General features: G+C 36.3%; 2 protein-coding genes across 9 annotated transcripts; one reads left to right on the top strand and one right to left on the bottom strand.

Moving 5' to 3' along the window:
• Window positions 1-239: 239 nt before the first annotated feature.
• Window positions 240-34,894, bottom strand: ASB5 (ankyrin repeat and SOCS box containing 5). 7 transcript variants are annotated; one of them, XM_018070647.2, is made up of 8 exons: window positions 34,838-34,894; window positions 10,810-10,877; window positions 7,529-7,608; window positions 6,350-6,457; window positions 4,788-4,938; window positions 4,520-4,654; window positions 2,251-2,442; window positions 240-941 (listed from the first exon to the last, which is right to left on the bottom strand). In XM_018070647.2, exons 1-8 carry the CDS (start codon window positions 34,849-34,851, stop codon window positions 814-816), a joined length of 876 nt encoding a protein of 291 aa, XP_017926136.2. In that variant the 5' UTR covers window positions 34,852-34,894; the 3' UTR covers window positions 240-813. The 7 variants fall into 7 exon arrangements, with proteins under 7 accessions (XP_017926136.2, XP_017926155.2, XP_017926142.2 ...); XM_018070666.2 differs by lacking the exon at window positions 34,838-34,894 and adding an exon at window positions 27,706-27,720; XM_018070653.2 differs by lacking the exon at window positions 34,838-34,894 and adding an exon at window positions 15,994-16,120.
• Window positions 34,895-40,661: 5,767 nt separating this feature from the next.
• SPCS3 (signal peptidase complex subunit 3) lies at window positions 40,662-48,255 on the top strand. 2 transcript variants are annotated; one of them, XM_018070685.1, is made up of 5 exons: window positions 40,662-40,851; window positions 43,395-43,468; window positions 46,082-46,158; window positions 47,318-47,433; window positions 47,807-48,255. In XM_018070685.1, the coding sequence occupies exons 1-5, from the start codon at window positions 40,712-40,714 to the stop codon at window positions 47,937-47,939; spliced, it is 540 nt and encodes a 179-aa protein (XP_017926174.1). In that variant the 5' UTR covers window positions 40,662-40,711; the 3' UTR covers window positions 47,940-48,255. The 2 variants fall into 2 exon arrangements, with proteins under 2 accessions (XP_017926174.1, XP_008923053.1); XM_008924805.2 differs by lacking the exon at window positions 40,662-40,851 and adding an exon at window positions 41,521-41,936.
• The last annotated feature ends 12,693 nt before the right edge of the window (window positions 48,256-60,948 follow it).

Genomic DNA, 60,948 nt, shown 5'->3' with positions numbered 1-60,948 from the left:
TCATACAAATACTGCACATTAAAGTATACCTTTCCCTGAGGCAAATAATTATTTAATATGCCAATGAGCTGTGATACAGCATTATTATGAAAAGATAAGGAAAGAGCCCATATGATTTTGTTTTACAAGAGGAGATCAAAAGTACCTCAGCATTAAGGCTTTTGAGAAATATTCGTCTGGAATTTTTAAAGCTATGAATTGTATCAATAAACAGAGATTCTATGAAAAACAGAGATCATGTTCACAGCAGCTTAATTCCATTTCACAACACAGGCAGTGAGGAAGAATAAAGGAAGTTTTTCATTAATTAATCGTCTATATAAAGAAAAAGAAAAAAAATGACATCCAATCGTTTTATTTTTATCAATGTATATAGCGCACCTATCACCAAGTATTTTTAGATACATGAACAATAGAAATTTAAAAACACATACAATACTGACTCCAAATGAACAAACTTAACAGATAATAATGAAGAAACTCTTTGTGGTTCAGATGTGTCAAAGAGATTTTAAAAATATAAACACAAAATTAACAGCACTAAAGCTATTGAGTATTAAGGTAAAGCTATATAATCACGTCCCAGAGTATCAGCACACTTATTCAATTCAGCTTTATTAGCACCATGGTACTAGTTGCTGAATGGCTCCCAGTTACTATTACATTACCAACACCAGATGTCAAAGATACAATTTTTTTAAGCAATATGCAAAAGGCTCTTTTTCCGCCCAGCAGTTCTTTAGATAAAATGTACAATAAACAGAGAGAAGAAAAAGTACTTGCTATTTAAGTTTCTAACACTTAATTACTATGTTATCTGTACTGTAAGAAATTCTTCAGTATTGTTGGCAACTGGAGCTGTGGAACAAGATGCAGTCTAGCTCTTCCTATGTAATTTCGGATACGTAGTCGGCAGAGCTGACACAGAGAGGATGGTGTGGCTGCAAACGATAAAGGAAGGAGTTTAATCCACAACAATAAAAGCCAGGACTTTGTTTTACAGCAGTCTTGCACAATAATGGGATTTCTTTAAAAAAATGTTCACATTTTGCAAATTTGGCCTTTTTCTTCATTTCTTTTCCTTCATTGCCTTTCTGCCCTCAAAGATAAAGACTGGGGCTGCTAAAACCTTGTTCATAGTTAGGGTAATACTGAAAAAAGCAAGGTAAGGTCAGTGTTTTTAAATTAAAAGCCTGCTCCCAGAAAATAATTTTAAAAACTGCAAGGTTGCTGTTTTTTTAAATTCCCAGAACAGGTGACATACCTGCTACGGCAGTACAAGCTGCACTCCTGATGCATCGCTGCATCAAGAATAAGCAGCCAAAATACCCCAAGCCCCTGGTTCATGTTCAGTGATCTTACTAGCTCATCATAACACCTCTATCCCTCTGCCCCCCACTCCCTCAAAATGAACACTGCTGTTTTTCTGGACAATAAACCCATATTTGTTTCTTGCCAAGTAATTTTTTTTGACATCTTTGCCATGACTTTCAAAAATACTACTAGTCTTGGTAAATTTATGAAAACCTAAAGGTTTTAGAGGGGTTTTGTTAACAGCATTCAGACTACAGAGCTGTTTCCTTAAGTTCACCTCTAAAGAGATGCTCACAGTTATTGAAATAGTTTCTTTCTCTTGTAGCTTATTTTTACATTATACATAGGTCAGTCTGAACAAATCCAGTTCCCTTAGGAATATTCTCTCTCCAAGGCAACAGACCTTTAAGAGTTTTGAGGGACTCTTGAGTGTCAACTCCTGTTTTTCAGGTTCTTATAATTTCATAAAGAAAATTTAGAAAATGAAATTTTTTGTACTTTTTGCCCACAATAAAAATAAAGTCCTTTATATGCACTTAAAAATATATTTTTAAAGATATTTTGACAGCTGAACAAAATGAAATATATTTTTAATCTGAAATTTAAATACTTGGTTTCTTTTTAACAAGGTCTGTAACGGCCATTAAAAATGTAGCTTTAAATGCTGACTTATGTAAACACCCAAAAAACATAAGATGACACTTGTTCAGCTTGTATAAATTTTGATGCTGCTTGGTCAATGGGCTCTATCTAGCCTGAGACTAAATATTCCTGAGGAAATTACCTGAATGCTAATATATTCATTTAATAAAGCACAATGTAACATCTATAACATGGGTTGTTTGGGTTGTTGAGTTGGGTTTTTTTTGGGTGGGTTTAGGGGTTTTTTTTTAATAATACAAGTTACAGTTGCAAAAACACACACATAAAACTTACCTTCATGGAAGAGCAGCAGTCTCTCCACTAAACTGCTAGGAGCAGCTAAATCAACAGGCCTCTCAAAATCTGAATTTTTGGCATTTATGTCTGCCCCAAATTCAAGGAGTAAGTTTACGATCTCTGTACTAGAATGCTGGGCAGCAGCATGGAGTGGAGTTTGCAAATGCTTTCCTTTCTGCACATTGGCACCTGGTGGGTAGATGCACATAAAGAGATGTCAGAAGAGATTAATTAAAATTGCCATTGAGTAAAAATGGAGCTACAAAATAAACAAAAAAACCCACTGTCCTAGAATGTCCTAGAATGCCACAGTGCATTTAGCCACTTTATTAATTCCATTGCATAGAACTACAGCTAACCATATCAATACAGGGTTTTTTATCCTATGGTTTATTACCTAAGTACAACCAGATAAAAAGAAAAATCAAATCAGGTCACATGAGCATCATTGTTGCCCTAATTATAAAAAAGTACTTTTTTTACACATTTACAAAAATTTACACTACATAAAAATATACCTTCCTTATTTGAATATTTAGAAAAAATCACTAAACTGAGGTTTTGTATGTATATTTTTACAGGTACACCAACTCAAAAAGGCTGCTTTATAGTTTTTCATGTATGTTGAAGCTGGCAAAGGGTTTGTAATAGACTCCCCATCCCATCCAACCTTTATCAAGGATTTATCTATAAATGACTTAATTTAAATTAAGGTAGGATACACAGTCAAGAAATCTAATAGGGAAAAAACCCCTGTACTATTAATTCTCCCAATCATGGAATTCTAATTATTACACTTTTGTATTCAGAAAGAATTGTTAACTTATTTTAAATTAAAATTGATTAAATTAATTTGCAGTAATGCACTCATATTCAAGAAAAAAAATCCATATAAGAGTTAAACCAAACCAGCCAGTATGAAAGAATTTCCCTTACAGGCAAGCTGATAGACCCCCTAAAACTGAGTTTGCCCCAACAGTTTTCTAGATTATTCTAGTAGAATAAAAACCCAGACTTCTTAAGAGACATTTGCTGATCTTGTGAGACCAAAAATAAGCTTGTGTTCCAACTTTACTCCCTGAACCAACACTTTTTGCCTTTTAAATTCCCTTTTGAGTAAAATAATTTATTAATGTCACAGGCCTAGCAATTAGATTTCAAGTCTGAACAACTCACTGTTCTCAATAGTAACAATTTGAGAATACTCCTGCAGTACCATTTTCTTGCTTATTTCATTGTCTATTTGCTTTCCAACTTCTAATATATTCTTACAAACCAATAAAATATGAAAAAATTCAGACTTACTTAAGTAGTTACTTATGTTCTCAGTTTACATATCCTTTTCTATTCCAGGGAGCCAAAATATGTAGAATAAGCCATTCTATTGCTTTTTTTTATGTATGGTAGTATTTGAATCCCCAAATATGCTAATTATACTTTTGCTGTTCTTAAATATGAAAAATCATGGCATAGGATAATTAATCATCTAAAGAGACTGAATCAATGAGAAACAACTTAGCTGTTTAAGTTCTAAATATAACATGCAATCAGCTAGAAAAACAATTCTGGTGCAATGATAGCAAGACTGAATTATTCTTATATATATATTTTCCTTCATTGTGCTACAGGACATGAAAGCCCTGTATGTCATTACCTGAAGCACAGCAAATGATCCTGTAGCTATGCCCATTGTGTCCCTGGGTTTGTACTAAAACAGAGCAAGCCTCCAACATGTCTTTCCAGTTGATTAAATAAATAATGAAATTTAGGAAATTTGTTATTTTGAAATTTGTGAAATTTAGGATCAATTACCTTTTACCTCTTCCCTTTGCTACTCAGCCTCACTGCCTTGTGAAAAGATCAAACAGAATATTCTGAAGAATGAAAGAAAGTGGGACTACATTGCTAAAATAGTTCTGTTGAAATCTCAATGATCGCTACATAGAATTCCTTTTTCAAAGCTGATTTTTTATCCTTGTCTTTCCTACAGAAAATGAATAGCTACAAATCTGTAGTAGGTGCTAAAAATTTTGAACATCCATTCTTACTTGTCTTGCTTCCTTTTTTGGTCATACACTCACTATATCACCAAAAAAAGAAAGACACAGTAATTTATTGTAAGAAAACACACATCACAGCATAACATTTGAAGTAGAGCCCTGCAAGGAAGTGTTCTAGTTCCAATGACTCAGCAGAGCTAACTTTAAAGGTGAGTAGAGTATGCTGATTTTACAGACTAGTAATATTTATTTAAATCATTACATACCTGCATAAAGAAGCTTTCGAATGCAATGGATCTGCTGTGAAACGCAAGCTACATACAGAGGTGTTCCTAAATGAGGAAGGTCTTGGTCAACATCTATACCCCAGGATATCAGTACCTCCAGACATTCACTGTGACCTGTCAGTACAAAGCACGACAGAGTTTGCTCAACTTCAGTAAGCTGTCTCAGACAAAACCTCACACATTTCTTAACCCTGTTACTGAGATATTGGTCAACTGCCCCATGTTTATTCAGCAGGTAATTTCTTACCTCTGCTGGCTGCTTCATGAGTTGGTGAAGGCAGACAGGACTCCCACTGAGCTTTGGCACCATACTGTAACAGGAGCTCAGCACATGCTGCACTGCCTCTCGAACAGGCATTAAATAAAGGTGTCACTCCATCAATTGTTGTGGCATTTACCTAGAATACATATAATCTATGTAAGAACAGAATTGAAAGAAAGGTAGATTTTTAAACAGGAAATAGTTAGAAATTGCATTAAAACACACACACACAAAAAAAGATACTAGTTAGAATAATAGCTCAACTGACCAGTCCCTGTCCTACTGTCTTCCTCATACCACACCCTTCATTTGAAATTAGTTTACTAATATTCTTGTTAAACTATGTTGAATAAACTAAAATACACCTGGAATACTAAAGAGCACACTTTGATATCTGGGGAGTAAATAATTTTCAAAAGTCATTGCACTGAGCTTGTTTCACTGAACTTTGGTAGTAACAGGTTAACAGGGACCTTCTCTCCGCAGCTCTGGCAAGTTCATATTAAATGTGAGAATTATTTGCCATTTTCTTCTGTAGTTTTAGGCTCCAGGTTGGAGTGATATTTCACAGGATGGAGGCAAAGCTAATAGCACAGGCTCACTGTTTTTATACCAACCTCATCACTGCACTGGTTAACTGAGTATTTCCAGTCTGAGAGAAGAAGGAGAGAAACTAGGCAACTCTGTGAGGGCTAATAATACTAAAGGAAGGAGCACAGGTATTAGGAGAGGGCTCCTTCCAGGACTCTGGCCTATCATCTTTCATACACCCCCAAAACCACCAAACCAATCAAAAGTACTAAAAATAAATCAGGTGTGAAAATGAAATTTTTTCCTATAGTTTTTTCTATAGTGTCTATGGTTTTCTATCTTTAAAATCCTTGTGCAATGTAAAGTGGAGAGGCATTGTTTTTGGAAACATTTATGTATCTTTTTTTTTTTCCTGTTATAACATAGATATATTCTACATGTTTTTCAAACCTGAATTTGTAAGGACAGTAAATATTTGAATTGCAAAGATCAGAGACTTGGGAAGGTATGCATTTGAACTCTGATGTCAGCAGGAATTGTAGTGAAAGTGATCTATAAAGTCCCATTTTTGTTTTGGGATAAAAGATAAGACAGTCTATGTCAGTACAGAGAAGAGGAAGTGCTTTTTTGTACTCAGACCAAAGAATTTTAAGTGCACACAGGTGTAGTGTGACAACAGACATTCTGATGATTAAAAGAACAGTCTCCTGAAAGCCACTCAAAGCAAAAAGGAATCCAGTAGAGGAGAGAAATGCATTCCATATTTTAGAAACACTTGATGAATACTGCTAACAGATACTCCCCAATTCATTACTCTGTCTCAGTGTCTGCCCATCACTGTCCTTTGCTAGCATTCAGATGGCAGCTTATTGTAAATAAATGAGATGAACACAACCAATAGGGTGAGTAGAGGGAAATATCAATCAAAAATAAAAATCAAGGAATATATCCTTCTCAGTTAAAACAAGGTTAGCATTGGACTTCATGCTAAAAAAAACCCAAAAACCAAAGCTTACATTTGCTCCTGCTTCAAGGAGGATTCTTGCACATCCTACGTGATCTCCCAGGCAGGCTTCATGAAGTGGAGTTACTTGGTCAATTGTTAGTGTGTCTACATTGTACCCCTAAAATAGATGTGAATGACATTTAAAGATCATACAAAAGCTATTAAGAGTCAGTCCCTCACACTACTGTTCAAATGAATAGTTTAAAATATTCTAAATAGGCTTAAAACAGAACTTGCAATAAGTAAATCCTCAATGAGCATAGAAAGAATCTTTCATCAATCAGTGTATAACAGAATAAAAGTAAATTCTCAACTCTTCTTTTTTTTTCTTTTTTTTTTTTTTAATTAGAAATAGGCATAGGACATAGAGGGTATAAAGAAGATTGAAACAGACTGTTGAGATGCACAGTGATAGGACAACAGACCCAAGTTGGAACATGCTAAAATCCAATTAGTTATATGGAAAAAATTTAACAGTGAAACCCCAGAACAGGAGCGCATCTCTGCTCTTGGTGATCTTTGAAACACAACAAGGACCTGAGTCTAAACTCTACAGTGACTCAATGATCCTCTGACTTAAGTTTTGAAATATCCAAAGCCATGAATTTTAGCAAGGAAAACATTCATTGGATTGATAAAATCATCAAGCCCTTGAAGTTTTCTGCAGTTGATGTTGTTTGATTCTTAAGAACTAATAGGGATCTATAGTATAATTATGCAGTATTAAAATAGCTGATAAGACAGTACTGTAATATTGAAATTTAGCAGTTTGAGTCTCTCCCTTCACTATTAACAAAATATTATTTTTCTTAAATAACAACTATGCAAAACCCAGAATCTTTCAGTGATTCTTCTCATTACCTAGTATCTTCCTGACTAGCTCTATTTATTCAAAGGAGTTTAAAGCAGTGGAACTACAACAATTTATACCATGCAAGAGGGGAAGACTAACATACATTTAGTAAAAATTTTCGTTATTTTTTTTTGGGGGGGAGACTTTAAAATATACAGAGGAAATATTTTAAATACTAACTTATATATTTTAATATGAAAAATTCCTACATGTGTATTGCTCTGAAAAATTCAAGTGAAAAAAAAGCAAACCAAACATACTAAATTTGCATTAATAATCTACGCTGAGAAATTAAGTAACATTAAAAATAAATAACTGTAAGAACACAGCCTTTACCTGTGACAATAAAGTCTTTAGAGAAAGAAGACGTCCTTGACTGGCTGCCTCATGCAGAGGTGAGCGATCTGCCCAAGAACCTATATAAGAACAACATTTATTGAATAAACCATGTGAATTACAAAGGGTTTGGAATGCATAGAGCAAGGCAGAAACTATAATGCACAGAACGAAGTCAATTGTCCTGTGACATTAATTTTTCCTCTTTAGTGACTATATTTCAAATTACCAGTTTCTAAACAATAAAACCTGCTCTATTATTTACTGTAAACATCTCTAGTAAATGATTATGAGGTACAGATAATAAAATATTGAGATACTGATTTCATTAATCTGACTTAAAAATTCATCAATTACTATATTTTCCACTTCTATTTTTGCATTGTTTATTTTTAATACAAGTAATATAACTTATTTTTGTAGCTGATATATAAGCTTATTTGAACTTAACGCAGACATAAACCTGCCCAAAGAAGTCATGAAGAAGCTGATGTATATGAAAATCAATGTGGAAATCCCTGTGTATGATGAGATTAATTTGCAGCTACTACACTATTGCAAGTAGAGAAATACAGTGAGAACCACGCTAAAAAAATTACTATAGTAGAAATATGATATTAAGTCTAAGTTCTCATGCCATAAGCTATTAGGCCTAAAAACAATTAGATATGCTTACTGTAAAAGTTTGGCATTTATTTATCACCCTCAAAAAAGAAAGGAGAAAAACAAAACAGGAACACAACAACAACCCAGCCCTCACACATATACCCCCCGTAACTCCCAGCCTAGGTTCCAGAGTCATCCTGCAGCTCTTGGTGAGGGACCTGCCCTTTCCTCTAGAAGACTGGATACTGAACAGGTTCCTTCTAGCCATTCAGGTTTGCAGGCATAGCTGATACCAATTCATTTAATGAATTTTGCAAATCGAGTTTTGACAGACTGTGCAAGGAGGAACCATCTTTAAAATGTATTATGAATTACCGATATTTTTTCCTGTAAGAAGAAAATCACTAAAACTGTAAAATACTAATACAATCACTCGTGTGAGTTATATCAAGGCCTCCAAAATCCCTGAAGAAACATAGAGAGAATTAACTAAATATGATGAACTGATAACACAGGCAGATGAATCTTCAATGCGTAAAGGTCTTTGACTTTGTCCCTTGCAATGGACAGGAACTGCCTACAGAGCCAGTTACTGCATTTTAGTGACAAGGCAGTTAACCTTAAATGAGAAGGCTGTTGCTCAATCACTGGCAATTATCAGTCCAAACTCTAAGATAACTACACACCAGAAATAGACCCTATTTCTGTTTCCTATTGGTCCCCTTCTGTTCACCAGCCTGTTTCAGAAAGTACACTTTTGGTTACTATAAACAACCCCCTGAAATCACATGAAGAATGACTAAAAAGATTAAAGCTGCTCAACCTGAAAAGAAATTAAGGGATAGTTAAAAACATGTGAAATAGCGCACAACAGGAAAATGTAGATAAAACCTCAATTTTCCTAGAGGTATTAGGGAATGAAACTAAAACTCACAGAGAGATAAGGCTGCATCTTAGAGAACATATAACTGCTCTTTGTAACTCAGCACTACTGAACACTATTGAGATCAAAAACTTAACAAAACAAAAGCACAGCTGAGTATTTATCATAAAAGTACATAAAGCTGATCACGGAAGTTAAAAAATATGAGACTAAGGCTTTATAAACCTGATTTTAAAAATGCAGGGAGACTTCTATTATGTCAGAGTATCCTGTATGTGTGAAGCTCGTTGTGCTCTTTGATCTGCCAGAGTAGATGGACCACCGGCAAGATTCAGTTTCCAATACTCTGTCAGAATTATTTGCACTAAGTTCTTCTTATATGTGTGTGCACATATATACACATGCACACACATCCTTCCCCGTATTTTCTACTTCAAGCTTATTTAATGTAATGTTTTGAAATTCTTATTGTTAGTCAGAATAACAGCTAAAAACACCCACATATAAAGTGATTGGGATTTTAAGGGTTATTATACCACAAAAAACAGAGTTCAGAAATATTAAAGTGACCCAATTTTGACAAAATAGAAGTATTTTCTCTGTCATCCCAATAAGCTCAGATAGATTTATTCTACTGTAGTAGAATACACCAATGTGTGTAATGAGTATTTTGATCAATGTTTTCCTTCTTCTGCAGTATTACTTGAATGAGCACTCAACTTGTTCTAATTCAAATGAATTAGATCCACTAAGTTCTCCTGCTGGCAGCTGTGAAGAATTCCTCAAAAAAAAAAAAGATTTAAATCTGTATTTAGAGGTTGCTTTTGGTATTTTGTCTCCCTGTCTCTATATACGAGAACGTGTCTCTCTCGACAGTTTATCCTACTCAATGGGGGAAAAAAAAGCGTAACTAATTATACAGAAAAACATCTTATAAAATTGTGTCATGGAGTTTTTCTGTCCATTAAATACAATCACACTTCAGACATTTTTAGAGTCATGTATAAATAGAACAAAGATGCAGGTAGGATCTGAAAACAACAATTTTTCACCTTTCTTTCCTTCACCTCCTTCATTCTTGGATTGATCAGAAGAAGTCTGTTAATTACTCCAATGACATTTGAGAACAAAATTATGCCAGATTCCATTGTAACCTCTGTTTGGCACATAGACCTACCTTATAAAACTATCTTCATATAGAGATATCTGTCAGCCAGATGTATTTAATGGTAAATCCATTAAATACAAAATGCTTGTATCATCTCTTCTGCAAATAAAATCTATAAGCAGAAATATTTTGTGCCAACCAAGTTTGGAAAAAAAATTTACATTCCAACTGATTGGTTGGTATACATAGTAATTAATTATTAAATACCACAGGGGTAAGAATAAATATCACAAATAAACATCAAAGGTGTCTTAAATTCTTTGCCTAGATTGTTGCCTTCTGCTAATCTACAAACTTACTATGCCTCTCACTTAGAAGGCATTAGCAAGAATATAAACAAGGACACTTTTTCATTCATTGCTGTCTGTAACAACGCTATTAGCAAACACAGGCTATTCCAAAATTGTTAATATATTAGTTCCCTACTGATGTTGTCTCTGACAGATGAAGAATATAAAGGATCTCTAAGCCACATTAGTTTCAAGTTCTCTGATGTATAGTTTACCAGGAGGCCAAATTATTACAAAGCACTATTGCTTTGTAACCATTAACAAGAAAGATTAAATATATTCACTGTATTAACAAGTGAAGTTAAAAAAAAAGTTACAAATCATCATACAATACCTAAATCTCCATCTCCCCATGGCACTTCCAGCCAATTGCAATTATAAATCCTACTCATTTCTTTCAATCTGGAAAATAAAAAAAAAATAAAATAATAATAAAAAAAATCTGCTCTTGCTAGTTGGGCCATTCTTAATATACTCCAGCTATGTTCGGAAGGAGATCAGCAGCTCCCTGTAATATGAACTTTCACCCTTCAGTAAACATAGCTCGAAGATATGAGCGTGTACAAGTTGCCCATTTCTTTTCTTATGTTAAAGGACTGTGGCTATTTTTGTTAATTTTTCACATTTCTTTTTTATCATAACAACTTCTCAAAGTGCCAGTATCGGTGCATTTGCCTTTAAAGACAGATAACTGGAATTTCAACAAAAGAGAAATTCAGTTGATATGAATAAACTGCAGAAAAAACTCCCCCTTTCTAAACCTCATGTAAAGAGACAGTTTTATATCCTCAAAAATCAGTGTTACTACATAGATTTTTAAGGGAAGCACTGCCAAATGTATGTATGTTATTTTACTCATTACTCATATCTAGAAAAGAAATCATTTGAATAATACACATAATATAAAAGAATGATCTGAAATAATATTCTGAACATGTTTCAAATGCTGTTTGATCTGTATACTAAACCAGGGTTTTCTTTTAGTAGTTCACTATTGCCTCAAATATCTTCTAAAATATTCTTTGCTTGTTAAATTGGGATGTTGACAGCTATTCTCAGCAGTGAATACATAATTCTCAGTGAAAATGCTCTAAAATGGGGATTTGCAATTCTGACTTTGATCCATTTCTAAGTCATTAATGTTCTCTTTCCCACATATTCCTACAAAATTCACTCCTTTATATCTGCCTACAATTATTAATAAGTCATTCCTGCAGTTGTAATCAGAGTAGTAAAATACTAACTAAAAATATTTTCACAAGAGTCATTACCTTCAGTCATGCCATCTTGTTGTGTTTATTTCTAAAAATTTGTTTCATCTTCACAAACAAAACAAAACAAAACAGCCTGAGTCACTATAAAAGGTACATTAAAAGCTGGACTTTCAAAAGAAGAACTGTAATGAATGAAAGTCTTCTTAGTGACTTCATTGAGAGAATATTTATACCAGAGCTCAGCACTTAAGAAAATTACTGCTCTAAGGCTAAATAGATTGTGTCCAAGTCCTCAGAAGAAGCAGTATCATCAAAGAAGAATTGAAAACAGAAGCCTGACACAGCTCATTATTAGGAGATGAGAAACAGAGTATTTGGAAAGTGTTGTAGCTAATATTTATTTCTGAAAAACCAACAAATGCTATTTATTAAGATAAGCACTGTTACCTTTTATTTCTTAAGATGTGTTCTGAGTCCTTCAGTTTGTGGCAACTGTTGCAACAGACAGGATCAATAACTACAGGAGAAAAACTCTGCAACATTATAGTCCCAAAATCAACTGAGTCACTTCACTCCAGTTGTTAAAAGTGCCTGATATTTTGTATATGTAATTAAGTTCTAACAGATTTTTACTGTGGCACTGTAAAACTATCCATTTTTTTAAAGCCCTCATAGGATAAAGAAGAGTGTCAACTACTTAACTGATATTTGATGTTGAAAACTATTGAAAAGAATCTTAAATCAAGCATTTAAAAGTTAAGAAATTAAATATGCATATACACAATGAAAACTTGATTGGTTCAAACCAGTATACTTTCCAGTGTTTATCATAAGGCAGACTTTCAAAATTTGGGGATTTCATTTCAAATGCAAATGCCAAAAATTTCCTACTCTTGAAAACCATACAAAAGAAATCTGTTTTCCCACACAATTCTGTCTATGATGCACCTGCACTACATGACCACACATTAGTTTTGCCATTCCAGTGCTGGATTCAATGAATGAGTTAGTATTCACAATTTTTTTGTATCTCCATATCTAGCAGGATCTCTCGCTCTTTAAGACATGCTATCCAAACTACAAACTAAGTATAACACAGTTAATTTTATATTCCTGTTTTCATGGTATCCTCCCAATAATAAATGAATACTTCAAGCCCCCTGCTGAATCTATCTTCAGAACATCATCCATTCATATTAATTTATAACTAACGAACCAAAAGACAGAGTTTTTGCTTAAATTGTAAAACCAAACTAATAGCTTATTTTTTTTTCTGAGTAGTTAAGCATTTGAGGGTACACTGAAAGCACAGTTTAATTATGGTTGTGAGAGCTTTGAGCTTCTGAAATTTCAGCCTTAGATAATAACCATGATGAGCCAAGAAACTTTTAGGTTAGGTGACTGGTCTTAAAACACATAGGTGCCACAGCTAAGACAAGAATAGAATTTGCTTTTAGGGACATTAAAATGTTAACCCTTTTCCCCTGCCATCCACTACAACCTTTCTAACCTTTGCAACATACAGGAAAACATTGAGTGTATTTCTTCTGACTATAAACCTAATGCATTCTCAGAACACCATTCATCTCACACATCAAAGGAGGCAGGGGCTTTGTTGAAGAGCATAGCATGTGACTGTGCTGTCAAATACTGGGTTATAATGCATTAGAGGGTCAAATTAGTGTGGCACAGGGAACATTTTGAGTGCCTTGGCACTGCAATTTAGCTTTTCAGGCAGAAAAATGAGCCACTGAACTCTATAAAAAGCCTAAAAAACCACAATAGCAATATCCAAACACAGCTCGCTTGGTTCCCAACAGAAGCAACATTGTGGTACATGAAGACAATGGCAACATCAGCAGCAGTTGCTGCTGGTTCTGTGCTGGGCCTTGCACACATGGGAAGAAGCTGTCAGGCTCCTTCTCCTGTCACATGAAAGCACAGCTACCCTCTCCATTGCTCATGCACAGTTTCTTTTTTCCATCTTCTTGAAGGATCAACTGTCTGGATATTTTTCTAGCCTAAAGTAGCTTGCAAAGTCTGTGTTTCTTAGCTAGAGTACCAAGGTGTAAAATCACATCAACCTCCAAATTCAGTAACTTGTTCAATCACATCAGATTTGATTTGAACATGTGGAGCAGCTGGTAATATTTTTCAGCTGTTATTATTTCCTTGGACAAGTCATTAAAACAAAGTAAGGGCTTTTCAGTCCCCTCCCCAGCTAGAAGGTGACAGGAAAGGCATACGGACATTCCGAGCTGAGTGCAGACTTTGGAGGATTCATGTCCGGAATAATTTTTCTTGTCAGTTGCAGCCTCAGCCTTAATCCAGACTACAGGCAATTTTCCCCAAGATGTGCTGAGATTTCTCAGTATCTTCCCAGTCTGCCTGAGAATGCACCACAGGGCCCAATCCCGAGTCTTAAAAGCAGTACACAACTGTGCAGCAAAGCTGAGCCTAGTGTGTTGATTTTTGTCACATCCAGGATATTTTGGTAAAATAGCCTGGTTGTGGTCCCTCAAACCAGAAGGCCGAAGACCTTTTTCTAGTCTGACTACCCTTTCACCCTTCTATCAAATCTTATCATGATATATTCCACTCCTCACAAAACTTTTGGTCCATTTTCCAATCTGCATATTTAATTACAGACTGCACTGAAGTATGACTTTCTCCTCCTTTGTTCTGCAAGGGTGCCTGCAGAGTAAAGTCAGGTTTGGATATTTCCATGGAAGAGAACAGTAAGGGAGGAAAGAAGCATCCTTCAGATTTGATAAAAGACATACCTGTTATTCAAGTGAACCGCAACAACCAGACGTCTCAACTGCAAGAGAAGCCTCTCAGTACTTCAAGATGTCCATCAATAAATATATATACCCAGTTTGGCAATTGAAAAGAGGCTGTAAGTAGCTGGACCGTGTTAAGGTGAATTCTTCAGAAAATTTTACTTTCCATATTTTACTGTGATTCTCAGAATTTCAAAACTAGACTAATTGTGCCTAATTCTTTATAAGAATAGCAAGAGAGCCTAAACATCAACCATATCAAGGAGCAGCTAGTGCTAACACTAACAATACACTGTTATGAAATTTCCTTTCAGCCGAGAGTGAATGTCCTAGCTTTTTGGGAACTACTGACCTAACTAGCTAAAATATCCATAAATAAAAATTTCTGTAGGTCAGGAAATCTTAATTCAAACAGTGAACAACATGAGGGCAAAAGATGCTCTGGATATTAAAACTGATGAATAAATACAACCTTACAGTATCATTGCAGTTGAATGGTTACTTAGAAGATAAGAAAACTGGTGCTTAAATTCTTGAATATTGCTTAATTCTAAAACTCTAAGTACTGGAAATCAGCAAAGGTATTTTAAGAATAACTCTGAGTCCTATAACATATAGCTGTATTCTACATAGTAAATTCATAATTCCTTTATGCATATGAAATCACTCTTTCCTGTCTTCTTCTTTCTTGGCTATTTTAACATCTCCAGTTTTTAATCTTATAACATATTATCATGAATTTCAAGTTTGATTTCCTTAATTTCTTTTTTTGTCTCACTCTACACCTTATAACGTCTTCAATATTAAATGGAATCATGATCACTCTCTTAAAAAAATTCCTCTTAGACTCTCACAATTACTCAATGCTCCCTTTTACATACTTGTATTATGAAAAAAATTAGGAAATCATGGTACAGGCAATGGGAGTCCTAAACACTTCTATCATAATGGAGTTTGTTCCTCATTCCTGAAACTGTCAGTGATAAGCAACTTAAATACCTCCTCAGTACTTCTCTATTCAAAGCCTTACAATTATATCTTTGTCTTTAGTATCTTAGTAGAGGACAATAATTCTGTCACATGTAGTTCCTCTATTCCCTCCTGTTTCAGCTACCTATAAACTCTTTCCATATGAAGTTATATGTAAAGTTTACTCCTCCCCCTCCTTTCATTCCTCGGTTCCCTCTTGTAAACAATTAACCTTCAGTATCCAGTTACCTTGTGACAGGACAGCAAAAGTCAGGGTAAGTCAAGCCTTAAACTCTTGCATAAAACAAATAGGGCAGATAAACAAGAAACGGTATTTTTGATCAGCTGATAAGAGAGCAGAAAGAACAAAAATAGCTTCAACACCCTTCTGTTAACCCATGCAAGACAATACAGTGCCACTAGCATAAGCATGCATTTACATTACAGCTAAGAAAAAACAAAAAAACAACCCAGTTTATAGCTAGAACATCATAAATTGGGTCAGCTTAGCATATTTCAGTACACAGTTTCTGAAATGGCTGCTATACTAACCTTGGCTGGTCAGAATACCCCAGCTAGCTTTCCGTTTGGCAGGACACTCCCCTATACTTTCTAGGCGTCTTTTGGGGAGATTCTGGCTCCTCTGAACAGCAGTGTTTGTTGTCATGATTTGTTTCTCGAGGACAGCTTGTCTGTCATTGGTGCAGGTACTCTGGTCTGACGAACATCCACAAATGAATTTCTACTACCTTTTTTCCTCCTTTCGCTTTTTCACAGAGGATCTTGCTGTACTTACTGTAGAATGGCTACAACACTGAAATCCATTCAGTAACATTTACTAGCTTGGACTAGTGACTACACAGTGGGGGAAGGGAAGGACTGCTCTAGCATTTTCTATTTTTAAAACAGAGAAAGAATCAGCTTAGCTACAGCACGAGTCTTAACTATTTACATGATTTAAATGGAAAGAAGGTGTTAATTTTTTAATCATTTAACACAAAAAAGAAACAGATCCATAAAGCTTAAATATTCAAATGCTTTGCTGCTTGAATACCAAGCAACCTAAAACATAAAACCAAACCTATTTTATCAGAATGGAAATTATTTTAAGAATAGAAACAAGAATTATTACTGCATCGGGCTTTACTTATATGTAATGTGCAGTTAAGAGAGATTTTGGAATTCAGGAGAAACCATGAAACTATGAAGCATTGCTGGGTTTTTGTGGTTTGTTTGTTGTTATTTTAAATTGAGAACAAATTATTCTACAAATATCAACTAGAAACTACATCCTGAATAAAAGCATGCTTTGATTACAAAAAAAAATGGTTATTTTGAAATTCTGATCCCATTATGAAAGTAAGGCTGTCGTCCTCTCACAAGAACCAAAAGTCAATATTTTTTTAATAATAACAAAATACCCCAAAGAGTACTAGAACTTTTTTGTCCATGATTATGTATTACGGTGATACTATAGAACAGAAATCTGCAGAGGGAACAAATCCATGACAAAATTCCAGCATGATTAAAGAGGACGGTGATTTCTCTTTGCTAATAACATGTTAAAACATTGCCTTTATCTTGCTGCCAGTTCCTTCTAGTATTTCATCACTATCCTCTTCTACAGATATAAAAATAGCCACTTTTAAATTTTTTAAAAGCAAATCAGCATTACTGAATTAGTGAAACTACTCTTTTCAGGTACCTGACAAAACTCAATCCCTAAAATATTGAAATAATACACAGGTATTTAATGACATTTTCTATATCCCTCTTGGTTTTCTTTAAGAGAAAATCAGAGGCAAGATTACAGTTAGATAGGGTGAGGGGAAGAAGGAGCAGCTCAGCTGCAAATTTCACCTTGAAATTACAGCGTATGAGAACTGCCTTACTTGGAATAGTGCTGCACTCTTTACAGAACAGAAGCAGGTGGGCTACTGCTATTCTCACGAGAGAACACAACTGCACTCTCACAAATGTTATGCAGCTTTCAGACACCTGTTTTCCTCAAGTTTTATTTACCTCAATGAACCAGACTATCTCACAGGTTGAAATAAACACTTCAACATTTTTTTATAGGAGTTTTTGGGTGATGTTGTCAGCTGAGACTGAAGCTGGGTCCTTCTACAGGAGTGGCACAAACCTGGAAGTCATTCATACAACTTGCTTTCCACAGATATTCCAGCCTCCATTCTCTCTTACTAGTCTCAGAGGTGTGGCTTGCAGGAGCAAGGAAACCAGCAGGTACACAGACAGCTGCCATGGCTTCAGAGAGGAAAACTCCCAAGGGGGTCAGCATCACCTGCTCACTTTTGTCCAGAAAACTGCATAGGAACCAATAGAGTTAGACCACCCCCAAAATCTTCTTCCTTCAAAGCATGGGTTATAGGAAGAATATCTGTATTCCATAGACCTTTGCCATTCAGTAAGTTACTTTGAATACTTTGGAGGACATCAAAATGCAATGTATTTTCATGCTTTGAAGTAGGCAAAGTTATCCAGTTATCCAGTTCAGGACTCTAGAACTTTTCACTAAATTCTGCTAGGTACAACCATTCATCAATATAGGTACAACCAGGCAATAATCATTAAAAAGTCCTATTAAAACAGTTCATAAATACAAGTTAGAAAAAAAAAGAAATCAACTGGAATTGTATTGAAAATATACTTGAGATATTAATATAAAGAGTGGATTAACATACAGTTAAACCTATGCAGTAAGACTTCAGAGTTTGCAATTTCACTTCTGACATCAAATTACTATGTGATCTTCCTCAAGTCAACCATCCATGCACTGGACTACATTAGCTACAAAAAAAAAATCAGTATCCCTCAACTTCATAAGGTAATAAAACTATCAACATTTGAAACTACCTGGGCCTAGTCCTCAGATTCTGTTCTTTAGATTTTTCTCTATAGAAGACATTCAAACACTTTCAAAATCTGCCAGAAAACCTATAACAGAAGTCTAAGTAGATGTCCAAGCACGTAAAAAATACAGTTGACCATTATTTTACCTGAGTTGGCAAACAACCAATTAGGGACAGTATTTAGATTACAGTTACTCATGGAAGCAATGCAGCTACCTGCAAAAAAGTAGCCAGGGGAAGGGGCAGACAGTCTGTGAGTAAGGAAACTGGAGGATTTTACTGATGAGTTTGGAATTATAACCAAATTTAGCATACAGGCTTTAAATAAGCCACTATGTTACATTTCACTAACAGTTAGTTCTGTTCAACTTTTACAGTGCAGGGGAAGAACTGTTAAAGAAAACCTTCAAAATCTTTTTTATCCAGATTTTTATGAAAAGAAACATCAGTACAGTTTCAACATTTCCATGTCAGCAAATAGCTTTGAGTTTAAAGGGGCAGCAGTTCTTAACAGGTGGGAATGAAAGTGTAAAGAAATTTTTGCTCCTCTCTTTCAGCAGGCAGTTCATTCTATTTTCAAGACTATAAAGATGCAATTGTGGTAACACACAAAAAAAGTGTTAATAAAACCAATAATACCCAAAACCTCCCACACCTTTCAACATATGATGTAGCCCAATGCAATATAGTCCAAACTCCTATGGAGTTACAGATAATATCTATCCTATAGATAGATAGTCCAATCTATCTTAGGAAAAATTGGACAGAAATGCACTATTTTCAAATGTCACAAATCAGCATTTTATGTGCAACTCTCTCAAGCTAGCCAAATGATGAGCCACCTTGCTTCCCAAACTGTTCTGTACTTTCAGGTTCACTCTATTTTTATGACCAGGATTATTATGGGGTCACAGTGACTGCATGGAACGTGCCACACTAAATTCTGGAACAGGACTAGAAAGTGACTCTTCCTGCTGATGTGATCCACAGACTACGACCATGAAGGGGAAATGACAGACAGGCTCCCTGTGGCACAGTGCCAGCACCCCAAGAGTGGCCTGCCATTTGACATTGCCAGAAATGAACCAGACCAGAGCTTGGACATTCCTCCCTGTAGGAGAAGCCAAGATGAAACATTTTTTAGAAAGAATTACAGAACTGTGGTTACTGACAAAACCAGCATCCTACAAGGCCACAACTCGCCACTGTTACACTCTGCAGTGCTGGCTCAATGCCAAAGAACTTAAATGCACCATAAAAGTACAGTGATAAAGTCCTAACAGCAGAACAGGGAAACGACTGGAACAACTTTTTTTTTTTTTTTTTAAACAGATTCTTGCATCAAGCCATATTTCCTCATAAGTACAGTGTTAGTATGTCATTAGCAGTCAACCAGAAGCTTAGGCATTATTCTGGTGTCACCAACCGGTCCTGTGTTCTCCACATATTGACAAATACAGCATAGTTATATCATAACAGATATACAGATAATACTTTAATGGTCATTAGTTGCTTATGCATAAAACGACATTTCTTTATGTCACTATAAGCACTAAAATAGTCTACTACATACTCTTAATATAATATCATCACTGTCTCTTAGCTGGAAATCTAAATTATTATTATTAAGGTAGCAACAAGCATGGATGGTTAGTAATTTTCCTACCTCTTCCCATGAGATTTTTACAGTTTTTACACCTCATATCCTTGGATGCTGGAAATCATAACTGAAGACTGAAAAAAAGATTTAAACTTTTGATATTATAAAGGCTTTACCTGAGGCCTCCCAGAATTCAAATAGAGAACAATGATACATTTATTGGCTTGTGGATTCGCAATGTGTACCTGCCAGACTCTTCACGCAGACAGGCAGGGGTAAGATAGCATATTTGCTAGTATGTAAACTAAACCAAATCACAGCAATCATGTGGATGAACCCAGGCAAATCAGTCACCAAGCAGGCCTGAGCTTCAGATATTGACAGAGAAGAAAGTCATAGCATGAAACCAGTAGTGATCATGGGAGCAGTACAGGGCATTCCAGAGTGAATTTTCAGGTAATTACAGTGAACCAACAGCCACAGAGACCATATTTATTGCCAGAAAGACTCTAGATATGGCAAAAAGTAACATCCACTAGTGCAACAGATGCAGCATGCCACAATGGATTTATGACCACCCAGCCAGCATTGCTGTAGTCACTAACAGAGCTCAGTACTTAGGCATGCAATGCAATTCCCCCCAAGCCATTATCGTCTAACCCTGGCAGAAGTTCACTCACTTCTTGTCTGCATTGCAAATGTTTGAGAACATCCCTTAGAAGAGAGGAATGTGAATAGCAGAACCCTGGTCATAAGAAGCCTCTGGTTGAAGGAACATCACCTTCAGAGAGTTATGCTATTTTGGTCTTCCCCTATTGCCTTATGCTCCGCCACCGCAAAAAAGACCGCTGCAGATGGTATGTCTTGTACTGCAGTTTTCTACAGCTTTTCTTTAACACCAGTTATTTTTTAGAGCTTTGCAGACAGATTGCTCCAGGATTACCTTTGTCTTATTGCTATTCACCTTTAAAACCCCAGGTTTTAAGCTACATCAGAGTTCATAATGTTTCGTTGTCTACTTATTTGAATTAATGAGCTTATTATTCATTTCATCCAGAAAAATAAAGAAATCAATTGATGAAGGGGATGAGTTGAGTGTACACATCAAGCAAGCCCATAGAACCTAGGTTGGTGACAAGTTAAGGTCCATCTTCAGAAAAATGACATTTTAAGGAGTCACACCTGAATGAAACTGACCATAAAATACAGCTCATGGACCTTGAGTAGATCCTGACAAACATACAAGAGTAAAAAAACCCAAAAAGGAACCCACATGACAGGTTATCCATTTCTTTCAGGGAGGCATGCATGCAAACAGGCATATATATTCACTGAAAGTTTTCTGTAGCCTCAGAAATCTTCTTTAAGGTGAGAGATGTAAAAAATGTAAAATTTGAATGTAAGTGTAAAATGCTTGCCAACAGATGTGCTTGTTTTTTGTTGCTGCAAATATATCACAGTTCTGGCCATGCCAGTCTAGTTGCATCATATAACTCTCAGCAAAATCTCTTTAAGGTAGATTATGTTCTTCAGAAAAGAATGGTTCTGGTATTTTGCTGATATGTGGTGTCATTTGCTTCACTCTAAGCAAGTGTCCTACTAGATTTATTTTGAAGTATGACTCGTCTTTGGCAGTCATTTGTCATACTGGGCAAAGTTATTTAGCATACAAGAGAAGGTGATGAGCTCCATCAAAAAAACTCCTTCCATCTAAACTTTCAAAAAGAATATTCACGCTACCTTAAGCATTTTTACACCATTAGCTTACGTGCTGTATATGAAAAACAAACGCTAAATGTGGTGCCTTACACCAAGTGGTATGGTGAATAGGTATGCCATAGAATATTCCTATCATTGCTAAATGAATCTCTATTGTATCCAGGAAGCTAGTAGAGGTCTTATATGGCTTTTATTAATAGAACTGTGATCTCTGTGGAATGCAAGTTGAGAAAATGCCTCATGCCTATCTTCCCTACCTAACAACTGTTGCTGAGTGACATTATCAATTGCAACTTGTTAGAGTAAAATAAACACAAAAATTGCTTTAATCATTCACTACAGTTCAAAACATAATCAAGCTTTCCAAATAGTGGATCGCTAACAGTGAAACACAGCATTATTTCCTATTAATGAGCTGTATTTAATGGACCAGTTTCTTGTGTCCATCCAAGAAGCGCTCAGTGTACAAGAGAAGGAAACAGAAGGCTCTATAGTATTTAGCAGTCTCATGATCCTGAAAGAAGATGGGGACTCAGTTCTGAAATACCACAACCCTGTGGATGTCTTAATTTAGCATAACTAGGAATAACTAGTGTATTGAGCTTTCCTACCATGCCTGGTCAAGGCAGATATAACAAAGATGGGTAGCTTAGAACTTGCTATGTTCATTCAAGAGTAGACTTTTTTAAGCCTGGAAGATATCAGGGCATATTAAGCTTCCAGTTCTGCAAAAACAGTATCATATATTTTGAGAAGCTATACTCAAATACTATAAACACAATTTCTGCTTTCAGATAACTTTCAAAAATGACTTTAAAATGATATAGTTACGCATAAAGTGAAATCCTATGAAATTTTTTGTGGAGAGATAATATAATTAAAAATAGGATATTAAAGAAAAATTATACATTGTCAGAACTACTTAGCTTGTGCAGACCCCAAGTATCTGTACATGTACATGAAAAGTTTTTTGTTCTTTAAGCTATATTAACCTCTGTAAAATGATTTTCTTCATAAAAAGGTTCCTCTTTATCACTTTCTGCTTCTAGCTAAACACATTTTGACAGTTACTGACTAACAGGTTTAATTTTGATAAAAGAGACACTTTTTGCCTTATAAAAAAGTCTATGAATGGGAACTATGTCTCATAAAGTTATCTGTAGTAACAAAGTATGGACTCTTCCATACAAACCAAGATCTTACCAGTATTTGTCAGCAGAGTTTATATCTTACAGACTCAAAACACCTGACAATGAATTAGTTCTTTAGATTTGATACACACACTTTGAAATCATTTCATATCATAGCACTACTACCTCATCCTAAATCAACTGAACTACAAAACTCATCTGAAGCTCCAACCCAGTGCTCATATATACAGAGCACTTTCAGTATACGACCAGCTAGTTGGTACAGTAGGAAGAGTCTAAAAGTCACTTTTGATCCTCCAGTTTGTATCCAGCAACAGCTGTACAAAAGGCTGAGTTATTAACTCTTCACAGGTCTGGAAATACTGTGAGAGAAGAAATGCTACTGTGCAGATCAGTATCATGGCAGATAGCCTGCTGAGGAGCTAAATATACCCAAAGTTAATTTGCAAGTTAGTTTATTTTTGTATATGTTTGTAGGGCACAGAATTTTAAAATGGAACTAACATACATCTGCTATGATTTTTTCCCTTAAGAAAGTAATTAATAAAATGTTTACTTTTGCAAAATTTTTAGTGCAATGAATATATAAATGTTCAGTTCAACACAATAAAAAAAAAGAAACACTAGGCACCATAACCTATTTACAACACAGCTCTAGTCCTTGATTGCAAAGCATTTGGCTCTAAACAACTAATCAGTCCCTTTCAAATCAATGGGGCAAGTGTATATGAGTGTTTACAAAATTAGTGCCAAAGTTAAAAATAACCCTGCGAAAGGGACCTTTATAATAGAATGGATCCCTTTTTCATTTAATTCTTTTATGGTAGTAATACCACTGACTTCACTGAAAAAAAAAATTTTTGATAGCTTATTGGACATGGGTCTTTAATTTACTTTAAGCAAATGTAAAAGACTGCACAGTTCTGTCCTGTATTTCGTGCTATTCAGGCTTTTATTATTGTGAATTCCAGAATACTGTATTTATTTTTATCCAATCAGTAGATGACACTAAACTGTAAATGCTGCAACTGTTCAGAGGGAAACAATTCAAAACAGACAAGTAAAATGGAGAAATCGTCTGATACCAAGAGAGCATGAAGTTAGCTGAAGACCAGTACAAAGTATTATTCTTAGAGAGGAAAAAGCAAATGCACAGTACAGCGACTCTATTGTAACATATGGTTTATAGGCTACAGATTCTACCCATAATAGTTTACTGAAGAGGGGGCAGCATCATTCCAGGAGGTATTACATAGGGTATCATATACATGGCACGTGACAAAACTGTTCCTCTTCTATATAACTAATAGTTCCCCTGGTTATGCTAATAAAATCTCAGCTGGAGCACTCTGTTTAACATGAGGAATTAGACATCAGTAAAGATGTCTGTGAACTGTATATGAACTGGCACAACTCCAAAGGAGAGCAACTGCAGTAACTCCAGGACTTCGAAAAAAAGATTTAGAACAGATTAAGTTAAATCCTTCTTTATTCTAGAAAAGACAAAAATGGTAAAAGTAGGAAGATGCATGATAGTAGTCTTTAAATTGATTACATCTCATACATGGAGAAAAAGAAATACATTTTAAGCGTTTAGTTTGCAGGAATAAAGATTTAGGTAGGTCTTGGGGGAAGTAGGAAGCAGTCCAGTGAGGAGAACAGTAAAAACTGCAACTGGTTGCATAAGGATGCTGCAGAAATCACTATTAGTAAGCATTTTAAAAACAAATGAGTCAAACATCTTCTGGATAAGTCATGTATATTTGATCCTGGAGCATCCAATTTACCTCTAAAGGTACCTTTCAGCTGTACATGAGAAAAGTTTTACTCAGACATCATTTCCATAAACAAATTAATGTTACTTAAAATTAGTAGAGCTTTTATATGCACTTTCTGGCCTTAGCTGATGCTGAACACTGATCTAGTATCCTATATTTCAATGCCCCATAAGCAATATAATAACTTTTAATTAATTAATATGGCACTAACCAGTTGTTCACATACATGTGAGATCCAAAGAATAGATTCAATTAGAATAGATTGTTGACTATCGAAACTAGAGAGAAAATATTCCTGAAACATTAAAGAACAAAGTATGACCTGTTTCACTACTAATATGTAGCAACAAGACCATAGTAGGCAGATGACACACGTAAAGCTGCCTCCTTGTATTTAATAAAGAACAAGTCACAAAACAAAGCAAATCAGGCATGAAATGTGTGATCCCTGGGCCTCAAAACCTGAAACAACCCATATAACATCAGTTTGATGAAAGGAGTTCCACCAAAACCTACTGCTCATTAGCTAAAACACCCTCATAATACAGGCTTCATAAAAGAAAGGCTTATTTTAACTTAAGAGCTCAGTCTAGCAAGTATGAAATAATGCCTGTGCCTAGTAACACATTATTTCCAAAGGCTCTTTTTGTCTTTAAAATTATAGCACTCTGCCCTAGACAAGCATTATAGTAGCAAAAAGTAATTTTTTACTATTACAGGCAAACTGAAAATACCAGCACTAACAGAAATCTGAGAGTATATAATCAGGTTAAAACTAGAAAATGAAAAGTAACATTTCCTCTAATTTGAATTACTTATTGAAACATTATAAACTTCAATTAGCTAATGATAGATTATGGGTTAATTTTCTATTTTGGTGGGGTTGTGGTTTGGTTTTTTTTTTTCCAAGCCTTCTCTGCTGCTTAAGAAAAAACACAGAATGGGGTCACTAATTAGAAGGATATTCAGTATTTAATTTTATCGTGCAATATTTCAAGCTGTATCTTAACGTTACTTACTGTACATCCTTCAGATATTACTTTTAACAGGATATTTTTTACATGGTATTGTATAAACTCTACTGAGGTATCTCTGTATTTCACAAATACCAACAAACCAAATCCCACAACAAGGTGTGAGTTGAGACAGTAGCATAGAACAAAAGTATAGAAAAGACAAGATACAACAGTAATTTGAGGAGACTTATTTGCATCCCAAAGAGCAAGGACTGGTCCTGTTAATGACAACAAATGGATGAATGTGCTTCAAACTGTGACAAATTCAGAATCAAATACTGCAAGCTGGGCAGTGAAAAATGAAGACACACAGGTGTCAAACTTTAAAAAGTAGAGTTTAAGCACAAAATAGTTGCATTAACTATTTTCTTTTAATGAACCAAGCAGAAAACCAGAAACTCTGGGATTTTTGAGCCTTTAAATCAATATAAACCTCTGCTACCTGACCAAAACAGTAACCTGAGTGATAGATTTTCATCTTTTGCATGAACCAGCTACTATAATGCTTATTAATACATTTATTTAGGGATAATAGATTGGACATTTGACAAATGAATAAATTAGACTCCTGGGTTCAGCAACAGGTAACATTGTAGAGACCATTTTACTCTCCAACATGATGCATATTATTCCTTTCCCTCTAGTTTTTCCCAAGTCTTTTTCCTTCCTTACCCAGTTTCTGTGTCAGTCTTCCCATAATGAGCTGCCTTAGAATAGCCAGCAGTTTCTGGCAAAAAATCTTGATTTCAAGTGAGTCCTTCCCCATCCTCTTCAAGTATTTCTGCCTGGGTTCTTCCCATCTTACTGTAGTGAATTTATACATATACACACACCCCCTCCCACACATATATCTGCACATATACACACACAAATACACTGCATAATAGTTCAATTGGTGTTTTTAACATACTCAGATATAAAACCCCTGCGTTTCAGAGCTTGTGCAGAAACACGATATAAATCCCTATTGAGTAAATCTTCTGCAAAGTAAGCTAATTCCTGCTTTAGGATTTAAGCCTCTCTGTCTGGTTTGCAAATCTTAACACACCCACAAAACGCCTAGCTTTCGTCCCAACATTGAAGACTGAAAACATCGGGTTTGAAACTGTTTCTGGCTCATTTCTATAGCTTCTCTTTTACATCTAACTCGGGCTGTTTCTTCATGTTCATGGTACCTAGAGATGAGTGGTAAAGGTGGTTAAGAGGCAAGATAAGTCTTCCTGTTCCATTGCCTAACTCAAACTCGATGTCATCCCAGAATACAAGGAACAGCAATAAAGATGAGCGAGCTAGCAGGTATCCCAAGCTGAGCAAACCCAGGGCTCAGTCATGCACCAGGATTCCACAATTCAGAAGAGATAGTGTTCTGTAACCCACTACAGGAACTGAATGAAAATGGCTCATTACAGATGAGCTTGGGGCAACAGTAGTGCCCAGCACTGCTAAAGTTCTGCTTGAGCAAACAGAAGAAGGAATTTTCACAAGAGCTTTCAACCCAGAAAAATTTGAAGGGTTCCCATACAGATGCCCAAAACCTGACCCTGCTGAAGAGTTACTAGGCTTCCTGATATGTGCCAAGACACTAACTTATTCAAAGTATAGAAGGACCATGTCTTCTCAAATAAATTACTGTAAGAAAATTTTACCTTAATCAAGAAATAATTCTCAGAAATATTTGGACTAGTTTCACTAAAGGGGTGCAAAACAATCATATGCCAAGCATGGAAAATTTCAACCATGCATGGTAAGCTGGGGAACCTGAGGAGCAATTGGGAAAATAGTCTTAGATTGGGAAGTATTTGGCAATCTTATTTATATACAGTCATCTTAAGTATAGGCCTCTCTCCTAACAGGACATTGGCCATGATACCTCAGTTTTACTCTGAACTTAACATTACCCTAAAAATAAAAAATAAAAAAAAAAATAAATAAAAAAGCCTAAATAATCTAACAATATAATTTTTGTTCTACAAAACGTAGCAAGAACTACAGAAAAAACCCCACTCATACATATATATGACAAACTGAATATAAAATGAGGCTAGCAGATAAGTAATTACCTGAAACAAAACCCCACAGTAACAACAGAATTCCCAAACAGTAGTGATAAGATAGTAAGTACAAATATACCTTGTCCTTGAGGAACTCCGTAAAATTCAGCAGCTATCCTTGCTGCTTCCTTACGGTTTCCCTTCACAATGTAGAAATGGCTAAGTATAGCAAGGCTGATCTTCACAAAAAGTTTAAAACAAAAAAGTGAAAGTATAGTAAAGTAGACATTGGATAACTGCTGTGCAAAAGGGCGACTTTCTTCTATGACAGTCATTGCTGCAGCAAAATCTCTCTCAGTGTTTGGGTCAGGCTCTCAAATGTGTTGATAAGATCATATGGCTCCAGCCATGCACTCCTGGGAACAACTGGTCCCGAGGAAAGAAAATATCAGCTGGTCATGATGCCTGCTGCTCAAAATATGACGATTATTTATACTGTACATAGTATTGAGTTCACTACCGCTACTGCTAGTCTGGTGATATTCAAGTGGGATAGCAAGTACCAAGATCCTGGATGTACTTATTCCACTTAAAAAGTCTATTGCATTCCAAATTCTGCATTTCTTATTCATTTATTTACCCTATTAATACATTTCAAAATACACCTTCAAAAGTATTATTTTTAAAACCTGTAACTTCAGGTACTAAACCAGGTAATCAGTTTTTTGCTAAAATATGTTCTCCTGTTGCTTAAAAATATGTTGCTTTTTTGTGATACTTCAATTTTATGTTACACTAACATTTTTTTCTTATAAAACTAGAACCACATCAGTAAATACTTGAAATACACATTAAACAGATTAATATCTTCCGGCTTTGACAGTTTCTTATTATTTTGCTCAGGCTGAATGAAAGCATCCAGTATACATAGATTTTAGCCTTATACAAAAAACAGTATTCAGAGCAGATGATATGAATCAAACATCTAGATATTTTTATGTATAATACCTTGGAGCATCTAAAATTAAATTAATTAAAATGCAGTGGTAAATACACAACATGGAAAATGTCTAATATTTACGATACACATTTCATTGTGTTGCATCATATTATTTTAAACCTATGACATGACAGATTTCATTTTTTGGCCAGTTTTAGAGAGGGGAATCTAGATTTCTCAGATTTTTTAAGAATTCATTTGCTTATATACCATAAAGTTATTACTCACAGTCATCAGCAGTCATGCACAAGTTGTTCCATTAGTGTGAATAGTTGCTGAGTTAATTGCTGAGCTGCAACATGATACAAACCGAGGAGCTGAATATCAGAACTAGATGCCTATGTGAACTATAATCCTAAAGTAAAGAATCCTGGTAGCACAAGAAAGGGTCCTGTTCTAAATTTTTATATTTCCTTTTAAATAAAAGAAACAGTGTCTTGAATTATAGCTTAAAATACTCTACCCATAGTAATCCTAAATTTTTCTATTCTATCTGGGATTCTCTTGTTTGGTGGTCAGAAAAAAATACTTTAGAATGTTGGCAACTGTCCATCAGGAACAAAGAGTATGATCCAAATGTCACTGCATCCACAGATCCCCCTGACTTCAATGAACAGCATAGCAGATATTAAGGATATAAAACAAATTCGTATTCTTGAAAGAAAAGTGGAAAAAATGAGACACTACATCATATAACTCTAGGAGTAATTTATTCGAGTAAGAAACTATAATGTTTTCTGGCAAATACATTAAAAAACCCCTATACAAATAAAGAAAAGACAATGATAAAAGGAAATGAGCTCAGAAATAGATATCGAGATTTATAACAGACAGAAACTGAATTGTGGTTACTTTGAGAGAAACAGGCATTCAATATTTTTCTTCGAAAAAAGTTAATCTATTTAAAAGTCAATCATAACTAGAAAAGGTAATTAAAAAGCAGTTTATATATGCAATTTTTTACTAAATTTCATTTATAGGCGTTTTCTCATCCAGCCAGAAAAGAAACTGTTTTCCTCATACCATTATTAGAAGCGGGAATGAGTACTTAAAATGCCAAATGAAAATCCTTGTTTATATTTGGCACATTGTTATCTGACACTGAATTGAGGTGTCATGTTTTCCACAAGGATAAAAGGCATTATGTTCTGAGCTACCACTGCCAATTTCCGTTTCAATCATTAATAGAAGTGGTATTTTCCCTAGTAACACACTCAGTATTGGAATTTCTTACTTCTTCCATATTTTTACTAGTATTATTATGCTTAACTTGATCAGTCCACAGAATTCCCCAGCCATTTTAAGTACCTGTTTTAAAAATTTACCATGCAGAATAAGAAAAAAACATAAAAACCATTATGTTATGGTAAGCCTTTTTCTTCCTTACGGTGTTTTACGTGACTCTTTTTTCTTGACTTCATATTGTGCCATCTAGTACCTGTGCTTTCCCATCTGGACTTCTCCCACGTTTTGTTAACCAACAAAATAGTCTTTCTTTATAGGGGTAAAAATCCAAATAATAATTACTATAAATAACAGTTGGAGTTAACAGGAGTGTTCAGAGTTCATCTTCCCCATATAATACTGTTTCCTGTTTCTTATAACAACAGTAGGTAAATCGCTGAAAATAAACTTCTCAGGTTTCAGGTAGTTTCCTTCAGGTTGAATTTTTCTGTAAAGGTTCAACAAAAATAAGTTTTAAAAAATCTTCAAAAATAAGGCTGCATACGCATTTAATATTTCATAAGTGATGCTTCAAATAATCTGACAGATCTGTAAAACTGCTTTTAGGGACAACATGAAAATTGACCAGGAGGGTTATTCCTGTATCAAGGCTCGTCTTCTATCCTTTCAAAAATTTCCTTCCTCAGTGCTAAACTACATGAAGATGAAAGAAATCCTGAGTTTTGAGAATTTCAGTTCACACATAGTTATCAGAACCTGGTAAAATTATTCTCATAATATTTCCTTTTTTTTAAAGCTCTATAACTCTTATGTGCCAGCTTAACTGGAAACTCTCTCAACTGCACAGGACAACCAAGTCTATTCTAATTTCAGGTTACTAAAGTGCTACAGAAATTACCATTACAGCTTGCTGGCAAACTGTGCTGTGAGGCACCCAGTCATGAAAACTGAGCAACTGTTCAGATGTTAACGCCCACACGGCATTTTGGAAGAACCAGCAATGTGAATACTGAGACCTGAACACAAAATAGCTGAGAGTAAGCCCATGCAGACTGGGAAAGCCAGGAACAGAAAGCTACAGCTGCTGCAATAGAAATCATAAAGTAGAAGCATAGGTAAATAAATAAAGGATCTGACAGGCAATGTGATGCCATGAAGAATTTTCTATTGCACAGCAACATGAAGTGACTGGAGTTGGGTCTTGAAGCATTGCAGAATAATGAAAACTTCCAAGTGGAAACGCACCACCAATATGTAACAAATATACAACATTATAAAAATATCAAAGAGTTTGAAAAGAGCAATGGCTTAATCTGGATGTTGACATTTCCCATATAGTTTTGACTTTTGGGAATGAAATTTCTCTGCCTCGATTTTTCACTTATAAAATGGGTAGTATTCTGAAGATGACTTTATCGCTGTCAACAAAACACTCAGATATCCTGATGAAAAGAATATTTAAACTAACTAGGTATCTAATAATTTTTATTTTAATACAAAAATCAGATAAAAAATCTAAATAAAAGGAAATATTGAATGTTCATTCACTTAAGGTCTACAAAAGGGATAGCAGGTAAATTATTTTAGCATTTAGTGTTTTATCATAGCAACAACCTGTAACGGTCTAATAAAGCTATCACAATCCCAGATATAGAGGCAAAAACTGGAATCATTTATTGAACACACAAGTGCTATTTAAGGGTCTTGGAGGCTTGCATGCTAAGGAGGAGGCAAGGTTATTCCAAGCAGGGGATTCCACAATCTATTAGCATTTCCAGTAACAGAGGTGACATAAGGGGAAAAATGGATTTACATTTCTCGGATACAGCATTTACATTTTGGGGAAAAAGGTTTGATATTTCCAGTAATCAGGGTTACATTGGGGAAGGGGGATCAGCTTTACCCAAAAGAAGGATTTACACAGGGAGGGAGAAAACAATGGGATAACTGATAGCATCATGCAAAGTCTCTCTACATCCTGCTGGGGGAGATCAGGACAATGGATCTTGTCTGGTCTTTTAGATGGTGGTTTTTTCCCCAGCCTCTGTGGCCCAAGGTTTCCTGTTTAATACAAGCAGTGCCTTTTCTGTTGAGATCCGAATTTCAGACTGCAACAACAATCTACACTGCAGATAAACAATATTTGGATTATTTTTTTTGTTTAAGAACACAGTAATACTGTGATAGAAAGGATACCCCTAACCTGACATACTAGCACATTCCCAGCAAATAAAACAAGAACGACGTAGTAATTTCTCTGCTATGCTTCTCCATTTCTTGCAATTAAATATTTAAATTTTAAAACCACTTAATAAACTTTAAATGCTGGAATTCGTGGCCTTAAAATTCCTTTCTAATGCAGCTTGGTCAGTTATCATTTCTAAAGAACATAATGAATATAATCAAAATAGCAATACTGCCATTTATAATGACTTTAAAAGCGGTTCATTTCAAACTCCAGAGCTCAGACCAAGTAGCCTGCCCTTTAACGCCTTGCTGTGTAGTGGTCAAGTGCAGAAAGAAAGTATTCAGCAGTCACACCTGTTTATGCTAATTCAAACTGTCCAAAATCTAGCACACCATTTATCCTCAACCAATAATTTTTAGAAAAAAAGGATGCACTACCTTCTTTCATTCACAAACTCTTTATTTCAGTCTGGCAATTTTTTCTCTATGCTTTAGCAGACCAGTGTGCTTAATTTTCAGTAAGGCAAGACACACAGGAACAATAACACAACTGATAGACTATCTATTCTTTGAAGACATTTTTTTAATACTAAAGACTGTAAAACCCTTAGAAATACTATTTCCTTACAGCATATGCTGCGTCTTTAATTTTGGAAAACATATTTACTTTTAGATGAAGGACTCAAAAATGCTGAGAAGCATGAGCTACTAAAAAGGAAATGCCTATTTCAGAATGAAAAATTACCTGCTTAGTGGCCCACTGATTTGTATTTTAATAGGTGTATGGGATGCTAATCCTAAAAATTTTACCTGACTCCTCTGAAGTTACTGAATGTTGTTCATGTCATTTCCGTCTTCATCTGTGTTAAGCAATTTTTTCCACTATTTTCTATTGAAAGCATTTGAACTGAATAAATCTAGGCTCAGAGGAAGTATTCTAAAATGTATTTCCTCATTATCCAAAATGTTACCTTAACATTGAAGTTAAGACAAAAGGCAGACATACCATCAAACAATAATAAAAAATATTTAACATTCATTTCAATAATTAATTGAAAAGAATTACGTGCTCATTCATAAATTAAGTATATTATGCATTTATGCTTAGGCACAGAAGAAAAACCCAACAAATCATATTTACCTGATAGCTACAAGAAATTCAGAAGCTGGAGTGATAGGAAGACATCAAACAGCTGCTGAGTCCTTTTCTAAACAGGAACTCAAACCCATTAGCACAACCCAAACACTACTCTTCATAAAATATGAAGAGAAGAGGTGACCAAAGTAAAGACTTTGTGCTACTGTTTTAGGGGAACGAAAAGATGAAAAGGTAGAGAACACAAACTTTGGTCCAGAAAAGACCAAATTTGGCTCATATAAGAACTGTTTTTTTTTACTGCATCCCACTGCTATCCTTAGTAATTCTACAGACTTGCTTGAGCACCGTGACAAAGCCAAATTCTCAGCACAAAAACCTGAGAGTTGTGTTGTCAATTGAAGCAAACACAACGCTGTAATCAAACAAATGAAAGGCCTACATCTCCTTTTTACATCTGTTCTTCCTGAATGCCATGTCTATCTAGGATCTACACAAACCATGCAGCGTGAAGTTATAACTGATATCCAAAGTTATTTTTCATTCAGATTTCTGCAGTTCTCATAATTCATGTTAGTCTCCTGATCACCCAAACAAAGACTTCAACCAAAGGTCTGTTTCAAAATGCAATGCAATGACATCTTTAGTGGCATAACAGGAAAAAAGAAGAGTATCTTAAAACATGTCAGCCTTCTCTTCTTAATAGTCACACTCTGACTTTTGACACCCATTCTACTAAACAGCTATGTATTTAGACACCATTTGTCTTCTCTCATAAGACTATAAAACATATAGTTCCTTTAAAAAGCTTTAATGCACAAAAATCTATCTTATAAAAGTTTTGTTAGATATAGTTTCTCTCCGTATTTTGGTGTAGCACATTATTTCCATCAGTTCTCAAACTGCTCTAGAAAGTTCAAATTTATATCTTTGGATGGCTACAGTTGTACTTTTTTTCTCCAGTGTATGTATTAAAATCAGTGCTCTGATACAGTTTAGGTTCTATACAAATCAAGTTATTCTGGTGATGAATGATCATATCTAACATAATGAAAAGATTGCTTATTCTACTTAATGAATTTAAACTGGGGTTTTTTGCATTTTTGAGGTGTTTTGCATTTTTGTTGAAAATACTACTCCTGTCTTAGAAAGTAGTTCTACTATACAGACTTGTATGTCCAGAGAATGGAATTACTGGTCAAGGATTAAAAATCAACCAGTATCTCTACACATAACAGACATTCTCTATATGACATGGATTTAAAAGCATGAAAAGTAACTCAGATATTTAAGCAATTATGAAAATCCAGTCTTCTACCTTCCTCAGTTCTTGGTAAAAATATAGAGAGATTTAAATCTGTATCACTTTGTTATACACCCACTGGATAGTTGCTTCTCGTAATGGTGATAGATGCCCCTTCAACAACTCCAGTATCAAACAGTCCCTGCTATCAGACACAATATCATATAAGCAGTCTTGATCTGCTTTACCAGTCCATCTAATCACTGACAGTAAAGTTCTACACAGAAGAGAAGCAGGTATAACCAATCTGCTTACAAGTAAATTCAATCCAAGTTCTGCTAGAAACATAGTAAGTTTGTCCAACAGTATTTGTTGCAGTCCTCTTCGGATACTTAACATAACTCAACTATTAAGGGTATTACAGATGATTCCAAAATAAGTCATGTGTGCACTTAGAGACATTACTAAACCCAGAAACGTGTCAGACAGCAAGCACACACAGCCTGCTGACAGACAAACTCTAGCAAAACTTGCCCCCCAGGAGTTAAAAAAGTTACCACCTCCAGCTGCCCATTCCATTCCTCAGCTAGAGGTTCCTGCCCCTCACTCTTCTTCCTGGAAATCAACAGAAAGGAATGTGTATTGGTACGCTCTTCAGTTCAAAACCTGGCAATTTAAACTGTTGATGAGTTTAAACTAACCTGATGGACTTTACATTGAAAAAAACCTTCACAACCCCTACAATCCATTCTGGTACAGAGAAAACAATCCCGTGGAAAAAGTCGTAGCAAACTGTGAGGGGAGAGTAACGTCAAAATGCACATAGATGCTGCCTCTTCCTAAGGATACTTAGGAGTAACTTTTGATGACCTTATGTACTGATACAGCTGTATCAGTGAAACTTGGAAGAGTCTTCTCATTTTACTTCTCTTTCCCTTTATGTAGTTCCTTTCCTGGGTCTAAACAATTTCTTTCATTGCCAACCACATGTCTATAGAACACAGATTCCCTCTTCAGAAACTAACTTGACCTCTTCCTTAGGATTGTGGTACCACAGGCCCTGTGCTTTTGGTATTTCAACTAGCTTGACAGAACTAACTTTATTATTCTCTAGTGGAACCACCTTGTAATCTGGATTCATGTAACTGAACCTGGTATTTTTGCAGTTTTTACAGTTAATCTTTTCTTTAATGAACTGCAAAAATGTCACAGGTTCTTATTAAATAGCTGTTTCTAAACAAATAAGTATTTAAATAAATGTGCTTTCAAATCCCAGAAGAGCCATGATGTGCAAATTTGGGTTTCATCACATGGACAGTTTGTACATGAGAAATGAACATGACAGAAATTTTCTGTTTTAACTAACAGTTTTCAAAACACCAGATTTGCACCTGTAACTAGTACCTCTCTGTCACTTTGAAACCTAGACCTCTTCAGCTGTTTGAATTGATACTACCTGGTCTTATGAAACTATTTTGGATCCATAGTAATGTTTTATTTATTTATGTGTAAGACCCGTAAATTATATCATCAAGTTCAAATAATTGTCAATTATTCTAAACTGAAAAGTTTGCTCAAAAAAAAATCTGAGTTGCAAATATTTTGTCATCAATTTGAATTCCTTTCAAAATTTTTAATTTTATTCCAGATTATAGGCTGTCTTTAAACTTTTCTTTAATTAACTTAATTTTTTCTTAAAAAAATTATTTTTATTTTTAAAAAGATTGAAATCATCTGTTTAACTTTATACCCCCTTTTTCAAACTTTCTAGGTTTTCATCTAGACTAAGAGTTGTTTAATTTGTCTTCTTTCTGTGTTAAGTATATTTTTGTGCCTAAGAACATTCTTAGTAAAAGGAAATTACACAGTCAATATCATGACTTGGTAGGGATGGAGTTAAGAGTATATTCTGCAAGCATACGTCACTATACAGACTCCCATGACTAGTGTTCATAACAGAAAGGTTTTTTCCATCCACTAAAACTGGTATCATCACTGTGACAGAGCCCGTAAAGCATCCTTTTCCTCAAGTGAGGCATGACAGTCTCTGCTTGGTGTTTTTACAAGAGACATAAAAATACTTTGTGATGAAGAACTCGTAACTGGCTGAGTGAATGAGGTAAAACCAGGGTGGGGTGGATCAGTAGCACCCAGCTTCTTGCCACAGAATACAAAGGACAATGAAGTGTGAAAGGTTAGGCTGAATCAGTAATGTATTTACCTAACATGGCTTCATATGCCACAGAATGGGCAAACCTCCCAGGAGCCAAAAATTAACTGTCAGGCTCCAAAACATACTGATTTTGGAGCCAAGAATATTTGGCTCCTTCTCCAGTACAGGTTTTATTTTGCCATATATTATGCCACTACATAAAACAGTGTTCTAAAGTATAAAGTTCATTCTGAAATCAGAAATTTACCCTGAGATTTTCTTGCTGAAGGATTCACAATACTACTATGAAGGCAAGTGAAAATTTCTTCTTGCTTATCTTTTTATTCTCCATACTCTGTAGATCCAAAGTAAAAAAATGGAGATGAGAAGAACGTTAGAAACAAAACCCCTTTGATGCAGTTTAAAAAGCCTACTTCTCTTAGCCACAGCCTTCTCACACCAGCTGTAAAAATGCCCCACCCAGAAGAGGTGCTAACTGAAAGGGGCCTGTTGCAAGAGACGAAAGTTCCCCAAGCTGCTCGTGGTCACATTTATTTTAATCTTCATCATCCTACCCAGAGTTGCCTAAGAGGCTGTGTGTAGCTATTGTCTCTTAAAGAATTAACATTTCAATAGTTAATAGAAGACAAATTCAAGAAAGTATTTAGACATTTTTGGTAAAAAAAATCAAGAAGTAGATACATATCCCTAGATCAGAAAAGTTATCTATACAGTCTTCATCTAACTATCTAGGTGCCAAAGATGCTACAGGCACCTAAACTTTGACCTGCAAAATTAGTCAGACTTAAGACCCAAGAAGACCAAAGGTGCTGCCACCTGGGCTGAAGTTAATATCTCCCCTTCACTTGAAATTCACAAACCAGACACCCTAAACTGTCAGCCACCCCAACACTCCCATCTGTGTGTACCATATTAGAACCAATATGACTTCATATTAGAACCAATATGACTTCAGTGGGAAAACAAAGGACTCATAGTAATCTCTGCTGATGGTCAGTGTCAACACTTGACATTTTGTTTATAGATGATTAAAGGAATCATACTGTAACTTGAACATCTGAGTAGAAATGTATCAACCAAAGAGTGCAAGCTACTCTCCCTCAGAAGCCTACTAATCATCAGCTGCTGACAGAGATCAATCCTGTTGAAGTGCCAACATTATAAAAAAAGAACATGTTTAACAGATCAAAGAGTGCATAAAAACACAATTCCAAAGTAGGATAATTCTGGGGAAGGATAGAAGAAGGAAGAATTCTGCATTTCAGACCTGCTCCCAATCCTATCTCTGGATTTTGTTCAATGAGTTTGTAATGAAAAATATAAAATTTCTTGAAATAAGAACCAGCCTGAGCACTGCCACGCCTTAGGTTCACTGCTGGTCTGGCATGAGTACACTGCTAGGGTGTAATGTATACCACTGCATCTTGGAAATGGTCTCCCAAACCCTTCTGCCTCCCCAAGATTCTATAAATTTGTTTTCATAATTATAGCATTTGATCCATTCAGAGTAGCATAACTTATTTATCTGACAGTGACTTTCAACATTAATATTATGTCACTATTCTTTACAAAATACCAGTTTTATATTTTTCACAGAACAGTTGGGAATGTACAAGCAAACAGCTATTGCGAATAATTATCTTCTCTTCTTCCTTCACAACTGCCTTCTCTGTTTCAAAATTTCTCCTATTTTGATTTTTAAAAATTTCAGTCATTAAAAAGCTATAGAAGGTTTCTTTATTCTGAAACAGTAACAGATCAATCCTTGAATAAACTACACCATCTGTCTTCCCCTGCATAATGTGCTTTTAAGTGACATTTATTGAAAGGTTCTACTAAAATAAATCCAAACCTACACAAGCAACAGCCATATTCATTGCCTTAAAAACACATGACTTTGAAAAAACCTTTTGATTTTGGTACTTGACTACTGCTTTGGAAATTTCAAAACTTAACTCCTCTAAGTTCTGCCTTAGTTACTTAAGTTCTCCCCAACAGCCGCTTCTTTTATTAAACAGTTGCTTAATATGAAAAACTCTAAACAGCAACTATAAGAACTAAAAGCAAGAACAAAGGCAATTAAGCCTTTTGTTTGTAGAGACAAGAAAAAAATAATGTTCACAGTTGAATTATCTTTTTGATTGCAGCAGACATTTTACAACTTCTGAAACCTTTATGTTCCCCTGCTAGCGGTAAAAGCTTCCTTGATGCTTCTAAATCTTCATATATTTTGGGGAAAAGCACCCACTTTTCAGTAAGAGTTATCTAAGGTTTCAATAACAATATGTTCTAGTACATAAATCATCACAATAATTAATGTTTGGAAGAGCATAAAATAATAACCCAACAAAAAACTTTAAACAAGAAGCTCTCTGTGCTGCTGGAATTCTTATGGAACACCAGGAAGGCTGAGAATTACCAAATGCAAACTGGTAAGGAGCTTACCAGCAGAACACTCCTAAAGAGCCTCCCCTCTTCGGGCCTGAAACTGATTTCAGTGGGGCAAATGCAGGGACACACAGAAACCAACTGCGTAGTGGAACATGTGGTGCCAAAAGCAAGGAAAGTCCCCACAAATACTTTAACACCCTACACTAAATAATAATGCTAAACAGACACGTTACAGGTACTTGGTCTGGGTGGAAACTAAAAGCATGAGTATGATCTTTTTCTTTTTCCATTCCCTGACTTTTCTTCCCTGAATCCCAGACCGGACTCTTGGCTACTGGGAGGAAAACAAATAGCAGCATCATGACAGAACACAGGTATTTCAGAATGGCCTGACAGTCGCCACCTTCTTCCTATCCCTTCAGTCACCATGAGGCCTTCCACCCTTTCAGACCCCTGCGTCTGAGCTCCTGTTCCTCCTCCAGCATTTGCAACTCTGAAACCTTAGGACTGGGAAGAGGAAGTTAAATATAAATAAACCACTGCTGACACCTGTTGTCAGCCCTGAGAAATCTGCATTAATCAGGCCTGGTATACTTAATATAGTAAAGTAAAGGGTGGGAACACCAAAAAACCCTCAACTCAAACCATTGTAGAAGCTCTCACTCTGCTTGGTTCTCACATTCATAATGTTGCAGGCCCAGGAAGCAGGAATGGGCACCAAGTAGGGGCCTTGGAGAGGAGTTAGAAATCACCTCACTACATAAATTAAGCTTTGATAGCACCATTTTAAAGTGGAATTTCAACCAAATCGGCAGAGTAAGGTAAAAGACTGCCTCATCCTGAAAATGATGTGGGATCATCGAGCCATCTGGTAAAGAAAAAGTATTCCAGTAACATGCGCAGCTACTAAATTAGGTTTCTAGGCAATACTGAGAATGTAAAAATGTGGAAATGAATAGGAACATCCTACAGGAAACAAGGTAGGGAATGGCAAATCACAGTACCAGTGAAAGCAAGATACAGACTTCAAGTGAAAACACAAGCCTTCACCTCTAATGTTATTTACATTTTATTACAAAAACGAAAAAAATCCACCAGAGGAACAAATACCAACCTGACTCTAAAAACCAATGCCTTGGAAACACAACAGGTGACAAACAGTTCAGAAAAGAAAATGCTCCAGTACGCAACAACCCTTCATTTCCTCAAAGTTACCAAGAAACTAGGACAAGAACATATATACTGCCGCTGTTAATGGGGAGAGCTGCAGGCAGGTCCCCCGGGGCCGCTCCCAGGGCACACGGCTGTGCCTCCGCCCCGGGCCCGCCACACCAGAGACCTCCCACGGCCACGCAGGGCAGACAGGGAAAATAAACCACCGACAGCTAAGCGGGACGGAACCGAGCGGGCACGTCCAGTCTCCATGTGTTTTTCTCTTCTGTACACCAGACGTACGCAGAAGTGCCGTACGAGCAGTGCTATGAAAGTCAGTCAGGTTTGGCACGCCACAGCCAAAGGCCATACAACCTTTCTCTGTGCGGACTCCCCAGTGTGAGCGGTACCAGAGAAGGTCCGGCCCGACCCTGAGGCGCAGACACGGAAGCGAACCCCGACCCCCGACGCCGCATGTCGGAGCCGGGCCCACGCGGCCCGCCCCCGCCTGGCGAGCGGGAGGGGCTGGCGCATGCGCGGGCGGCACTGCCGGGGGGGCCCCGCCTCTCCCGGGCCCGCCCAGCCGGCACGAAGCCAGCCCCCCCGCTGGCGGTCGCGCGCCCGTTCCCTGCGCCGCGCGCCGCCGTTTCCTGCCGCGTCCGCGCGCCCGTCCCCCGTCGCGAGGTCGCAGTCCCGGCCCGGGCCCGGCAGGAGGAACATGAACACGGTGCCTGTCCCGGGCCAACTCGCTTCTTCGCCTTCTTCCCTGGCGTTGATGCGGCGCTCACCCTTTGTGCTTCTCACCCCGCTTTCAGGAGCGGCAGCGTGCCCGTCAGCATCGCGTCTCCGGGTCACGCTGTGGCGCGGGCGGAGAGGGCGGGAGCGCGCGAGGGGGCGTGCGGCGGCCGGAGGGGAGGGTTCGGGGGCGCCGGGCACGGCGCCGGGGCGGGTGAGGGACCCTGATGCCCGGCGGGGGCAGCTGTCCCTGGCCCCGGCGCGGGCCGGCCCCGTGCGCGGCCTCCTCGCGCTCCCGCCCGGGCCAATGGGGGAGCCCCGACGGCGGGGCCGGGCGGATTGCTCCGGGCGTTCCCCGCAGGGCCGGCGGTGCGGGACCGCCCGCGCCCTCCGGCCCTGCCGGGCTCGCGGGGCCCAACGTCCGCCGCTCGGACGGAGCGGCGGTCACGGCCGAGTCGAGAACTGCTGCCGGCAGGTCTGGGGAGGCAGGGACCCAGAGGAGCATACAAATTATCCTGAGGTCATCCGGTCGTAGTGCCTTTTCCTGCTAATCTGTAGTTCCCTCCGATTTCCCTGTTGACAGCCTATCGTCCTTTCTTGTCTGTGACAAGTAGATTGACTGGGATGGCTTCTCTTCTGCGAGAGGCACCAGATGTAGGACACATAATACCACATCAAAAGTGTGTTGCCCACAGACAAAATGTTCTGATGCAAACTTGTGCTGGGGAACCTTTATTTTTCAATTTTGGTGGTGTTTTGTTGTGTTTGTTTTTTTCTCGGAAGAGAAGTTTTGTCCTAGGACACTTCCGCCAAGTTAAGGATGTATGATGTGGAAGGCAATGGTTTCACACGCAGTTGAGCAGTTGTTACTGCCACCAGAGAGTGGTCTTTGGTCCCGCTTCTGGCCACATGGCCCTTTACCAGAGCTCCACGGGGGAATCAGGCTTGTAGGACACTTCAGTGAACTGCTTTAACTCAGCTAATGTTTTTTTGTTTGGTTGGTTTGGGCCCAGATTAGTGAGCTAAAGCAGCCCATCCCTGAAAGTGTTTAAGGCCAGGTTGGATGAAGCTCTGGGCAACTTGGTCCAGTGAAAAGTGTTCCTGTCCACGGCAGGGAGGTTGGAACTAGGTGATCTTAAAGGTCCCTCCCAACCCAGGCCATTCAATGATTCTGTGATGATTCTGTGGAGCTTTGGAGCCACTCGAAGGTAAGTGGCACCATTGGATGACTAGCAGCAGGATTTGAGAGGGCGGATGAATGCAGATAGAGAGTGGGGACTGCCATCGCCTTTCAGCGTGGTTTAATACCACAGGAAAAGAAACTTCATATTTAAGCTAGACTGAGGATTGCAAACAACATAAAACTGGCATAAAAAGCATATTTGTGAGTTTTATGGTGAGCTCAGTGTATATGAGTTAGCATGCTAATGCCTAATTTGGATGAAATTTATATTGCTAGTGCCGTCTGTGAGGCACAGGTCTGGTATTACTGAGAGATGTTACACCTCAGTTGCTTGTCTTGAATTTCTGCATTCTGCAGACCCCAGCCTTAGGGCCTGCTACTGCACAAGATTGGCAGTGCTTAAGAAGTGAAGTCAAGTGCTTGATAAGGTTTACTACTTCAAAAGATACTGCTTTTTGCAAAGGAATGAAAATTCATAGCAAGACTTAAATCAGGAAGTTTTGGTGGTGTTTTTCTTAACTAGTGTCCCCAAAAGTGTTTTGTCCGCTGGTAAACAGATTTTTTGTTGTTTTTTTTTTTTAAATTACCAAACTTAGTTTTTTAAGAAAATTATATTTTAATTCATTATTTTCCAAACTGGAATAAATGTAACTATGAAGTTCATAATTAGTAAAAAATTTGTTACATTAGGAATTAAGATTTGTAGCTGATTGTCAAGCTGATTGCTTATAGTATTCCTCTTTGTAGAGGGTAAGTTGGGTAAATTGATAAGCTTTATGAGTACTTATGGAAATATCTGCCGTGTGTCTGTTTCTTTTTTTTTCCAGTTTCTTTTTCTATTGCGGTTTAGTATGGCAAGGTCAGATATTGTTCCAAATGTGGCTTTTTAATGAAGCCTTCCAAAATGATATGATTTTCCATAATGCAGAGGAAAATAAGCATTTTCTTTATGTTGCTATTTATACTGTACAGGGATAAATCTCAAAACTTGTATGAACTACACACCTAAACTCATTTATCGGAATGGTTGGAGTGTCCTGTACAAGACTGAGCACTAGAGGCTTTTTTTTTTTTTGTGGAACGTTGAGAAATAATATTGAAAATGCTTGCCAGGAGACAGCTATGCTGACGGTGTTCCAATCAGATTTATATATTTGGGCATGGCTAACACATATTTTACTAAAATGAAATGTAGTCCGGTTTAGATACAGGGAGGTACAGATTTTTGTTAAGAGGAAAAGGTCTGTAGGCTACATGTATGTCTTAGACCAGTACGCTGGCAAGGCCTGTCATTCAAAACTAGGACATCTTAATTTCTGGAAGATAGGTGATAGTTTGTCATGTTGATTATGTTTTAGCCAAAAGTGTTTAAAACAAAATACAGAAAATGGATGAGAGAAATATCTGATAACAGTCATAATTTATGTAATGTGTAAAAGACAAATAATGAGAAAGATTAATCTTGTGTTTTGTTTTGTCTTAGAAAAAATGTAGAAGATTTCACTGGACCTAGAGAAAGAAGTGATCTGGGATTTGTCACATTTGACATTACTGCAGATATCCTTAATGGAAAAAATGTTTTTCCAGCTTTTGAAATAAGAACACTTTGATGTCTATTTTTGTTACCTTATAATCTTCACATGTTCGGGACATGGGGAAACTAGCAATTTGTCTTAAAATAAAATTTAAAGCAGGAAAAAGTAGTATTCTGCATAGCTATGGCAGTGAAATAAAATAGCTGCTTGGTCTCTAGTAGATGACAAGTTGCTTTCTCTTTTTAATGCCTGCTTTTAAAATAGTGAATGGCAAGTGCAGTTTAACATCTGAACAGTATTACTATTGAGTGAAGTTTATATTGGTGGTTTGAGGAGTGAATTAATGATAGAGTTTATATAGCATACTATTGTGATTGTCATACCAAATCTAGAAACTGATGCACCTTTCAAACTCATTTTGTCATGAGGCTTTTAAAGTTCTAGTTGCATAGAAGTACCTATATTCTTTTAAAAATAAACAAACCATTGTAATCCTTTACTTGCTTAGGTGTTATACTCTCTAATATTTAGCATTTAATAGTATGAAATTCATTGGGAAGCATATGATGTACTACAAAATTTATCACATTTTTTGTCCTCTTTCTCAATTACTATTACAGTTTTGCAGTTTTCTTTTGTATTTCTTTGCTTCCCTTTTAGCCTGGGTTTTACTGGGGAAAGAGAATTGTGTTGTGGGCATTTCTGGGTTTTTTTCATTTGTGTTGAGTAAGTTTTTAGACACTAGAAGGGAATTATCCTTAGAATTTAGGCTCTTGAGAAAAATCTGTGTTTTCCTGCAGAAGTCAGTACCAAATATGAGGCAGCATGCTTTACCTCAGATGATTACACTAAGCCTTGCTTTGCAGCTGGACTGAGATTGCTGGGATTTTTCCCTGTCTACTGTTTTTTGTCACTGTTAGGCAAGACATTGATTACCTTTGTGTTTCATTTTCCCTGTTTTGAAGAACGCTATGTTCTGTAAGCAAACCACACAAAATACAACATTGATAATGAATGCTGGACAGACTAAATCAGATTTTTGCAGGTCTGTCTTGCACAGCAATAAGAGGATTATTTTTTTTTATCAGATGGAAGCAGGAGAGGTAAGCTCCTGAGTCTGAGTTTTACCTATTAAATGCTTATACATATTAAAATCAGAGTCTGAAATTCTAAAATAGATGCATGGATTTGTGTGTAGTGTATATAGGTAGAAGCAGAGCAAGGCAGGACAGGACCTCTAAAAGAAATGTTCTCATACAAGGATTAGTCTGCAATATGTGAGCATAAAGGTTCCATGGTTTAATGGTTTCTAATAGTAGCAGTAATTTTATTTTTTTTTGATAAAGAGTCTGACTTAATCTTTCATGCCTGACATAAATAAACCTTGCAGTGTTTAGAGCTGTAAAATGCAACTATCTGGTAGGGTTTTTTAGTCAAAATTTTTAAAGAAATACAGGTACATGGGCTCTCTTAACTACAGGAAACAAGTTGTTAGTCCTGGGAAAAATTAAATAAAGTGGCAATTAGAAAAATAAACTAGGCAAAGGAAAGGAAAGGATACAGTTTTCACGAACTCCTTTAAGCTTACTTAAGTTGTTGCTAACTTTTGCAAGTGGTATGAAATCCTCCTATGAAGGGGATCTTCAGAATCTTGTTTGTTATTTTCAGCTAGATGACAAACAATGTTCAAGTAGAATACCTCTACCTATTCTTGCGGTGACAGCAGTTAAATAATTTATTCTTTCCTTTCTTGCCTTTTGAATTAGTAGCTTAAAAACATGATTTAGTCTTGATGAATGAGTGGAAGATGATACAACAGATTTTGAGGCTAGTTAGGGAATCTATTCTTGAGAAAATGGCAAATAGAATACTAAAGAGGACTGAGAAAATTTACAGCTAATCTTTATTGAGAGTTAAAAGGATTTTCCTTAGTAGTCACACATGGTGCATTTTATTGTTAAATAAGCAGACAGCTATTTAGAATCCCAGCGTTATTATACTCAGTCTCAAATGGCAGTCATCAGTTCTTTACTGTTTATCAAAAATCTGAGCAGAGTTTTGTTCCAGTCTAATGCGCTTTCTTTGTTGTCAGTAGGTAATAAAATTTTCTAATTTCTTGTGTCCTTTCCAATAGTAAATACTTTCCAGCTTCTAACGTCTCCAATGTGGGTATTAGAGGCTCTTTGAATACCCTACGCTCTGCCAATTTTGTATTGTTTATTATTATATTGTTTAATGTTACTGTATTTCGATCCACAATTGGATACTAGAGTTCTCTGATAGTATAAATAATTGCCTTGAGGATATTTACTGAAGAATTCTGTCATGCCTTTTATGTTAAAGGTTTTATAATTGTCTAGCCGAGGATTCTGGTTACTAACTACAGTGTCAAATATAGAACTCTTAAATCATTGGAAGAAAAATAGTTGTTAGATTTCATAAATAGCAAAAAAAACCCAACTAAAAACCTGTCACTTTAATAAGATTAAAATATATGGCAGTGCTCTGATTTATGAATAAGACGAGGTATATTGAAAGGTAAGAACTCTCTGTAATTATCATAGTCTGTTCAGATCTAGTAAAAGTAAAACAAGGTTATGTAAGTACAATATGGTATTTTTCTTAACTTGCATACATCTGCAGAGTATATTTGACTGGAATGTTAAACAATTGTTTCTATATTTGTCTGCAGAATATTCAACGAAAAACAATGTAAGTATCAAAAAGAAGGTTGAGGCAATTACCCATTTTAGTACTATAGCTATTTTTAAACTTTCTGTAGTTCTGCTGGGAAGAATTAAGGCACCAGCATTTCCTACTAGCTTGGGCTGTTTTTACTGGCCTTCGTGATTGTTATTTTCTTGACAGTTTAACTGCAGGGTGGGAGGTTCACCTTCATGAGACCTGACTTGATATGTTACTAGTAGAATGGGAGAAAAGTAGCACATGCTTTGTGTTGCAATACACTTGCAATAGTGTACTGTAAACGAGTTTTTTCACTTATTTTCTCTGTCCATTTTACTTTTTCCTAACACTCTGCAGATGACTTCAGTTAGAAACAAAATATAGTGGCTTTGGTCTGGCCTGGTGTGGTGGGTCTTTTGTTCATAGGTCACAGAAGTGTTTGCCAATACCGGTTACTGTAGCTCTGTAATTCATGTCATATCTTGTCATACTCCTTAAAATAATTGGCCTTGTTGCATCCTTTAAGTTGCTACTGATGTTGTTACTTTGGGTAGCTGAAGATGCTCTTCACTGATCTAATAGGAGCTGTATGGAACAGCCTATGGAAAAATTACTTAAATGAAACACCATGCTGCCATGGTGCCACTGAATTCGAGTTAAAGCTACTGTGGTCATATTGCAAGGATACAGCGAAAGCTTGAGGGGGTTCTTAACTTGCTGCACAAAACTATCTCACCACTTTTTTTCCTTTTTTTTTGAGGGGGGGTTATGCTTGCAATTCAAGTTGAGATTTCTTCCTTTAAAGTTGGAAAAATGTCAATACTTAGGCAGTCATGATAGCTCAATTTAAGTCCCTTATTTATAAATATTGCTTTAAAAGTTATTTACCTTTGCAATTCAAAAGGAAAACCCATCATGCTTTGTAAGTCTTCCAAAGCTTATGACTTTTTAAGATGGCTTTCTTGTGTTTTATTAAGGTGTTCCTTGTTGTTTTCATTTATTCTGTTCCACACTTCACTGTGTAGCAGTACTAGATTCCCCTTCTGTAAGGCATTATTTTGTTAAATTAGTTATGAATTGCAAGCGTGTACTCAAGGGTTTTCGGATAAATAATGCTATGAAATTCCAGTGTCTGAATGTGATCCTGTAAGGTACCTTACTGACTTAATTATAATTGTATTTTTAGGCTCTAAATCAAGTGGTCCTCTGGGACAAAATCATGTTGAGAGGAGATAACCCAAGGCTGTCCCTAAAAGACATGAAGTCGAAGTACTTTTTCTTTGATGATGGAAATGGTCTCAAGTAAGTAAATCCTTTTTTTTATTGCTCTTATTCATGGTATCTTGATTTACTCTTATACTTTGTGTTTTATATGCATGTTTATTGATGTGGTAAGGTACCTATATTCTGTCTGATACTCTGTCAGCCTGTTGAATCTTCTGGGTTTCTGATTTCACTATTATTGGAATTGTTTCTGTGATGCACTCAACTCCAAAGGAGTTAAGGGGGAAAAAAAAAAAAAAGTAGGTATTACTTCATGAAGTAACTACATAAAAATAAAAAGCTTACTGTCAGTGGACCAGAAAAACAGTCTGTATCCTAATGTATTTAATATTAGTAACTGTTAATTAAATTGGTTGAGTATTTGTGCTGATAGTCTTTGTTGCTTTTGCAGGGGAAACAGGAACATCACTTTGACTCTTTCCTGGAATGTTGTACCAAATGCTGGCATCCTACCTCTTGTAACAGGATCAGGACATGTGTCTGTACCTTTCCCAGATACCTATGAAACAACAAAAAGTTATTAAATTATAGTACTGAATCATAAGCAAGATATTTTTATACTTGTATATTGTGAATACATTTTATTACGGTTTCTTCTCACATCCCATGCAACTTTTCAGTGAAAGGAACTTAATTTCCTCAGGTCTAACAGCATAGAAAAAGGAAATTAAAGTTCAGGTTTCTTTTTTTTTAAATAAAACATTAAAGCTGAAACTTATGGGAAAGGTAAATTGCAGAGTAATGGTTTTGGGAGGCGGAACTGAGGATTTTTTTATTTTTTTTCCTGGCCATCTGGGTATAGAGCTCTTTTTCTTTTAAATAAATATTTTTAAACCAGAAGATAGTCTTCCTGTGTTTGGGCTTTTTTTAAGTACTTGTGATAGTTATTTATTTTTTGTAGAACTCAAATACACCTTCTGGAGCTAGTTTCTGGGGGTACCTGAAGGAAACAGCTATATCCTGTTTTACAGCATTTTGCTAAATGCATGCTTAGCCTGTTACAGTAGGGTAAGCTTGGTCCTTTCTAGGACTGCCAACAGCTACATGGAAAACTGATAGTTCGTTATCTGTCAGTCAGCCTGTAGATCTTGTTTTCAGTGTCACTGATGTAGCCCATCCAGTTCTGTATTATAGATCATTTTAATAACTGCTTATAATGCAGCAAACTGGAAGAATAAAAAGAAATCTATTCAGCATGAGTCTTAAGACTTTCAGCATCAGACATAAGGATAAGTCAGTAAGAAAAGTAAAAGCTTTAGGTAAAGAAAAGCTGTCTACCAACAAATCTCTTGATTTTTGTTGGGATCTGCTCAGCAGAAAGAATGAACATGCTTGTTTCAGAAGGGGTTGAGACAACTAATATTAGAGGGGACCTTCCATAGCAAGAAATGGGACAGATGTTGTCCAAAACAGTCTGGGAAAACATTTACAAAATAGAGGGTTTCCCCATGGTAAGATAGAGTAATTGAGACAGATTTACCAGCTTGAGTAATCTGCATGAATTACATGAATCTACCTACAAGTCTTCCTGATTTGCATCAGCCAGGAAAAGTAGGAAGCAGTGTATAGCAGTTTCAGTCAGCACCTCTGCTATAAAAGTGGCATCTCTGTGGCTGCACATCCTGCTCTGTGTCCTCCTTCACTCAGCTACAGCTGTGAATGCTGATCAACTAGTGGGTTTAGATCGTCGTATAGCCAGAAGGAGCACACGCTGCAATCACCTTCCTGGCATAGTTCTTAATGTACACATATATCTTCAAACAAAGTATGACAGAAGTTAATTTATTGACAGACATGGAATGTTCTAAATGTGCTGGGAACTTTGAAAAAGAGGAAACTAAGTCTGAAATTGCAACTGAGGTTTTTAATACTGTAAATCAGAAAAAAATAATAGAAAAAATGATGAGAATTGCGATGTGACAAACCTTGCAAAAGAAGAGATGCAAAAGACTGGAGCAGAATCTCCCCCTTTGTTTTGAGTTCATCTAAGAGCAGATGGATTTTGAGGGAACTAACTTGCTTTTCAAAAGGCATCTTTAATATTTGTGAATTATCCCTAAGTGACTGTTTGGTACATTCATGAAGTTGGTGTATCAAAGAGGTGTTGAAAAAATTTCAAAAAAGTCCTTTGTCTTTACAAACAGAATTTTGTCTCAGTGCGAAAACTAAAACATTATTTTCACAGGAGTATTTTAGGACAATTTTTCGTTTGTATGCAGCATATTTACATGAATTTCAGTTCCCTGAACTTGTGCTGTTTTCCACAGATTAGCATAATCAGCACATTGAAATACATACTGGTTTTTTTGTGCTTTGATATCAAATGTGTATATTGCTCCAAAGACTGTTACAGAGAACTTAAAACTGTCATACAGAAGGAAAACAAAATATTTTTAGGAATAATTGGGCAAAGTTGTGGAGTTGTTAATTGCCAAACACGTGGTTGGTTTATTCATAAATTATATTCTTGAAATGTTTACTGAAACATTTCTTGTGGCTTGGCATTCAACCTGTTCTCTTCATTCCTTCGGCAATACTCTTCCAATAAATATAATGGCTGTCTCTTAAAGAGAAGCTTTAACCACAAAGACAAGGATCTGCTGTCAAAAAACATCAGGGAGAAATTTATCTTCTTTCATCCAAATTGGTATATTCCTCCCAGCAGACCAACATTTTAAGACACAAAAATTGTAGCTTTCAAATGGGATGCTTGAAGCTTTACTAGCCTTTTCCAGTGAAGAGAAATTATGTTAGAGGTGAGCATTTTAGAGGGATGAAGAAGAAACCATCACGGAGTTCAGGTTCTCAGAGAGAAGAACTTGGGCTTATCCTGAGGGAAAGGCCAGCATAGGTGAGCACTTAATGATGCTGTAGTAGCTTGCTCTTCACTTCTGAGCCACCAAGCAGGACAGGCTTATTTCCTCTCTTCTTGGTTCAGGGTATAAGGAGGCAAATTCCTCAGATGTTCTCTACAAAAAAGTGAAAAGGCTTTCGAAAAGTAAAAGCTACTGTATTTTGTTGTGACTATTAGCAAACCGTTTATAAAAAGAACATTATAAAAGAACATTTGTATGGAAACATGGCATTTACTTACTCTTGTCTGTTCTTATATATCTCATAAAAAGAAGTAGTATTGTTGGCAGCCGATTGTTCTCTCTGATGTATTGCTAACTAAATATTGGTGATTTATGTAGTGATGTGTACAAATGAGGTATTCCTTGGCAAGTAATTTACTTAATGGGAAACGGCTTGAAATCCTTTTGTGGAGGTATGAACTGGAAACACTTACAATGAATTTCAGATAGCAATTTTTTATTGAGATTCTGGAGATGGTTCTTGTGTAAGGACTGAAAAATGAAAATTCTTAAAGTAGTTTACCATCAAAATCATGCAGCACACCACTGAAAACCCTATGCAGGAAAGGAAGATGGCTTTTAAAAATCTGTATTTAGAGCTCTGTTCCCCTGCACATACAACCTTATTAATGGATTGGCACAGTAGATATTGAAAATAGAAAGACATTGAGAAAATACATTAGTTCTATTAGTTGTTTATTCTTTTAATGTTTCTTCTGAGCAATGAAATTAAAGCTAGCTAATATATTGCTTACCAGCCAGATTCAAATAGACTTCCAAATGTTGAAAATGTTAACTCTTCTGAAAAATTTTTCAAGATGATAGATTTTGCAGGAACAGTTCTGTAAAATGAAAACTATTTAAATGGAAAATTCAGGTACTGGAGAACAATCTTACTCCAAACTTGTGTCAGAAAATACATAGAAAAGTTCTTCTGCTTTATTTGGCTTCTTTTATTTTGGGAGGGAGGTTTTTTTCATGAAAACAGTTAAAAACTGTTTTTAAAACATTTTAAACTTCATTCCAACAAACAAGCCAATAGCCTTTAGCCTGAAGAGTCCCATTCTACGCACATTGGTAAAGGTTCATATTACAGTAGTCACATCAGGCATATATTTATCTTATATATTGTTAGCTTGAACAAGCCAAATCACTACTGTATCAAATTCTGGTGCCCTCCACCACTTCCCTGGGACCATTTTTTTGAGTTGGCATGTTATTGAAGATAAGGGGTTGAAGATAACATTATTGAAGATGGGGCATGGGTAAAGATGAAGTAAGTATTCTGTTAAAGTTTTTGTTTTCCTTAATACTGTGTCACAGTAATAATCAGAGAGTAGTTTGAGGGGGAAAGGGCCTTTAAAAGTCATCTAGTCCAGCCCCCCTGCAATAAGTAGAGACATCTTCGACTAGATCAGGCTACTCAGAGCCCCATCCAACATCTAACACCTGTCTGGGCAGCCTGTTTCAGTGTTTCACCACCCTCATTGAAAAAAAGCATCTTCTTTGTATTCAATCAAATCAACCCTTCTCAAGTTTAAAACCATTATCCCTTGTCCTATTGCAACAAACCTTGCTAACATCTCTTCTGTCTTATAGGCCCCCTTCAAGTGCTGCAATGCCTCAATTAGGTCTCCCTGGAGCCTTCTGTTCTCCAGGCTGAACAACCCAATTCTGTCAGCCATGCCCCTAACCATCTGCATGTCCAGAATGGCCATCTCATCATCTCATGGTCAGAATTTTTGTCTCCCTCTCCACACCCACTCTATTTCCTTCTCTTTTCTCCCCCTCTCTAGCCCCCCCCCCCTTCCCCTTTACTCCAAACTTCAACACAATTGCTTTTTTCAAACATTAATGGTCTAATGATTCTAAATCCTCTATACATAAACTATTGAGAAAATATAATAAGCAAAAAACCAACTCGGGGCTAATCACAGACACCAGTCACCTGGAACTCTCCTCTACTTCCCAGCTGTATTCCCTTTTGCTCATTAGTGGTGCTCACATAAATTCTGAACAAATAGCTGGCACTCCTTTAAAATGATAAAACTGGCAGAAATTAATTAGAGAGAATGTACATATTTCTAGTGCTAGAGGACTATGACAATGAGCAAGGATTTTTGTAATTTGAAGGCATGTTTATATTATACCCCTAATTTTGTTAACAGCAGTTGTCATGTGTTTTGCAGCTGTAATATAAAGATTTCCATGTGCTTTATGGGAAAAATACATATTTATTTCCAGAAAGATGCTGACATTTTTAAGAATACTAGGAATGCTTTTGCAAAGTGACCTTCTTAAAAAGGGAACTAGAGTTGCCTGTGTGGCATGTGATAAACCAAGCACAGGTTCTACCAGCTGACTGCACAGGTGGTCGGTAGGAAAGAGGGATAATTGAAAACTCCTAGCTGGGGACTCCTTTTGCAGAACTTGTCTTTGGATGCCACATGCAAGGTTTTGCTTCTGTACTGCAACAGGAACAACAGGTATAGTGCTATTTTGTATAGTCTGCCTCCTTTCTTGATGTTTCTTCTTGTTTTAGCAAGGTTCGGTTTTTGTTTTCCAAGAGGCTCTTATGGTTTTGAGTGCTCGTGCAGAGGGAAATGGGTTGGATTTGGTACACAGGTGAGGTTTGAGAGTGTGGTGGTAGGAGCTATAATGAGAAAAAGAGGGTTGGGAGTGGCTGTGGAGGACCAGTTCAGAAATGATTTTTTGGTTTAAGTGTAAAAAACACTTGCCTGTAAGAATGTTTGTAGATGTAGTTATGAGAGGCAGAAAAAGAACTCTCTTTTGTCTAAAGTAGTAATTGAAGATTGAGGTAAAACTAGCTTAACTTGATGAATCTTGTAGGTCCCTTCCAACTCAGAATAGTCTGTGATTGGCAAGCAACAGTGTTGAAATTATCTGTGGCTGCTAAGTATTTCTAGGATTTGGGGAGGGGTGTTTGTTTGTTTGGGTTTTTTGTTTTAATTTTGTTTTCTTTTATCTATGTCTGTCTACTTTTATTTTACTTTATGTCTGTCTCATCAGATATATTATCTGAGCTCACTGTAAGGACTGTCTCATTTCACAAGCTTTGATCCACATGAACAGTGAACTTGGCCTCACTGTCACCTCTCTGTATTGTCAAGTGTTACTCCTAAAAGGAATATCTCCTTAGCACTTACCTTTCCAAAGGCATTTAAGAGTAAAACAGCTTTGAAGAATTAGTCAAAGGAGCATTCGTAGAAACAGTGAACACTGTATCAAGATATTTTGATTGAAGTAAAGCCTTTGACACTGTCTTCTGTGCTATTAATGAGCTGTGGAGGATAGATCCATAAAGGGGAAAATACTTGAAGATAGGTGTAAAACAATCCAGAAGATTATACACAGCTAGTAGCTTAACTTTTTCAATATCAGACTAGAAGATGGGTAAGACTTCATGATTTAGAGATGGAGTGGTTTGAGTTTTTTTTTTCTTTTACTATTTCCTGGCTCTCATGCTATACACTACTCTTACACCATAGTATGGTTTAGGGACAAGGTGTTATTTGCCAAATGCAGTCTTAGGGGCACTGAGCTGGTAGCAATAGCTCTAGGCACTAAGAAAAGTTAAACTAAATCTCTAACCAAAGTATTTTTATTTTTTGTTTTGGGGTAACTAGGAGAGAAGAATAGATGAAGGGATGATCACTTGTATTCTTGGATTTATTGCTATTTAGATATCTTTTAATTGTGTACATGCAAAAAGCAGAATGTAATATCAGATAACAAAAATAAATTCGTTTATGTAGTCCTTGTAATTGAATATTTACTTCAAATTTCCCATCACACAATCTAGGTAATCTTTATTAGAAACCTAAGTAGTAAGGTATTGAACAACTGATTAAATGAAGAACTTAAAGAGGACTGTGGCTGTTTTTATAGTCTTTGTGATTCTTAATGGTAAAATGTTGATTTAACAATCAGTAAGATTACATAATATATTCTTCACAGTTAATGCAAGCTTCTTGTATTTAATTCAGTCTTGTTCCCTGTAGGTATCCTATTGCTTAAATCCGTGCTGTATTAGAACATGAGCAATTGTATCTGCATAAGGTTAAGTATAGATCTGAAACTGTATTTCAACTGAACAAATTGATGCTGTAATAGTCCTGGGCTGAGTAGGAAGTCTTACAGATACTGCTTTTTAATGATGTTCAAGTGCTTTTTGACAATAGTTATATTAAAAGGGAAATTTTTCCTTTCAAGCTGGAAGTGGTTTGAGAATATGTTACATGCAATTTGTCATAAGTCTCTGAAAACAGTGGTACTGTACAGGGAGAAATTCACATTAATAAGGTCAATAAATATTTTATACTTCTTGTAGATGTGGATTTTCACTCTTGGGTTTAAGAACTGCGTTGCTTATAATTCCTAGAAATTCAAGAAGATGGATGGAATAAAAATTCTGAACAGCTCCAAGTGAAGTAGTGCTGCATCTTAGAAAAAGCAGAGAGTAGTCAATGATTCTTTGATGCTTTGGTATCTAGAGTAGCCATATTTCTGTCAAGTAGAGAAGGCGGAAAAAAGAAAAGGAAAAATATATTCTCATATCTAGACAGTAACTTAAACCTTTGACTGTGTGATAAAGGTTATAATAATTCTATATTTGGAGAACAGCTCCATGACAGGATGTAAAAATGTTGCAAGAAAGTGAAGTGTGTCTCATAATCATTTGGAAAGTCTAAAAGCAGAATTGTGTGCTGAATTAGCTTTTGAATTCAAAGTAACATCTTTGACACAGATAGAGGATATATATTGTGGGTTTTAATGGTTTTTTCCATCTCAACAAGATGATTTGCAATGCTTTCTTGCATTTTTATTGTTTACAAAAACATAACAATTAAGTAGAGACACTGGCAAAGCAACTCTCTAGCATGCTATTTCAGAATAATGTTAAGCTATACTGTGCCTGCAGTCTTTAGGGTAAAAGGGTTTTCAGATTTAACATTTTTCATTTTCTTTAAATGGATGGGATTTGTCTTTGCAATTATTTAAATCTTCCAAAAAGATATTGATATATCTTTTTGTGATATAAGAGCATATAGGTACGGTCTTTGACTTGGTGACTTATTTTTCCTTGTCTCCCATTTTTATAAGTTCTTGATCAGAAATTTGAAAAGCAGATACTGATTTCCTCAGAATGGACAGTAGGCCACTCCTCAAAGTCATATAATCTCATGTAGGAAGCCATCAATATTCATCAAAGCCAATGGATGTCTTCAGATAAGGTGTCTGTTTTTTTCCTGGATACTTGGCATAATAGTAATGTCATGAGTTCATTAATCATGTTTCTTTTTTTATGGTCTCCCTACTCCAGGAAGAGAATTTTTTCAACTATTATAAAATTCCTTAATTTTAATATTAAAGAAAACAAATTGGGAACTTCCATTTGCATTCTACATAACAGCCTGTTATGTAGACATACATAACAGACATACATTCCTTTCAGGAAGACCCAGTAAATATGTGTGGTATATGTGTGTATCTACAGTTCAGTATAGTCCTTCAAGAACTGGTCAGCACCAGGAAACGCCAGCAATTTTATTTTGGTGCTGCTTATGTGTCAGGGAACCAGCATTAAACACTGCGACTTGTCTACCTAGTTCTACTGTGTGCAACACCAGTTCACACTTGCTCTGAGGAGCTATGGGAGGTGTAAATGACTTGTTTTCCCGGAGCCAACAAATGAATTTTTTTGCCTGCTCTGATTTTAATTTATTTTTGTCTTTTTTTCTCTCTCTTACCATTTCTTTTATTGTTTTCCTTCTGACAAAGAAAATTTCAGATATTTTACATTAAGAAAATGAATATGCATTTTCCATTAGATTCACAGTAATTCTTTTAGCTCTCTTTTTGGTGGTATTGCAGCAAACTATAGTTTTTACACTGCACACCAGAATTACATGTTATGATATAGGCATTCAAGAGATATTCTACCAGATTTTAATTATATTTGTTTTGTTGGTACGGAGGGAAAATGAGAAAACAAGAATGGATGGAAGCAATAGCTTTTACTGGTTTTTTTGCAAAAGAAAGTCTTGTCAAATAATTTATTTTTTTGTTTGTTTGGAATGAAGGATCAGTTTCTGTGGCTGAAGAAGGAGTTCTGGTATTTGATATCCACATAGGCTTCCAGTAAAGGTCTCTAACTTCTGAAGTTTTGAGCATTTTTCCCCTCTAAACTTTGTCCAAGAGAGCATTTTTTTTGCTACCTCCATAATAAGGAATTCATAAAATATTTTAGAGTTTCCCATTTTCCTATGTGTATTCCTTCCTTCCTGTTTTCTAACTGTGATCCAGCAAGATTATTTTAATACTGATATGCTCACCCTTTCATGCACAGAGTTATTTTCTGGCTTGTGTTTTATCAAGACATGGTGTTACACAGTTGTATTGTAAAATTGTAGCTACTTGGATAGTGTAAAACTGAGTTCATAGTCAAAGTTCCTCAGATTTTTGAAAAAGAACAGTGCAACACATGGAAGGGTGACAAACTGAAAGCCTTCAGTTTATCAGTTCTGGGGCAGTTCCCTTTGCAGCTTTTTCTGGAGCAATATCCTTTGTTTTCTCCTGTGTCTTTCCTGGCTCTGAAGAAGTCTTTCTTAAATAAAAACACGTTGTGTAGCCTTTGTCACAGATGGAACATATGTAAGTCAGTATTTTAAAGGGCATTCCTGTTGTTTCAACTAGGAATTATGTTTTCTGGTGGCATGCTTGAAATATTTCAGAATAGTGTAGAAATGGCTGTCTGAAAAATGTTCAATCTAAACAAAATGATGGGGCAATAGCAATAGAATTGCTTCTGCTAGTTTATTTAAAAAAATGTACACAAACGTCATGTTGGGGAAAAATTGGTTTTTTTGAGTACTGCATTTAACTACTCCTGCAGGAAAACTTTGTAGGAAATTTTAAGACACTCAGTGTCTTCTTGAATCTAACAAGTAAAAGCAATATTGTTGCAGTTCGGTTTTGAAACGTCATTACATCATGATTGTAATAATTTTAATTTTTTATCTATATAATCTACTTCTAATTTATCTGAATAAATTATATATTCTAAAGCATCTTAGTCTAAAAATTAAAGACAGTTTATTTCAACAATATGCGCTTTGTATATTTACCAGCAGATGTCAGGCATTCACTTCATAAAAGAACTGAGCTTGAAAAGTTTCCATTTTCACAGTAGGATATATAAGAAGCTTTGATTTTAAATTTAGATATATAATGCTATTGTTATAGCAGCTTGTTAACTATTAGACTTGTTAGATTTTAATTTAAAGAGCGACTTTTCAGGATGTTTTGAATTAGACAGTCATAGGCTTAATCCTACTGTGACATGATCTTTTTTTTTTAATATTTGACATATTTATGAATGCCATATATAATATGGTAAAAAAATGAGTTATGTATATGTGTGCACAAATGACATCCTTGCATTTGTCTTCTCTATACAGCAAATGTCTAGTGACATTTAAGATAGTGCTGTTTAGTTTATCCCTGGGACTTGACCAGTCTTCTGTTACAAATGAGAGAACCCTTGCAGTTAAAGTCTGTGACAGACTCAAGACTCTGGGGTATTATTCTTGGCTCCTCTACAGATCTTTCATGGACCAAACACGAAGCTGCAGATGACAAAACTATCATACAGAGTTTTAAAATATATAGGAGTTGGTTGTCTCACAAACGCTTTGAAACCTAATTTATTGAGAACATAAATAAAATTTTTCAACTTGTAATAGTATGGGTAGAGTTGCTGTAGGGAATGACAAGACTGGGCAACATCATCTTCTTTCTGAAGCTTCACTTGTAGTGAATATATTTAAGGCAATTTTCAGTGCATTTATTAACTGCCTCTTAAATGTTTCCTGTAGGAAACAAAATAAAAATATTTTTTGTAAATATTTGGACAGTGGAGCAGGAATAGCTGTCCTTTGAAATGGGGTGGTATTTTTATACAGATAACCGCGTTGACCCGTTCTTTAAGGTAAACGTCTGTGTTCTGAGCATCTACTCCTGCTAAGTGGGAACAGCTGCTTTCCAAGGAGACAAGAGACAAGTCAGCAGCCTTGGTTAAAAAAAACAGAAAAGACTGAGCATGAAATGAGAACTGCTTCCTTAGCAGTTCCCACTGTATTAGAAACAAGAACTGTTTTTATCCTCTTCCTTCCCAACTTTAACCAATAAATAAATAAAAAGGACCAAAATAACTGCCATAAGAAAATATTATATGTATGTGTATATATATACACATATATTTGTTAAAGAAAAAAAGGAAGACTACATCTACTGAGCTTTTTTTTTGTGGTGTTCCAGAATGTTGTGGGGTTTTCTCTCATGCACAAGCACTGGAAAAGCATTTTTGATCAAAAACAAAATGGAAAGACAAAGACTAGATCTGTATAAATAGGAATCAGTAGTGTTCATAAACCACTTTGAAAGTGCCCCAAATTGAAAGTGCCCAGGTAAGATATGAAAGAGGCTGACTTTGTGTAAAGGAAAGAGACTTAGAAGAAAATCTCACACATTTCTTCCCCCTTTCATGTCCTGGGTCAAGAGTTGGTCCCTCTGTTGCACCATGAAACTTTAAAGAGCTTACTGATCCAACAGTTTTTCTGTGAATGAATAGCATATAATTACTCCTTTTGTCAGGCATAGAGAATCAGTTAGGATCTGCTTATCACTGGACTTACCAGCTTGTGCTGGTCAGCACTACTTTCTTGCCAGTGGTTAGGTTTCCATTTCTTTCATTTGGACCTCATTCATTCATCTGTGAACTGCAAGAAGTCCAATTAAATGGTTGCCTTCAGTGATTAGGTCCAAAGCCTAAAACAATTCAGGGCATCCCACCCTGCCAACATGTGCAAAATAACTTCTGGAGAGTAGCAATATTTCAAAGATTGTTTGGATTGTTTAATACACTAAGAGGCAGGTAATGTTAACCCTGTCAACCAATTCTTTGTGTAAACTATCACAGGTCATTTGGAAATGTCCTCTTTTTGGCTCCTCTTTTGGCTTTTTAGCTATAAACCTGTCGTGAGAGTGGTCAGAGGCAGTGCCAGAGGCAATCTCTCCACGGCTGGGAGGGCTGGGGGCACAACACAGGGTTTGTAAAGCTGAAGGGAGGAACCATGCCAAGGTTATCATCAGTTTGGGGTTTGATTGTGTCTCTATAGAGCTTTTATTGCTTTAGCAAAATGGTGCTGGAGTAGCTTCTGTTGCTCAGTCCTGTTCTAGGAGGTTTGCAGTGACACTTTGAGGTGAGGCTGTGGCACCCCTGTTCACCTGACCTGCTGGGATGAATTTCTGCTTGAGAGAAGACTGTAACCCAACAGTGGGTGTAGGTTTGTGATCTTCAGCATAAGCCCATTCATTTTTGGCTTAAGTCTGGCTTAACTTAGACCCTCAGTTCTTATGTTTATTGTTTTGAAAGTACCTGGTATTGATAGGGGAATGGTATGTAAGACATGTCAGCAGAAGGTTCTATTTTAAATGTCAAACTAGCAAAAATGTATATGACTATTCAGAGAACTAACAACAAGGTTTGCAATTACGTAAATAGTCCTGCATGATCTCTTTCTGAAAGAGAAAATACTAACTTCCACTTCCTACTAATATAAAGGTCTTTCCTATTAGCAGTATTTAAAGGTACCAACCAGACTTCTGAAGAGCTAGTCATGGAAATGCAAACACACAGTGAGAAATATTCTGAAATCAATCAAATAATAAAATTTTATTATTTGAACTACATTAATGGTTTGAATAATCTTTTATTAACACTAAGCTAATACACTGAGTTAGATTTCATTAGGGAAAAAATGATTGAGAATAGTTTATCAGCAGAAAACATGCTAGCAGTGTGTCACTAGATGGCAATGTTACACATGGCATGTGGCAGAGGGAGGCTGTTGTGTAATTGTACAAGTAAATTTTTAATATTGAGAGAAAGCAGTTTTTTGAAGCAGTTTTCATGAATGAAAGTGCAGCAAACAAGAAGCTAGACAATCATGTCACAAGGCTATTCCCCAAAAACCATATATTTATAATCTTGAAAGGAGAGAGGTGTTGACAGTATTTGTTCTTGATGACTATCAGTACCTAAGGGTGAAACAGAAATCACACTAGGTATCTATTTAGTCAGAATTTGTATCATGGCGCTCCTTCATGAAAGGGCAGCTGGAAAGTGCTCGCCTTCTGCTGTCCTCCTTTGTAACTGGGTAACACTTAGTCTAGGCTACAACTTGTTAAAGCTTGCACATATTTAGTGAAACTAGACTATTCCCCTCATTTTCATGAGGGGTTTTATCGTTTGCTTGATGGACGTTTGTTTTTTAACCTCCAGTCCCAATATTAGGAAAGGCCCAATAACTGAGGGAACATGTTGCAGGAAAGCAGCACTTGGCAGAGCCTGATGTGACAGTACCACACACATGTCGTTCTCAGAAATTCCACTGGTATCAAAGGGAGTTCCACAGGCATAGCAAGCGAAGGGCCCACAACACAAAGATTGCCTGCAATGAATTATAAAGGGGAAACTAAGTTTTCCAGTCTCCTTCACTTATCCCAGTGTGCCTGGTTATTGCACAACAGATGGGGTCGAGTGACCTCTTAATGTACGTACAGACTAGTGCCCATTAATCTTGAAAGGAGGTAA

Source organism: Manacus vitellinus, unplaced genomic scaffold (assembly GCF_001715985.3).
Source record: "Manacus vitellinus isolate BGI_N305 unplaced genomic scaffold, ASM171598v3 scaffold_0_pilon, whole genome shotgun sequence".
Taxonomy (NCBI): Eukaryota; Metazoa; Chordata; class Aves; order Passeriformes; family Pipridae; genus Manacus; species Manacus vitellinus.
This window is presented reverse-complemented; position numbering and strand designations above follow the sequence as displayed.

Bases quoted from the DNA above. Each gene is read 5' to 3' on its own strand.
- ASB5 (XM_008924781.3), bottom strand. From the start codon at position 27,901: ATGACTGTCATAGAAGAAAGTCGCCCTTTTGCACAGCAGTTATCCAAT. The intron at 4,939-6,349 runs GTAAGCTTTGGT...TATGTATTCTAG, and splicing joins TCCTTGAAGCAGGAGCAAAT to GTAAATGCCACAACAATTGA. The intron at 2,443-4,519 runs GTATGTAATGAT...TCTACCCACCAG, and splicing joins TCGAAAGCTTCTTTATGCAG to GTGCCAATGTGCAGAAAGGA.
- SPCS3 (XM_018070685.1), top strand. From the start codon at position 40,712: ATGAACACGGTGCCTGTCCCGGGCCAACTCGCTTCTTCGCCTTCTTCC. The intron at 40,852-43,394 runs GTGGCGCGGGCG...GTTTTGTCTTAG, and splicing joins TCGCGTCTCCGGGTCACGCT to AAAAAATGTAGAAGATTTCA. The intron at 46,159-47,317 runs GTAAGTATCAAA...TTGTATTTTTAG, and splicing joins AATATTCAACGAAAAACAAT to GCTCTAAATCAAGTGGTCCT.